The sequence below is a fragment of the Sturnira hondurensis genome, unplaced genomic scaffold (genome assembly GCF_014824575.4).
Source record: "Sturnira hondurensis isolate 20B ecotype Veracruz unplaced genomic scaffold, ASM1482457v3 Scaffold0009944, whole genome shotgun sequence".
Taxonomy (NCBI): domain Eukaryota; kingdom Metazoa; phylum Chordata; class Mammalia; order Chiroptera; family Phyllostomidae; genus Sturnira; species Sturnira hondurensis.
The window spans coordinates 2515-73044 of record NW_028082575.1 but is presented as its reverse complement, the minus strand read 5'-3'; the positions used below and the strand labels follow the sequence as shown (position 1 = coordinate 73044).

The 70530-nt window shown below is 51.0% G+C and overlaps 3 protein-coding genes across 3 annotated transcripts in view; 1 reads left to right on the top strand and 2 right to left on the bottom strand.

The window, feature by feature from the left end:
- LOC118995230 (sperm acrosome membrane-associated protein 3-like) overlaps nt 1-350 on the bottom strand; it is a 7267-nt gene extending 6917 nt beyond the window's left edge. The window contains exon 1 of the mRNA XM_037058183.1: nt 308-350. Coding sequence (XP_036914078.1) covers nt 308-350 — 43 coding nt within the window. The remainder of the gene's footprint in view (nt 1-307) is intronic.
- Nucleotides 351-28879: 28529 nt separating this feature from the next.
- LOC118995231 (acid-sensing ion channel 2) lies at nt 28880-43470 on the top strand. The gene is made up of 7 exons (XM_037058184.1): nt 28880-29025; nt 31140-31196; nt 33070-33223; nt 35654-35745; nt 39008-39087; nt 40569-40637; nt 42560-43470. The coding sequence occupies exons 1-7, from the start codon at nt 28920-28922 to the stop codon at nt 42659-42661; spliced, it is 660 nt and encodes a 219-aa protein (XP_036914079.1). The 5' UTR covers nt 28880-28919; the 3' UTR covers nt 42662-43470.
- Nucleotides 43471-54817: 11347 nt separating this feature from the next.
- LOC118995233 (sperm acrosome membrane-associated protein 3-like) lies at nt 54818-59536 on the bottom strand. The gene is made up of 5 exons (XM_037058185.1): nt 59523-59536; nt 58569-58828; nt 57630-57788; nt 57114-57192; nt 54818-54919 (listed from the first exon to the last, which is right to left on the bottom strand). The coding sequence occupies exons 1-5, from the start codon at nt 59534-59536 to the stop codon at nt 54853-54855; spliced, it is 579 nt and encodes a 192-aa protein (XP_036914080.1). The 3' UTR covers nt 54818-54852.
- Between the last annotated feature and the right edge of the window lie 10994 nt (nt 59537-70530).

Genomic DNA, 70530 nt, shown 5'->3' with positions numbered 1-70530 from the left:
TCGTGTCCCTCAAATAGTGTTCAAGACCCTCATTGCTGTCCTCCAGCTGCCCTGCCTGCAATGTCCCACCTGTTTGCTCCAAACAGACCTCAACTCCTGCCTCATCAGGGAGACAGCAAGGCGGTCACCTGTGAACTCCCTGTTTCTGCCTTGGCCCATTGCACTTACAGACACATCAGGCGCCTTGTGCACCCTCACTGCACCCTCAGCTGTGCGGAGGTGGTGCCTCTACCTCAGCGAGGCCTATATTTGCTCCAAACTCTGGGTTTCACCCTTCCATGTTGCTGAGCCTTGCTCCACAGGCCACCTCCTCTCTCAAGGTCCTCAGCATCTTCCCGCACCAGCTCCATCTTCCTCTGGGTGCATAGGTGGACTTATGTCTCCAGCTGACAGAACACCTTCCCTTCACTCTTGTCACTCTCTGCCCTGTCCTGTCTCTCTCCCTCTCTTCTCATCTAAACCTCTAGGGGGAAAATTACCATTTTCTCACCTTCCATTTGTTTTTCAACCCAGTGAAATTCAGCTTCACTGCCCCCATGGTCCGGGAACAGCTCCACTCGGTCCTGTGGACCCTTGTCAGGTCTGTCTGACAGGAGCTCCCAGCAGCACTCACACTGAGGACCACCCCTCCATGCTGGACTCCCTGCCTGCCTCTCTCAGCTTCCCATGCTCCCCTCTCCCAGGTCCTCACCTTCCTCAGACCATTGCTGCTCGTTCTCCTTGAGGAATCCACTCCTGCCCAGGTCCTACCTGCTGCTATGCTTCCAAGCCATTCTATGCCCAGCCCTCTTCTCTTCCGCCTCAGGAGGATGCCCACCAACCTGCAGGTGGCCACTTTATTGGACACCTTCCTCTGAGAAGCAGCCCTTTGTGCTGCTGCCTCCTGGGCATCTCCACTTGGAGGCCCCAGTCTCCTCAAACTAAGCACATCCAAACCAGAACTCATTATCCCACCAAATCTCCTCTTCCTTAGGTCTCCCCTTTCCTGGATAAAAGATTCTTGGTTTTACACCATGATGTTGTTCCAAATCGGAAATAGGAGTGTCGTTCTTCACTCTTTCTCTCCTTCACTGCATCCTTCACCCTCCCAACCAATCAGTCCCAAAGTGCTGGGGATTGCACTTTCCCTCCAGAGTCCATCTCACCATTAGTTCATACCACTTCATGGTGCGAGGATGGTCTTCTTCTACCCAATTCTAACTCTTTTTCCAAAGAAGAGTTAGAAAACTCTACACCCGTTTTCCAGCATGAAATCATTAAACAGAAAGCTCCTAACGCTGAAGGCTCCCTTCATCTCTGCTCCTAAGCTCACTCCACAGCCCCACCTCCCATGATTTAGTCCTTCAGACCCCTCTCTCGTTCACATTAAGTTCCAATACTGCCATCTGTCCACCTCACGATGATCCTGCCGATTAGCACAGAACATCTCCCCTCTCCTTTGCATGGCTTCCTCTTCCTCATACTTTAGGGGTCCCATCCTCTAAGGTGAGTTCTCCAGCAAGACTCTCCTGGCAGGCCACTGCTCCCCAACACCCCAGAGCACCCCGTGCCTCTGCTCCTCCTCTGCCGCACTGGACTGTGATGCATCAGTCTTCCCAGCACCAGGTGAACTTGCTCTGAGCAATGGCTGTCTTATTTCTCTTTGTCTCCTAAGGGGCTAGCAGACTTGGTGGTATGCAGTGGCTGTTCAATGGATGCTACTTCAATAGAAACATACCGAAGTTGTGACCACAAAGTATGTGTCCTTCCCATCAAGTGCGGGGAAGGAAGGGGAGGACAATGAACTTGAGTCCTTCAAAGCAGGCAGACACTGTGCGAATGTTTTCTAGGTTAATCTCATCTAATCCACTCAACAATCCAAGGGGGATATGATTACGATCCCCAATTCACAGATGAAGAAATGAAGTTGACTGCTATACAGAGACTGGTTTTGCTTTTTTATGGCAAAGTGACTTAAATGTAACTTTACCCTGAGCATTCCACAGCAGGTCTACAGTCATCAGGATTCAGGTTGGTGGATGAGAGACCAGACCCCTACCAGCATGGCCGCTCTCCCTGAACTCATCCCTCTCCCAGCATCTCTTACCACCACCTTTCTTTTTCCATCCCCCTCATTGGCCAGACCCACCCAGGGACCTTGTCACCAGATGCAGAAAGAGGGGTTAGAGGCTCACTGACCAGGTGTCGTTCCCACCAAAGCTGACTCAGTAGTGAAAGTGCCAAAACTCAGTCAGCTCAGGCCAGCAACTGTGGTCCTGCCTGGTCCCAAGCAATGGCCTTAAGAGAATGATAGGGGAGGGCAGGTTCTATACTGATGTAGCACCTTCTGGAACTTTCTAGTTCTGTGACCTCATTTCTAGAACCATCTCTCACTCACTCAGCTTTCACTGGAGCCTCTCAATTTCAGAGCCCTGGGGACATATGAGGAGTATCTAAGCACACTTCTCAAGCCAGCTGTATACACACTAACACACACATACACATGTACACACATGTACACACAATACCTCAGAGGGCAACCCTTCTCCTCCCCACAGACCCCTCAGGTCATTACCCAGCATGTTGCCTGGGCCCACCACCTTCCCAGGCCACCTGTCTCTCCCTCAAACCTTTCTCACTGGCAGAAGGATCTTCTCGAATGCTGAGCCACATCCCACCCCCTTTTCTCCAGCTGCATGATGACTGTTCAGGTAGATGAGCCTGGAACAAAGACGATGCTGTCCACCCTAAAGTTGGAGGGACACAGAAGTGAAATGAAAAGGCATGTGACCACCATGTCTGTGCCCCACAAGCGCCTCACAGGGAAAGCAGGTGGCACAGCAGTTAGAACCTGGGCTTGGAGTCACCCCACCTGGGCAGGAACCCAGGTGATGCTGCCTACCAGCTGGGTGGCCCAGGAAGAGTGACTTGACCTCTCAGGCTCCTCAGGTCTCACGTAGGAATAACAATTCCTGAAACATCCTCTACATGCTTAGTCCTTAAAGCCGAGCGTGAGGACTCAAAGTGCTCAGTACACAGGCACACCAACGGCTACGGGCAGGGCAGGGCTGCACACTCGGGAAGTTGCACAGGTGCACCCCTCCTGCCTGGGCCCCGCCCCAGACCCACCGGGTTAGAACTGAGTGTTGCCGCTGCAACAGTCACTGTTTATGTCCATTCTTTCCTTCTAAAAAATTGTCATTGTGTTTCAAACATTTACCATGACATGTGCCCTCAACAGATGTTCGAGTGTGCAATGCAGCACCGCTGACCTCAGGTACAGAGCTGCCCAGCAGCCCTCTTACAGCTCATTCATGCTGCTTACCTGAGTCTCTGTGTCCACGCATTAGGAACCTCCTATTTCCTGCCCCTCCACCCTATGAACTTGACTATTTTGGATGCCTCATGGAAGTGACATCATGCAGTATATGTCTGTCAATGCCTCTTTCCCTTAGCCCAATGTCCTCCAGGTTCATCCATGTTGTCCCATTATGCAGAATTTCCTTCTTTTTTAAGGCTGAATAGTATACCATTGTGTGTATAAAACGTGTAACTTCTTTATCCGTTTCTCTGTCCATGGACATTAGCATGTTTCCACCTCTTGGCCATTCTAAATAATGCTGCACTGCACATGGGAGTGGAAATATCTCTTCTGGATCCTGGATTCAATTCTCTCAGACAAGGACCCAGAAGTGGCATTGCTGACTCAGGTGGTAGTGCCATTTGTTGGTTTGAGGAACCCCACTCTCTTCTCCACAGTGGCTGCACCGTTTGCATTCCCACCAGCAGGGGGCAGGAGTTCCAACGTCTCCACATGCTTGCCAACACTTGTCCTCTGAGGTGTGAGTATATTTATAAAACAGCCTCACTGACAGGAGTGAGGATATCTCACTGGGCTTTACATTTACATTTCCCTAGTGATGGAGATGCTAAGCATTTTGCCCCATATATCTGTTGGTCATTGGCATGTCTTCTTGGGAAAAATGTAATTAGGCATCAGCATTTCTTAAAAGCTCCCAGATGACTCCAGGGTGCAACCCGGCTTGAGCCTTATTCAGGGGAAAGAGTCTGGACTTGAGTTCGATAAACCTGAGTTCAAAGTCTTGCTCTGCCCTGACGGGCTCTTTAGTCTGGAGGCGTTCACCGTCATTTCCTCATCTATCTCGTGGAGTTGAAACCCTGGCCCGGCCCCCGGAATCATGGTACTTAGTCTCCCCAAGTCTTGTTTGGCTCCTCTGTAAAATGGGAACACTCCCCCTTCTCTGTCTCCATACACAGAAATGCTGACCACTTAGATCTCTCCATTTCACTATTGCTTTTATCGTCTGGCCCTTGGCGGTGATTCTGTCTGCTTGAGTTTGGGACTTTTTACTGCATTGGCCTGCTTTTACCATTTTATTGCTTCTTTTTATTGAGTAATCTTTCAGCTTATTTTACTTTACTGCCTGTTTTGTTATTTCCCACCCGACTTTCGCTTTTACATGGGGAATAAGAAACAGCAGCTCAAAAGGAACAGTTGTGAGGGCAGACGAAGGCCCTGGAGGGGAGAGGCAGGTCTTCATTTCTCAGCTGAGCTCTGCAGGAGTCTTCCCTGTTTCCCCAAAGGCAGCTCGGATTCTGGGCTGTATCTTAGTGGAGGTCCTCCTCTGACTCTCTTCAGGGTCAAGTTCCCCAGCAGCTTCTCTTAAGTTCCTTGTTCTCAGTCCTGTCAGCACTTAGAAAAAACACCAACAAAGTTCCATGTGCCTGTGTCCCACCTCTGGCCAATTACATCAAAATCTCTGAGAGTGGGTTGTGGACACCAGTATTTTTTAAAGAATTTATTTATTTCTTTTTAGAGAGATAGGAAGGGAAGGGTTAGGGTTAGAGAAAAATCAATGTGGTTGCCTCTCACTCACACCTACCTGGGCCCTCACCTGCAACCCAGGCATGTGCCCAGACTGGTCATCAAACTGGTGACCCTTTGGTTCACAGGCCTCTGCTCTATCCACTTAGCCACACTAGCCAGGACAGAGATCAGTATTTTTTTAACATTTCCAGGTGATTCCAAAGCACTACCAGGGCTGAGACCCACTGTCCTAACCAAATTTTGACAGTTCCCTGATGTGTGATGCTCTTTTGTAGCCATGTCTCAGATGCTTTTATATACGTCACACACACCCGTTCTGCTCCAACCCTCTGCATAGGTTCCGCCCTCAAAGCACCACAGAAGCCTGACTTCGCCCCCTAGACCCCTTGGGCTGAGTGAGGAATCCCCACACGCTTGCACAGCAGTAACACCTGTGTGCTCTCGGCATGTATCACACTATGTCAGGTTTGCCTCATCACCCACCAGACCAGGAGACGCCTGATGTGTCTCTCATGTCTGTTTTCCCATCGTCGGGAACAAGGTCAAAAATGCCGTGTAAACAAATAAGGAAATGAATGAGAATCACTGGGGAACCTCAGCTCAGAGGACTCCATCAGGAGAGCGCTGGTCTCAGATTGTGCCTGGCTCCCTGTGGACGGTGAAAACACGAGCCCTTCTCTGGCTGCAGGCAGAGACCCCCGGGACCCCCAGAGGGGACCTGAGCCCTGATCTGCTCCCAATCTAGTCCATGGAAAACAGACAAGCTCTTCCGGACAGGTTGTGTCACAGCAGGTGGCCGTGACTGCAGGACACAGTTATCCGGAGGCCTGCGCCCGGTGAGGCCACCAAGTCTACACTCAGTAGTCTCGCAACTGCACGTTCTTTTAGTTTTGTGTCTCCTTCCTTATCCCGTCTTCCTCCTCAGGATAGTTAATTTGTGCGTCAGTTGGACTGGCCCACCAGCCCCCAGATATTTGGCCAGACACCATTCTGGGTGTTTCTGTGATGGTGTTTCTGGATGACACTTTTTTTAGTTGAAATACATTTGACATACAACATGCTAATCTGATACATTTATTTATTGCTATGTGATTTTCTTCGCGGGGATAGGCAGCACCTCTGTCACGTGACATGGTTCTTTAAGTGGTTGAAATAATTAAGTTTAGTCACTTGACGAGTTTGATGGGTATCACACGTAAGTGTTGTTTATATTACCTATACTGTACATTAGATAAAATTAAATTTAAATCGGTGCATTGAATAAAACAGATTACCCTCTCCAATGTAGGTTGTCTTTATCTAATCAATGAATGGCCTGAATAGAACAAAAATTGGCTGATCTCCCAAATGTAACAGAATCCTTTCTGCCTGACCATGTTCAAACTGGGACATTGGCATATCTGAATACAAAATTAAATATCTTTAGCTCTGGACTTGAAGTTTCTTAGCAGAAATGTGCTGCCAAAAGACAGGAAGGGATCTACTCCACGGGTGCAGCCAAGAGTGCAGGACGGGCTGGGCCCCTCGGAGGGCCTGTGGTCGCTTCATGGTCTCAGGGAGACCTCCTCCCTCTCCCTGGGCCGGGGGAGCTGCCAGAGCTCTAGCTCAGGCCTCCCCAGGCGTGAAACTGCTCCAAGTCCCGGTTCAGACACTTATTGGCCCATTATCCCCTCCTCTCTACACCTACATTTTCCTCTGTAAAATGGGGCGGGTGGGAGTAAAATTCATATTCTTTTCCCTCAATTCTAAGTCACCCATCCAACATCACTGATTGAGACGGGTCTTACAATTGATGGTCTCTCATCAGTAATTGGCGGGCTGCTTCTTGTCTCAGTGGTGTGCAAAATAATGGTGCGTCTTACAAGGGTTAGCGTCTGCTGAATGTATCACAGAATGGTAAAATATGGTGGTACCCCTGGTCCTTCCTTTCCCAAGCACTCTAAAAATCCCACGATTCCGTGATTCTGAGGCCTTCATTCCAGATCATCTTTACATTCATAATGTGTACTTATCAGGCCTGATAAGTACAGGCCTGGAGAGGCACCGATTTTTATTAGCTTTTTTGTCAGTGTTATCAACAGACTGAAAGCATCAGCAAGGCCAACACATCAGAAACACCAGCTGGTTGGAAATACAGAGTCTCAACCCTGTCCCTCACCTACTAATTCAGAACTGCATTTCAGTTGGATTCCCCAAGTGATTGTAGGCACATTAACGTTTGAAGAGTGCTATCACCTCACACAGGTCCTCCACCACACACACACACACCCACACACACACACACACACCTGTGTGCCAGGAACCCTCAGCCAGAACCTCACTATAAATAAGAACAAGTATGGGGTTCCCTTTCATTTGATGTTTGCATACTCTGTGAAGACAGGCTTGTCTGCAGTCTGAAGTGGGAGGGAGGACCCTGAGGGGACAGAAGTACAAACTGTTTCTTTAAGAACCAGAGGCAGGGCAGGTGGATGATGGCAGCTACAGCCAAACCCTCACAGATGGCAGAACTGAGGCTGGGGTTGAGCCTGGACAACTACCACCAGTGTGTCCCCACTCCCCATACTGACCATGGGACACCTGCTCTGCCCCCTCCTTCCTGGGACCCTTCTTGACCAGAGCACCCAGCACTTTGCTGTGTCCCTGACACCCAGTCCTGTCTTGGATGCTTATCTCTGCCCCTGGACCTCAACTCTATGCCCGTATTTCCCATTTTTCTTGCATTTTTCTTATTTTCAGCAGGGTCCACCATCCATCCATCTATTTGACAAGTATTTACTGAGCATCTCTACAACCTGGGACACATAGGGCCTACCTACGTAGGGTGCTCAGGGCTGGTGAAGCTGGTCAAGCAAATGTCAACCACTAATTCCTTGTGGTACGTGCTAGAAGGGGGAAAGGAGGGGGTGCTATGGGAGTCCAGAGGACAACCTGTACTCAAACTAGGGGTCTGGGGAAGGCTGCCTGGAAGAGTTGTTGTCTTAACTGGTATGTAAGAATTGGTAAGGACGAAGTGGGAGCAAAGGCATTCCAGGCATCATGAATAGACTAAGTAAAGGCACAAAACCAAACACCAGCTTGTGAGTAGTTCATATTCCAGATCATAAAACCTGAATCAGGAAGTGGAGAGAGAAGGGTCTGGGAGGCAGGTGGGGCTTAATCGAGCAGAGCCTGGCAGGCCAGCTTAAGGATTCAGACTTTAACCCTAGGAATTGGCTCTTCCCCAAGCGGTTCTGTTGCCATGCAACAGATACTTAGTAAGAACCTTCAGGGTGCCCTGTACTAGGTGAAGTTGGGTCATAAAGGACCACCAGGCAGGCTCTGTTCCCAAAGACCCTGAGGCCTTTGGGACAGATAGAAAGATATCACATCACAGAAAGATGGACAGTGGCACAGAGCTGCATGCACTGGTGATCAGCCAATGGTAAGACAGGAAGTGCTAGGAGTCAAGAAGAGGAAGAGTGAAAGGATGGACCAGGAAAGCTTCCTGGAGGAAGCTGACCCCAGAGGCCCTTGGGAAATAGGAAGTGACTCTTGGGGAATGAGTACTCTAGGGGCAGGAGAGGAAAATGTGGCAACCAAGCTAAGTAACAGGTGAGGAGCTGCACCGGAGTCAGAGTAATCGGGTGAGCAGGGCAGACTGGGGGCTGCCCAGGGACTCACTCCACGAGCCACCACCAGAGGCCAAGTCCTGGGAGCCCAAGGCGAGGCATGAGCAGCCTCATAAACCTGGACTGAATTTTCCCTGTTCTGAGCTTGTTAAACCTCGGAATGTATTAATGACTCCACTGCGCACAACTGTCCTGCAGTGTCGGGAGAGTGATGAACCAGCTGAACACCAACCCATGACACCACCACCCTGGGAGTTGAGGATAAGAGAGCCCTGACCCAGGCGCTAACAGGTGGAGGGAACTTGCCCAAGGCCACGTGGCCACTGGTGGCAGAGCTTCCTGAGCCTGCTAATGGCGTGGCAGGAAGTGTGCTGAGAACTCCTCCTGCCCACCCCACATGCGCCCTGGTGCCTAATATCAGGGGATCTACGTAGCAAGTTGCAGCCCTGCAGATGAACTTTCCGCCCCTGCAGAAAATAACGACAGGCCCATGTATCCTCGGGGTCTGTGACAGAGGACAGTCACCCCAGCTTTATATCTGAGTGCTCGTTTACGATCCAAGTGACTGGAGTATAAGTAGCAAAGCGCTGTTTGCTTGATAAATGAAGCTCTGGAACTCCTGAGACGGCACGTTTGCTAAACCTGCGCCATAAGCTTTTCTGTAATGATAAATTCTCTCTGGTGTCAGGCAGAGCTGAAAGCCACTGCACCCCCGGAGGTCAGGCTTCTGAAGAATTGTGGCTCACACACAGCTTAGGACAAACTCTTTCTTTGTGTTGATTTTTCTCCCATGACTGTGCAGTGTTAGTGGTAGAATCACACAATCCTGGAATGCGGAAGCTGGAAAAGCCCTGAGAGATCATCTAGGACCCGCCTTGCCAAGCAACCTCCTGATTTTGCTCAGGGAGAAACTGAGGCCCCAGGAGGGAAGGTTGCCTTGGAGACTGACTTGGCTGCAGCAGAGCTGGGAGTTCGGTCTGTTGAGCCCAGCTGTGTGCCAGCCCGGGGGAGAGAAATCAGCCCTCCCCTCCCTACTCCCAAAAAGCTTGGGGGCTGGCAGGAGGGGGCCTGACAGCCAACCTCTACCATAAGGTGCTGTGGGTGCTGGGACAAAACGCCAGCCTGGACACCAGGGCCAGAAGCAGAAGGAATGGACTGAGAAGGCCTCTCAGCAGAGGAGCACCCGCTGAGCCTTGAAGCTGGGCAGGTGGTTGCAGGCGGAGAAACAGGAAGGGGCTTCAGGCAGGGAGGCAGAAGGGCACAGGTCGACAGGAGAGGGCAGCCTGACAGTTTGGGGCAAGATGAGAGGAGAGACAGGCAGGCAGATCATCGGGTGTCTTGTGAAGAAAAGGAGCTTGGGTTTTATTCAAGGGAAGATGGTGACCGAGTCTGCACTTCAGGGAGATCCGGCGGGGAGTCAGGTTGGAGGAGGTACGTGGGAAGCAGGGGCCAGTGCAGGAGGGAGCTGATGACAGTGTGAACTTGTTGAGAAGAGGATACTTGCACTGATGTGGGGAGACTGAATCCAGCTTGTTCACTCATCCAGAGGAAGTTCAGAGAGAGGGAGGAGGGGTCAAGGTCCTTCTATCAAAAGACCATGTTCCTCCCTCCAACCCCTAACAGGAACACTGTACCCGGTCTAAAAATTAAGACTCTACGTATTCAATGTTCTTCAAGTCATAAGTGAATGTCCACACAAAGGTGAGTTACAATACACTATCTAGTTATAGATGCCATCCTGCTAACTCAGAATAGATGTCCACCTGCGGTTTCCTTAAGTGTGAGTGTTTGAATCCTATTAGACAGTATTGCCTGTTGTAGGCAGGAGAGGCTAACTGCTATAACGACCAACCCTTACATCTGAGTGGTTTGTCACAATGAAATTTTATTCCTCACCCATATCCCAGGCCAGTGCAGTGGGCAGTGGGGCTCTGCTCCACACAGTCATCCTGGGATCCAGGTTTCCCCCATCCTGTGGCTCTGTCCTCTAGGACATCCACTCTTAACCATTTCAACCACATCACTTCTACCCACATCCCATTGGTGCAAACTCGTCACATGGCCCACCTAGAGGCAATCAGGACTGGGGAGAGCAACCAGCCCAGGAGGATGAGAACTCCAGGAGTGGAGCACTCGTGGTCTGTGCCAGGCTGCCCAGATTTATCTGTATGGTGGATTCACAGTTTAACACACGGCATTTTCTTATTGAAGATACTCTAGACACTCACCTCCCCAGGGACACGTGGGCAGGATCTGCCCTGCCACCCCTGCTGAGCCAAAGAGCCCAAGCAGGCAAGGGTGCCTCATACACTGGAGGTCACTGAGCGCAGGTCGTGCCCTGCATCCTGGGCCCTCAGCCCTCCACCTGCCTACTCCCCCCAACGCCAGGAGCTTTCTGTCCTCCACGTGTTCTTCCTAATAGATGGCTGTTCCCTTCCACACCCACAGGAGACAGAGGCTCTGAGACAGTTGTCAAGAATTACTGCAGCCCAGAGAAAGGACTGAGAGAATGAGAGTGATTCGTCAAGAAGACATAGCAGCCGATTGGGCAACTCGTGATCAGAGCTGTTTAGCTACCCAAAGGGATAGCAGGATAAATTACAGCCAGAAGAGTGAACAATTATAACCTTGGCCTCCTGTACTGTGAAGTCTCATTCCAATCACCTGCCACCAGGCTTTTAAAATAGAGGGCTAAGCATTTGAGGGTGCCGGACTCTGCATTTACATTTTGCTTTGAACAACTGAAGGATGGGTTCCTGGGAAGGGGGTGAGACAGATACTAATCAGTGAAATCTTTTTGTTGGGTTACTCTTCCAGACCTAATTTTTTTCACCAATCCTGTTTGACCGCTAGCAGATAATAGCTCTTAGGGATGGCTTCCCACAACGCGGGCTGTGTTCTTTCTCTCTCCCCACTAACATCACTGTCAGGTAGCTAACGATTTGTAAACGAGCCTGGTGTCGTACACATGTAGCTGCCATTGAAAGGACCCTGGCGGAGCCCTTGGTGAAAATCAGTGATCCTTGAATAATCAAAATCACCCCTGAGCTGACTCAAGGTGGGTGAATTTTGCAGACTGGACTTTCTTAAGGCAAACAAAATTTTCTGGACTCTTTTGCCAGTGGCAAAGGACTGGATCTCCACTCTATTGAGCACCTACTATGTGAACACTATGCTGGATTATGTTCATATATTATTTCATAGAAACTCTCCAGGGCGGAAGATAATATTTCTCTTTCACGCAGAGTTGATGCCCAGGGAGACTGAATAATCTGCCCCAAATCACCCAGCTAGCAGGTGGTGAAGTTGAGCTCCAAGTTTGGAATGTCTGACTTCAGAGTATTTCTAATTCTTGCCCTTCAGAACACAGCTCCCAGGTAAGGTGGCTGCCTGGGGGCTTCTCTGGAAGACCCCAGGGATAAGTCAGTGGATTAGTATTTTTTTAAGATTATTTATTGGTTTATTTATTTTTAGAGAGAGGGGAAGCGGAGAAAGAGACAGAAGCACCAATATGCAAGATAAACATCACTTGGGTGCCTCTCTCACACCCCCAGCCAGGGACCTGGTCCGCATCCCAGACATGTGCTGTACCAGGAACCAAACCAGCAACCCTTCAGTCCACAGAATGATATCCAACCCACTGAGCCACACCAGTCAGGGCCAGTGGATTAGTATTTATTTTTAAAGAAGCTCCTAGGAAAGGACAAAACTTTGAGGACAGCATGGTGGTCAGCTCTGTGTATGGGATCGTCCTGTCCCTCATAGATGGCTAGGCAGTGCCCCAGAAAGAGGGCTGGATAGGGCAAGGGGTGTGGAGACAGCTGGATCAGTGTGGGGCAGGACCAGGAGTCAAAACACATGGGCTTTATCCAAACCCTGCCTTCGACTTGCTAGGTAACGTCAGGCAAGTTATTTTGCTTCTGCGAACCTCAGTCTTATCTTCTGTAAAATGGTGATGATATGGCTGTGCTACTCTGAGGGGGAAAGAGGAGACCTTCAGTAGGTCTCCTAAGACAGGGAGGAATCTCTTAGTAGGTCTTTGATAATGGTGGCTTCTTTCTGGGGCAGAGGTCATCACCTGGGCCTGGACAAGGAGGACTACCTGGGAGAGAGGACTACAGGATAATGGTGCGAGGCTTCAGCATGAGCCTGTTCAAGTCAGAACCGTGACTCCACCACTTACCAGCAATGAGATCTTAGGCTCCTTCTGCACATCTGTGCCTCAGTTTCCTCATCACTATAACAAGGACAACAATGATACCTACCTATTACTTAATCTATGCAAAGTACTAGGACCAAAGAGTGCCAGTCCAGGCTTCATCCCTCCAGCCGCCCTCCCACCCTCTCTTGTGGGGGGATATGCCAGTCTCCCCACTTCCAAGCAGGAGGGCTGAGGGCCATGGAACAATCTTAATGAGCCCAGTGAAGAGTTTGAACGGGGGTTATTTTTTGCTCTTTGAAAGGCACATATCCAGGACTTCCTGCGGTCTGACGGTTTGCATCTGCTTGTCAGAGATGTTCCAGACTTTCAGGGGACGGTTCGCTTCAAAGACATTTTGTCAGAGCAACAGGGAATACATCTGAGCATTTGCTAGTTAAGTCAATATTGCTTATAATTTCTTCCCACACTCATCTGAGTTGGGGAGGAGGGAAGTGGATAGGCTGTGTAACATTTTGAGTTTCAACAATATGACAGACCCTGTATGCACGTGAACTTGGCAGATCTGAGACCTGTGGGAGAGTGGCACGCACCCATGGTCATCCAGAGCCAGGATTTGACACTAGATCTGATGGATCCCAGTGCAGACTGTGGTCTCTTGGAAAAGTAAGACAAGGGATGCTGCCAACACATGTTGCCAGCCAAAGGCTGCCCTCTTGGACCACATGTTGCCAGCACGGAGCAGGGTTCTGCTAGAAGGTGGGTGGGGACCGAGGAGTGGCCTGTCAGTTTAGACGTAGGATGCAGGGCATGTTCCCAGCAGCCACATTCAGCATAAAAGAACCTCAGCAAAGGACGTAGAGGGTCATTTACAGCCACTTAGTCACAGTCCCGGAGTGGGCTTAGGTTTCAATCAAGGTTGTCTTCGTCACCCTGAGCAAGATGGCCTAACATCACTTTCTTCTCTAAACTTCCCATCTGGTTCAAGGAGCTTCTTTTAATCCTTGGGACGACTGGGGGAGGGGCAGCAGTGAGCAGAAAACTCTCGTGCAGCAAAGCCCAGAGGCTTAAGGAACCCTCAGCCTTCCCCACCCTCCCAGTGCCCAAATTCCACCAAGGGGAGGGTTGCCCTGATTCAGTCCCAGGCTGGGGGAGGACGTTTCCAGAGCTCCTGTTGTAGGCCAAATGCTGTGGCAGGTGTCTCAGTTTACATGTTATTTCATTTAATACTCCATCAAACCCTGTGATGTAGAGATAATTATTCAGTTGCACAGATGAGGAAACTCAGGCTAAACTCCATGTTAAAACTTACCACGGTCCCAAAGGAAGTCATAGCAACAACTGCCCTATTGAGTAACTGCCTGTGCCAGGTACTTTGCTGAGCCCTTTCAGGCATGAGCTCATTTGCAGTATTTCATGAAATTGAAGAAAAGGACACAACAACTGAGAGGGTCAGCATTACTTTATGTGCCAGTAAGAAAGGAAAATACTACTAGTTATACTATAACGCAATGCTAAGAGGCCACTGATGTTAGGATGTGGAAACATGTATATTTTGTGAACTACATTCACACAACAGCAAAATATGTGGCATCACTCACAATTTACAGATGGGGAAATGAAGACAGCGAGTGACAGAGCTAGACCCCAACCCAGGGCTGCCTGCAACTAGAGCCTAATCTCTTCCACCATCACTGACTAAGCACCTACTCTGTCCCAAGGTGCTGTCCCATCTCGTCCAGACTCCATGGCAAACCTGTGGGGCTGCACTGGTGTCTTCACTGTGTCCTCACATGGCCTTTCCTCTGTGCACATGGAGAGGGAGACAGCTCTTGTGTCTCCCCCTCACCTTAGAAGGACAGTAACCCAATCAGCATAGGGCCTCCATCCATACTGACCTCGTTGGACTTTACTGCCTCCTCAAAGGCCCCAGCTCCAAACACAGTCACACTGAGGGCTAAGGCTTTGACAAGTGAATCTGAAGGGGACACAGCTCGCTCTGCAACGGGTGTGAATAACTGACTCCCGAGGCCAGTGGTGTATTGATCTGTCCACTGCAATCCTTCCTAGTGGTCAAAACATGTAAGGTCAAGTCTACAGAAGGGCGACATCTGTTCAGGTCCCCCTCAAAGCCTTTCATGGGTGCACACGGCAGACTTAAACTATCACTAGGAGCCATGTAAGACCATGAGCCCAGCCACTCAAAATTGGAAACATTTAGTGGGAAATAATGGCTTTCGTAAGGTTGTACGGTACTCTGGCCTGTGGGAGAGACATGGCCCAGTGCGCTGACCAGGGTGGCATTTCCAGGGATGGTGGAAAGGATCGTGAGTTTGAGGATTAACAGGAAGTTATGGATGGGCTTTCACAATTATAATGAGCCCCCCACGAATATTAATTACTTGGGGAATTATGGATCACCGTGTGGTGTTATAAACTGTGTAGGTACAAAGCGACTTTTTCTTTTTGGAAAACGACATAAAATTCAATTGAACATGGCCCCACTTGGTACAGAGCTGGGCTAAGAAGATTGAACCTGAGAACTCACCCTCACCTCTGAGAGTTCAGTGGCCCCAGAGTATAAACTTTCATTCCACATCTTTATTTTTCAATTACAGCTTGCACTTGATATTATTTTGTATTAGCTTCTGGTGTACAGCATCGTGGTTAGACAGTCATGTGTTTTACAAAGTGGTCCCCCCGATATTTCCACTACCCGCCTGGCCCCATCCACAGTTATTACGATATTACTGACTGTATTCCCTACGCTGTGCTTTACATCCCCGTGACTTTTCTGTAACTACCCATCTACACTTCTCAGTCCCTTCACCGTTTTCACCCAGCTCCCCAACCCTTCTCCCCTCTGGCATCCACCAGTCTGTCCTCTTCGATGCCGCGTCTTACCCTTCCAGAGTCCACCCACTTTATGCTATGCCCCCAGCTCCACCCGCAACATCCTGAAAAGCTCCCGGAAGGGAGACAATAAAAGACGCATTTTATGGCAGCTGCTCTGTGCACACAGGGCCTACACGCCAGGCCATCTCAGGCTCAGAGGGATGCAACAGAGCCTTAATGATGCCGTGTCACAAGCCCAGGGAGCAAATCCATCCAGGCCCCTGAGCACAGAACCCCAGGGAGGGTTCTGCTCCTCGAGCTCCCGCTGCAGCAATGGATCCCAGAGGGAGAGGGCACTGAACCTCCTCCTGCCTCGGGGCCCTCACTGGGCCTTCCTGGCCTCCCGGTGGAGTGTGGGGCATGGAATTGTTCAAGTGCTGCCCCCACCTAGAGAATTACTGTGGGGATGAACTGAACCTGCACTAGTGGTCAGCGCAGGGGCTCAACCAACATCCCCTCCTTCCTACTCAGAGTTAGACTGAAAAGCCTGGTGCTGATTTGGCTGAAAATCCTCAAACCTAGCTCAGAGTCTGTGGTGGGCTCCGGCAGGGTTGGGGAGAGGTGGCAGGTGGCCCTGGGGAGGACAGGAGGGCCACAGAGGCCAGAGCTGGCAGGCTTGCCTTGTGTTCAGCCTGCCCGACACCTGGTACCTATTCGCTCACACTCCCAGCCTGGGCAAAAGCCACCCTGAGACAATGCACAGCTCCCCCAGTGCCCGCCCCCACCCAGATGTGTGGAAAGTGGATTTGAAGTGGAGCTAAAAGCCAGCACTGTGGCAAATACATTGAGGTGGGCTTCAATTTAAGAAAACCCACTAAGTGAACATTTCAACCTGGATCCAACATCTCTTTCAAATATACCCACTGAGAAAACCAAGGTCATAAAAGGCCCCCATTGCAAAAAAGACTGTGAACTGAGGCTACTCTGTACCCCCACAAATACACACTTGACCTCAACCCAAACCCCTCACCCCACCCCATACAGGAATGTCTGCATTGCTACATAAAGCTAATAATGTATTAAAGAAAAACAGTGGGGTGACTGGCATTGAAACTAGAGGACCAGCCCAGGAGCAGAGGGAAGGCCCAGGTGGGACCACAGTAAGGAAACAGACAGCTCGGGGCTGCCAGGTGTACTGTATGCGGGCAATGTTCACACTTTAGTCTGAGTTAGTGGAACTTCCTGCTGTCGGGCAGTACACAGCTTGCGCAGCTGTGCACAGCAGCTCCAAAACGGTTCAATTTAGCACAGACTGAGGTCAGTCCTGCTGGCTTCATCCGGACTCTCCAGTGGGTGAGGCACAAGGGTGGACTGAGGGATCTTCTCAGAAAGATGGAAATGTAACCAGGAAAAACAAAAAGGAAGGAGAGGAAGGGAAGAAAAGACAGGGAAGAGATGCAGTCTAGAACCCAAATGGCCACTTTCCAGCTTACAGAGCTGAGTGTGGGTCAGAGAAGGGGGCCAGGGAGCCAGGACCCCCTGGTACCATATTATGAAGACCCCCCACAGCACTGAGGTGTCAAGGGGAGAACCTTCCTGGGCCCTCCCTGGGCAGAAAAAGACAAGGAAACACTTAAGGCTGAAGCCCAGTGCAGGGTTGGAAGGAGTGAGGAAATGCAAGTGTGTGCACGATGAAGTGTCTGGCCCATATCTGCCTGTGGGTGAATGGCCAAGCCAGGGCTGTGGGACTCTCAGCTCATTCCTGGGCATGAGGCCGCCTCCCCGCCAGCATCCCTGCAACACTTTCCCTCTCCCTGTTTCAACCAACAAATCACACACTAAGGCAATTTGCTGAGAACAGGCTGCCAGCAGCGCAGCCCACACTTGCCCAAGAAATTGTGTCCGGATGAAGATGTGATTATAATGATGCGTCGGCATGCACAGACACGCTGAAAACACTCCTGCAAGGCAGCTCTTCCACTGGGCCGGGGAGGGCCGGGGCAGGGGCGGGGGCGGGGGGAGTAGCAGGGCTGCTTCCTGAGAGTGATGTATACCTGCTGCAAATGCAGGAGTCACAGTCAAAGAGAACGTCACAGTCAAACAGAACATTTCAGTCACCTGGGGCTGCTCCCTGACACTGAACACTCACCCATACACCTGCCTTTCTGGGCTGCCGGAGGCTCCCCCTTCAATCCAGGCCAGGTCTTTGCCTCTACCCAGAACACCCTTCCCACACCTGATCTGCCTAATGAGCCACAGTCATTCTAGACTCGGGTCAAAGCCGACCACCCTCTCCACAAAGTCTTTTCAGATCCCCCCATTCCGAGTTGGTCTGGCCATGCCCCCTCAGTGCCCCCCACTACTTGTGTGCACTGTTACTCCATGATATCACTTGCTTTGGTATGTATGTGCATGCCTGTTCTTTCTGGACTGTGAGCCCTGTTTGTGAAAGATGAATAAGAACCACATCTTATTCATCCTCATGGCCTCAATTCCTAGCAGTGTTCCTAGAATGGATTAGGTGCTAACTAAATATTTAATGGGCATGGACGGCAGATGAGTGGCTAGTTTTGTGGATGGATGAATGGATGGGTGGTTGGATGGATGGAAATAAAGCGGCAGAGGCTGTCTGCCCCATGGCACCAAAGCAGGAAGGATTCCTGTACGGCTTCAGAGGCATATACACCTAGAGCCAGGAAGCCCAAGGTGAAAGTCATGTTAGAATGACTTTCAAAAAACACCCTGTTGCTCGTTTGCATAAACAATTCACATTTTCTGCTCTGTTTCGTGCTCTCCACTCAAACCCTTTTGCAATGGATATAACCTTATTATTTTATTATTGGTCACAAACCACAGGTAATTCACTTTTTCCATTGATTTTTGTTGCTTGTTAAAGTGCTGCATCAGCCGGTACTGCTTAGTTTCCAGCCAGCTCAACAAATCACTGGTGTGATCCCAGCACCGGATTCCGACTGGGCAAATCCTCCTGTGGTCCAGACGGCACCACCACCAGTCGAGGATGCTCCCACCTGAGGGCAGTCACAGCCTGAATTTTATACAATGCATAAGCATTTTCACCTGCTGCACGTGACTCTGTAAGAGTGGGTAGTCTGATGGCTTCTGCAGATGAGGCCTCCCCAAATTGGAACTTCGTCTCAGTTCCAGTTTCAATCAAATGACAGTGTTTAGGTAAGTTCTAAGATCGTATCTGTGAGGGATTGGTGATGTCTTCCATGTGCCCAGAACTGGGGGAGGGGAAGCAGTCACTAGTTTGCCTTATAGACTACCACCTGGACTATATTACACTGCATCTGGAGGTTAGCTAGTCAAACCCAGATGCTGCAGATAAAAATGCTAAGACCTCTAGAGCAGACAGCAGGATAGCAGCCAAGCCAAGATAGAATGTCTTCTGACTCCCAGTCAGGAGCCCTGCAGCTGGACAGAACTGGGTTCGATTCCTGCCTCTGCTGCTTCCTAGCTGTGTGGTGCTGGGTAATAATATTTAACTTGCAAGGCTGTTACGAGGACTAAACTGTTCAGTGACCCTATGCAATATCTCCCATATCAGGGTCTGAAGAACGCATGTTCCTGTGTCTCGTGTCTCTGCCACCGCTCCACCCACCCACCCTGTAATTGCCTCTGCTTCCTGCAGACCCCACCCCCATGGTAGTCAAGGCGGGGTAGGTAGTTATTAAAACGTATAGTCTGCTGGGTTTTAATTCCAGCTCTACCACTTACTATGCATGCCCATAGTCACTGAAATGTGTAGTCTCCCCGAATACACAGTGGAGATCTCAGACATGCCGGCCCCATAGGTTGTTGCAAGGATCAAGGAGCCAGTACAGAGTGCGTGCCAAGGGTTCGGTAAGCATCAGCCATGTCCGCACCACTAGTTAGTCTACAGGCAGCCTCCTGGGCCGGTAGTACCTACTCTTACAGGGTCATTGTGAGGACTGAAAGGGACAATGCCCTGAAAACACCTACCTGGCACATAGCAGGTGTGCTCCAACTCGTAGGTGTTATTATTGCTCAGTCTCTTTATGATGACTTGTGCTTCTTCCTGATGCCATCTCTTCTGCTTTGACCTTGTGGGTTGAACTCTCCCTGCAGCTGGCAGAGACGGGGGTAGGAAGGATGGGGTGCCTCACTGCTTCTGTGCTGTCTGCAAGGACATTTCTCCCCTGAGACCCCATTGCTGCCTCTGTTACCAACTGATTTGTAGATTTGATTTTAGTATTTGATTGGATTTTTAGTATTGTTTAAAAAGAACACAATATAACCATTTGTGAACATGCTTAAATCACTCAGCAGGATGCAATAAAAACATCAAACTGAAAATTATGTCTTAAAAAGCAGGCTCTGATTTCCCGTCCAGTGGGGTGAGCAAGGCAGAAGTTTACTCTGCAGTGGAAGGTGGAAAATGAGGCGAGGAGGGGTGAGGGGAATCCCAGGACACAGCTAGAAGCAGTGGAACTCACAGGGCCACCTGACCCCAGAACCTGGGGGCTCTCAGAGCACAGTACCCCCCTTACAAATGGGCCAGGGAAGCCCAGAGAAGTTGAGTGGCATGCCCAACATCACACAGGAAAACTTGCCCTCAGCTAGTCTGAGACTCAGATGTGATTAGGTGCTGAGTCCCCCTCAGTGCAGAGCCCAGGGGGACCACCAGGGTGGGTCTTTTGCTGTTGCTTGACGTGGAGACGGCAGCCCCTTGCACTCACCTTTTGTACCTGGGCTAGGAGAAAGCAGGATGGCTCTGGCAATTCATTCATTCATCCCACAAACAAGTATCAGGCAGCTACTATGTGCCAGATCCTGTACTGGAGGCCTGAGGTCTGGTTAGCAGGAAGGGATATGGGTGTGGCTGGAGAGGGGAATGCCCACTGGGACAGGCAGGTGGGACCAGCCCCAGACTGACACATGGAATGAAGGACTTTCATAAGTGCCTCCGTAATGTGTAAATATGGCGCAAGGGGTTTCCATGCCTATTGTCTCATTTAACCCTCAGGGAAGCCTTGTGAGTTGCAGATTATTAGCTCCATTTTGTAGATAAGGAAATTGAGGCCCAGAGTAGTTAGGTAACTTAGCCAAGGCAGCATAGCCTATCGGTGGTGGCACTGTGTTATTCCTATTACCCCTCAGCTGTGTGGGCTGGGGGAGGAGGAAGGCAACAGACCACAGGATCTGGGAACATACCCTAAGATGGTAGCAGAAGGGGTCTCAAGAAAACAGAAGCCCCAGAGAGTAGGTACCCACTTGTTTTTTTCGGGGTTGTTTTTATTAAAAGATTTAATTTATTTTTAGATAGAGGGGAAGGGAGGGACAAAGAGAAGGAAAGAAACATCAATGTGTGGTTGCCTCTCATGACCCCTCTACTGGGGACCCGGCCTGCAACCCAGGCATGTGCCCTGACTGGGAATTGAACCAGTAACCCTGTGGTTTGCAGGCCAGTACTCAATCCACTGAGCCACATGAGCCAGGTTCAGGTGCCCAGTTTTATTCACCTCTTCAACCCAGTGCCCAGCCCAGTGCCTGGCGCAGCATAGGGGTTAATGGAGTACACTGGGCTGAGCCACCAGGCTGGCTGGGTGAACAGAAGCCCCTCTGAGGCTTATGTAACAGCCCAGACTGCCCCCCACTCCTGTTCCTGCACCCCCAGAGACCACCCCCCTCAGGCTAAGCACTGCCTGGTCAATGGGAGCCTCTGTGAGCAAGCTGAGCACCCCTTCTGACTGTGTTCTCTGCAAAACAGAGGACAAAGGGGATTTCTTTTCCTCCACTCTCAAGCTACTTTTCCCCAGAGTGAGGGCTCTCTGCTGGTTCTCAGCTGAGGCCACACTGGCCTCATCTTGATTCGTTTCTCCAAACACGCAAAAGGAAGAAAACACGTTCAACCCAAATATTTAGACCAGATCAATCATCTGAGAGCAGATGATTGCCATGAGATGCATACCGTCGGCACTGAAGACTCCGGGAGAGGTTAGACACTGTCTGACCAAGACTCTTTATTGTGTGGAGCAGATGTGTAAGACTCAGAGGAATTACAGTTTTCTGGCATTCACGTGGGTGGGAGTTCAAACTCTGCACTGTAAGCTTTGGCTTCCCTGAGACACACTTGAGGGCACTGGAGGTCCCAGAAGACTGAGCACAAAATTCTGGGCTCCACGCCTGCACCTGCGCCTGCACCCACAGCAGCTCGCCCTTGCTTGTTTGTTATATTGGCATCCATGTCCTACTGGATTTGAAGAGCAGCGGGGTGGTGGGAGCGGGGAGTTCTATGGCTTTTGAAAGTTGGCAAATCACTCTACAAAGTCAGGGTTGCAGAGTCAAGGGACCTGGAATCAAGGTAGCTGGTGACCCAGGGAAACGTGCATAACCTGATGGAGCCTCGGTTTCCTCATCTGTAAAACTGTGGAATGTGGCTGCCGGATGGGGCGGTGAAACAAGCTGACTCAAGCTCGGGGCCTTCACAGTGCCTGACGCCTGCAGGGCTCCCATCAAACGGAACCGCCCATCTGCCCAGAAGCCCCCGCAGTGCTCCTCTCACAACGCCGCCCACCACGTTTCATTCCAGCACACTGATGGGGGCGGGGGCAAAGCTGCTCAGCGCGGGCTTTCTGGCCAACAACACGTGGGTGGACCTCCCAGAGAGGAGACTCCAGAGGTAGCGTGAAACAAGCGTGAGCCTCAAGTCGTCAGAGCGTCCCTCCATGTTTCCGGTCACTGGAGTGTGTGCCTGGGTTAGGGATGCAAAGGCACAGCCAGGCAGGCTGTGTGCCCGTCACAGGCCTCCGTGAGCCGACCCCTCGACCCCTGGAGAGGAGGCGGGAAGTCAGGAGCGACTCAGTGAGACTGTGGCTCCAGTGTCTTCAGCATCTGTTATGCACCAGGCATTCTGAGAGATGTTTTGCCTTGTTAAAGAACCAGGCAGAAAAAAATATCTTAACATTTTAACTTTTGAATTCCTGTAGACCTGCCTTCCCTTGGGAAAACTTGAGACTAGGTTGGTGCTGCTCCTGGCCAGGGTAGCACAGCGCGTGAGGAGGGAAAACGGAGAAGGACCGACACTGGGCAGGTGAGGCAGCTTTGCTCTGATGCAGACCCTCCTCCTACTCTTTCTGGCACCTTCCGCGTGTTCTAATGCCTCCAGTGGCTTTCTGGGAACCTCACAGGAGTCTGAGATTCACAACCTGTCCATATGACCCCACAGAGGCTGGAAGATGTCGGTCAAGGCCGGGCCACATGTACCTCGTGTTCAAAACTCTCAGTCGCCCTCAGAGACAGCGAATACCTCAGGGCGACTTTCACGCAGAAAGAGAGGTCGGAGAGGCTCGGCCACTCGCTNGTTGGTGCTGCTCCTCGCCAGGGTAGCACAGCGCGTGAGGAGGGAAAACGGAGAAGGACCGACACTGGGCAGGTGAGGCAGCTTTGCTCTGATGCAGACCCTCCTCCTACTCTTTCTGGCACCTTCCGCGTGTTCTAATGCCTCCAGTGGCTTTCTGGGAACCTCACAGGAGTCTGAGATTCACAACCTGTCCATATGACCCCACAGAGGCTGGAAGATGTCGGTCAAGGCCGGGCCACATGTACCTCGTGTTCAAAACTCTCAGTCGCCCTCAGAGACAGCGAATACCTCAGGGCGACTTTCACGGAGAAAGAGAGGTTGGAGAGGCTCGGCCACTCGCTCAGGGGCCCCCGCTGAGGAAGTGGCAGAGACAGGATGGAACCCCGACTGGGCCTGACCACAGAGCACCAGCAGGCTCTTCACAGGGCTGCTCTCCGCAGGCACAGAGCCAGGATTTCAGCCGGTGGGTAAGTGAGAGAGAGGAGGAAGCCAGGCGGACCAGAACCAAGACCCTGACCTAGGCCAGAGGGGAACCTGAAGGGCTACCCCCAAGCCTGAAGTGATTTGGTCCGGGTGAGCACCTTCTGCCATTCCTGAAGCGAGAGGACAACTGGCTACTGTAACAAAAGAGCCAGGTGGGCATCGGGTGAGGTAGGTGGGCCTCTCTGCTGCTTTCTCTCTCCTCTTGCCTTTCCTACCCTTCCCAGGAGCAGAATGAATATATTCTCGTGTGGTTTCATCATCCTTTCAGGACCTCCCCACCCCCACAGGGGCATCCCAGCCAAGGCCACAGGCACAGGCTGCAGACACAAGGCAAAGGCCAAGTGAGCTTGGCAAGGGCCTGCGAGAATGTCCTATATCCTTGGATCGCTCAGACGGCAGACGGGCCTTGAGCTGCTCTGCTACCTACAGCGCCACCTGCTGCCCGGCCTCAGGCTCTGTGGTCTGGGACAGGCTGGGACAGCTAGTAGCTGCGGATCAGTGCAGGGTGTCCCCAGGGCAGCAAGGAGCAAACACAAGCTCCTAGCAACAAAATAAAAAAGACTGTAAAGAGAAGCCTCAAGGCAGTGGAGCAAGAAAGGCAAGCACCCCAGGATTCAGTCACAAAAGTTCTGAGTTCTTCGCTCAATTCGAAAGTCTAAGCAGTTGTCTCAAGCCACCAATTCCACGGCCCAGGGAGAAAAACACAGAAGTGAGGACAAGCAGTCAAGTAAATGCAGGAACGTGTCTAGGCTCAATCCTGGGCAGCTCTTCTCTGTCCCTGGGCTGCCCCCCACCCAGCTCCCACAGCTTCGTTACACACCAGGGCCTCCCACGTTCCCATCTCCGGCCCAGATCTCTCTCTCTGCTCAGACTCCGAGACCCAGCCGCCTGGTGTTGTTTTGACCTGGATGTCTGAACTGGCAGGAGCCCTTACCCCAATAAACCCAACTCAAAATAACATGATGCCAAAAGGGGGGGATTTGCTGGCTGTAAAATCAAGTTGTAAGGAGAGCAGAAGTGGAGCTGGAGTATTTGCTAAATAAATGAAAGGATGGGAAAACGTGAAAGAGTTTCTTAGGGGATGGGAGGGAGCCAAGGCTTGGTGAGCACCTACCAGCTTCTGGGAAATTATTTAATCAGAGGAGACTAAGTGCTGGGGATCGGGGCTGGGAAGTCTGCCCCACGCCACACAGCCAGCCCATGAAAGAGTGGGTCAAGGCTCTGTCTGTCTCACTGCGCTGCTTCTGGTTCTTAAATCACAATAATATATTTAGAGTCCATGATTAAACATAGGGACTTGAGAGACTTTAGAACTCACCTCATTCACTACATACTCATTGTTTGATTCGCTCTCTTCACACCCCAGCCAGGTTGCTGGGTAGCTTCTCCTTGAATACCCCTCACGATCAGGAACTTACTCCCCAGATGGCGATTTTATCTTTGAATCATACGATAGGTTAGAAAGTCGAGACAGCATTTTTCCGTCATTCAGATTAAATAAGCCCCTAGCTGGGTAGCTCAGTTGGTTAGAGCATCATCCCATTTCTCCAGGGTTGTGGGTTCAGTCCCCGGTCAGGGCACATGTAAGAATCAACAAATGGATGCATAAATAAGTGGAACAACAAACTGATATCTCTCTCTCTCTCTCTCTCAAATCAATAAATTAAAAAATTGTTTAAGATTAAAGAAGGTGATGCATGTAATGTGCCTACCATGGTGCCTGCAACTGCTGTCACAGTCTCCACTCCCCTTTTTACAAACTGTTCTGGTGTCTGTCTTTCCCTTGGGTTGCCTGAAAACAAATCTAATTCGTTTTCCCTGAGACAGCCCTTCAGATATTTGAAGGCAGTGCTTCAGGGTCCCCCAAGGGCACTGCCTGCCCAGGATAAACAAATACTCCAACCTACTTTTAGACACTCACTGGTGAGCAGGAGCTGATACTGTACACGCTGTGATTTTCCAGCTGCTGGGGCATGTGAGGCCTCAGAAACACTGGTGGAACACATGAGGAGCCAGCCTCAGCAGGGGGCCGTGGTGCCTGGACCATGGCCTCTGCCAAGAAAGGAAAGTGGTTGACCCTGACCAGACCTTGGCTCATCAACAGAGCTTCACCAGCTACCTTCTCGGGCCACCCAGGGCGGGACCCTGTTTTAGTAGACGAAAAAGAAATGAGAAACCCCGCGAAGTTAGTATACCTCATTTCAGACCCCCAGCCTTGCCAAAAGTCAGTTTGTGTGTTTGTAGATCCAATACTGAGCCGTGTAGGAGACTGAATCCATTCTAATGATTGAAAATCAACCCCCGAATACGTCCTATTTACAGATGGGGAAACTAAGGTTCAGAAAAGAGCAGTGAACTACCCAAATCATGCAGGCCTTTTGTGCAAAGGTCTGGTCAACTTCCACACACCAAAGAAAAATGGGACAGTAAAGCCAACCTGCCTGAACAGAGAAGAAAGGAGCCATCAGATACAAACAAAAGGGAGAAGCTCTGAAAAGCACCCCCTCGTGTGTTTCCCCCTCTCCACCCTCAACTCCCTGCAGTGACAATGCCGGAGAGTGTGACTGACACAAGGCTGGAGTCAGGCGTTCCCAGGACCGTGTGCTGGCTCTGCCACGGGCCAGGCGTGTGATCTCGAACAGACGGCTCAAGCTTTCCAATACTCAGGTTGCTCATTCATAAAGTGAGAACAGGAACGTCTCCCTCAGAGGAGTCCTGTGAGTGTTAAATAAAATACGCGTGGAGAATCTGAGTTCTCAGTAATGGCGGAACAGCTGTGATCAGACGAAGAAGCCTCCTGGGAACAGAAATTATACGCAGAATATTTTAGAGCTACTCCTTGATGATATAGAAGCAGGCAGGAAGGGGAGGGTCACCGCCCTTGAGGACGGGGGGCCTCTGCTCTGGGTGAGGTGCACATTTATTTTTCTGGCCTCTCCCTCCAGGGCACATCCAGTTCTAAGGGAACATGGAGGGGGGGGGGCAGGGAAGCTCCAGCACCAAGCAGCTGTCACTGAGTTAAACAGTCACAGTCGGAGGTCAGGGTTGCCAGAAAGGTTGAAAATCGGGAAGGAACAATGGAGGCCAGGAGACAGTGCGACATTTTGAAGTGGTAAAAGAAAACACTTGGCAACCTGGGATTCTATGTAGAGTCAAAATATGTTTCAAAAATAGAGACAAAGCTGCCATAAATAAACCAAGAGTAAAATACATGCCTGTAGTACAGAAATTAGTCAGGAAAGTGCTTCAGCCTGAAGGGAACTGATACGGAGCAGAAATTCAGCACCGGAAGAAAGATGAACAGGAAGGGATGGAATTAGAGCTGTATGCAAAGGGCACAATATTACTTCAAGGTAGGCCGCATGTTGTAAATCCTAGAGCAACAGCTGAAAATAATAATAATACAAACAGGTGTAAACCAAAAGCCAGGAGAGGAAATGGCATGAACTATTAAAACAATATTACATTAATACAAAAGGAGTCAGGGAAGAGATAACAAAAGATGAAATAGCAGTGAGGACAAATAGGAAACAAAGCAAGACGGGGCCTCCGCTCCATGGTGTGAAGGACCACGTTCAATGTTAAGACTAAACCCTCCAATCTCGTCGGATGGGATAAAACTGCAACACTCGAATCAGTTGTTTCCAAGAGATTGCCTCAAATATAAACATTCTGACAGATTAAATGTAAAAGGACAACCAAAAAAGAATGGGAAAAGGTAAACAGTGAGCATAAGATTTATGCTTTTCTATTTCTTGTGCAAGTTTTGTGGGGGGGAGGGGGGTTTCAAGGAAATTGTCCATTTCCTCTAAGTTCTTTCATGTACTAACACGAATTTGTATGTAATAGTCTCCTATTATTTTAAAATGTCTGTGGGATCAGGAGAAATGTCCTTTTTTTCTGATATTGCTGACTTGTGTTATTCTTTACTTATTTTTATTGATTTCTAATTTAGTTATCCTTGGTCAGAACACACATTCCCTACAGGTTTTTTTTTTAATTTATTGGGATTTGTTTCACAGTCCAGCAGGTGGTGTAGCAAGGTGCATGACCTACGTACACCTAGAGAGTGCGCGAATTCCAAAATTGTTTGGATGGTGCTTTTAAAAGGCAGTTCGGTCAAGTGGTGTGATAGGGCAGCTCAAACCTTCTAAACTGTTGCTGCCTTTCTGTCTCCTGACTCATCGAGAGAGCAGGGTCGGAATCTCTACTGTGGCTGGGTCTACTTCTCCTTTTCGTTCTGTCAGTTTGTGATTCGTGTATTTTCTAAAGTAACCATTAGGCAATACATCTTCAGAATTTTTATATCCCCTTGGTCCTGTTATCAGTGTGAAAACCCCCCTTTATCTCGTGCAATATCTTTGTTGTGAAGTTTGCCTCGTGTGATAGACATTTTGTTGAGCCAAAGGAGGCAGACACAGAAGAGCACAGTGTAAGTTTTCGTCTGCGTGAAGTGGGGGAGCAGGCAAAGCCAACCAAAGGCAACAGAACAAACTCCTCATGGCGATGGCCTGGGCGGGTGGGGGGCTGATCGGAAGGGACAGGAAGCAACTTTCTAGGGGGATTAAAGAATGTCATATCTTGATTGAGGTGGTAGCTACATAGGTGCACACGTTTTTCAGAATTTATCAAACTGTGCACTGAAAATGTGTGCATTTTATTGTATTTTCTATTCTTAAAAAAAGGGGGGTATATGAAGGACTTGGCTTGGGGCTTAACACATAGTGAGTGCTCAGCAACCATTACTTCCCTCATCCTCCACCGTCTTCATCCCCAGCANAGTGGGGGAGCAGGCAAAGCCAACCAAAGGCGACAGAACGAACCCCTCACAGCGACTGCCTGGGCGGGTGGGGGGCTGATGGGGAGGGACAGGAAGCAACTTTCTAGGGGGATTAAAGAATGTCATATCTTGACTGAGGTGGTAGCTACGTAGGTGCACAAGTTTTTCAGAATTTATCAAACTGTGCACTGAAAATGTGTGCATTTTATTATATTTTCTATTCTTCAAAAAAAAGGGTATATGAAGGACTTGGCTTGGGGCTTAACACATAGTGAGTGCTCAGCAACCATTAGTTCCCTCATCCTCCACTGTCTTCATCCCCAGCAGGCAAGCACCGTAGTTGTGAGGACATTTTATGGTTATCGGACCTCTGAGAATAAGTGACACGTTTCCCGAAAGAGTTTGTGCACAGTGTGACTAGTCAGGGCCAAGGGTCCTAAATAACACAGTTTATGCCTAAGGCCACTTCATCCTGAGTCTTCCTCAGGGTTTCATCCTCCAGGTCCAGGTCAGGGTCCCAAGTAAAAAGGGTAGAACTTAACTGGGTCCTTCCAAGGGATGGGAGATGATAATATGTGGAGGTGGTAAGACATGTGGCCTGTGTAAAACACTCCGCGAAGATCAGTGTTTCTGGAAAGGTTCTGAGAGATGAGACAGGAAAACTAGGGTTACAGCCAGCTGTTGAAGGCATGTGAGGTCAATGGAGTTTGGATTGTCATGTAGTAGACGCTCAATAATTGTTCGTTGATTGCACAGGTGAATGAACGAGCCACTGAATCCATCGAGGCTGAGCCTCCCAGGCTGACTGCTTCCCCCTTCTTCCTTTCTTGCAGCTCACATACCTGCCCCCGCCATGGGGCGAGTGCCGATCCTCAGAGATGGGACTCGACTTCTTTCCTGTTTACAGTATCACCGCCTGTAGAATTGACTGTGAGACCCGCTACATCGTGGAGAATTGCAACTGCCGCATGGTCCACATGCCAGGTCAGTGCCAAGGGAGGGGTGGCCGCAGGGCCCCACCAGGGACCACCTGGGACCTTCTTTGCATTTCTCACCCTGATGGGAAACACTTTGCCAACTCCGCGAGCATCCAAAGGGGTGCCATTCTGGGGAAACTCTTATTTGGTACCCAAACATTTAGAGGGCACATAGAAACATCCATTCTAGCAACCAAGACGGCATCCTGGCATCCAGAAGTGTCCACATATTTGGAAACCATTCTTCCCAATGTTCAATATGTTGGCCAATTGTTTGCTGTGTCCAGATACCTGGATGCTTGTGATTGTTGCCTCCTGATGTGGTGCATGTTCACGCATCCAGATGTTTGTTGCTTTCATCCAGATATTTCCCTTCTTGCATCCAAATGTCCAGCACTCTTCCAAATGAGGCAAAGTCCATCAGCCAGCAAGTAAATGTGTGCATGCAGACTAACAGTGCGTGCAGCCCCCTCACCAGAGGCAGCCTTGCAGAGGGGCTGGGGCTGAGCGGGGCAGGAGGAGTTTGGTGTTGCATCACGGAAGGATGACTGGGGCTGGAGGCAGGGGCTTTGGTTTCGAGTTCAGGTTCCTCCCCTCACCTGCTGTGAGTCCTGGCCCAAGTTTTTAAACCTCTCCGTTCTCACCTTTATTATCCTTAAAACACAAACATTAGTTGTTATGAGGATAAAATTCGGCTAGGCCGTAAAAATGTTATTTAAACTGCAAAAGTCAGTGGTTGTGTTAGCATACGGGGAGAAGAACCGAAAGTCTCATTGACTGAAGACCTACTACGTGCCAGGAAGTTTATTATCATATTCAACAGCTACTACCTAGTGTGTATAACATGTTTTATTGAAGTATACTTAACAAAATTCTTATACTGGACATTAGTTCATCCTCAATTGTTTTCTGATATAACCAATGCTGAAATGAACATCCTCACAGCTAAATTTTGAAGTTTTTCATTAGTAATCAGTAATTTATTCAGTAATCTAAGATTATAATTATTGATCTTTAAAATAACCTCTGAGCTGCCTAGAAGACAGGGCAAAAGGAAAATGTATCAATTAAATTGTTATTGTTGGAAAGAAGGGAGCACAACAGCCCCTCAGCCCTTGAAAAACACAGTGTTTGGGGGTGTGGGAAGGAAAGGACGTCGTGCCCTGAGCGGCCTGGCTCGGTGGGATGAGCATCGACCAGCAAAGCGAAAAGCCACTGATTTGATTCCCCCTCAGGGCACACACCTGGGTTGGTCCCCGGTTGGGGCATGGGTGAGAGGCAACCAATTGAATTTTCTCTTGCACATCAATGTTTCGCTCCCTTTCTTTCTCCCTCCTCTCCTCTCTGTCTCTGAAAATAAATAACAAAGTAATTTTTAGAAATAAAAGACAAGACATCTTGGCAGACTTCCACTTTAGCACTTGGTAAAAGAAAACAGAATAGGTCCTGCATTCCCACAAAGATATGCCGGAAATGACAGCTGAACAATAGTTAATGTTACCTGTCCACTGCCTGGCCTGGGTCACCAGCCAGGGAGGTTTGCCTCATGGAACCTGAGCGAACAGCAAGCAGTGGACATTCCCATCATTCCACCCATGACACTGAGACTGGCCTCTCACTTACTAACGTGGAATTCAGGGCACAGCGAAGAGGAACTTATAAAGCGGCCCTTCTCACGTACAGCACTGTGGTACAGTAGGAAGAGCCCCCACCTCAGGCTCGCACTGACCTGGGTTCAAAGCCCATCTCCCTCATTGCCACGCTGGTATCCTGGAAAGGCAGGATACAGTATTTCCTACTTCAGAGGGTGCCCCTGTGATAAGCACCTGCCTAGGGCTCCATGGGTGCTTTCTGCCTCCACCTACTTCCAACTATCAGGGTTTTCTCACCCATCACCAGTGCAGCAATCTGTGAGGTTCCTGTTACCACTGGCCCAAGGTCACAAAGCAGATGAGAACCGCCCCCCACCCATGCCCCCAGGCTGCCCTGGTCAAGGGCTCCCTTCCAACTATCCACTGGCAGACTGCTGCCCCTGCCTGTAAGGAGATGCACTCCCTTCCCACAGCCCCAGAGGGGAGGGGTTGCTGCCTGAGTACCTCTCCCTGTGTTTCTCCTTTGCAGGGGACGCGCCTTTCTGTACCCCTGAGCAGCACAAGGAGTGTGCAGAGCCTGCTCTTGGTCAGTACTGGGGACACGTGGAGTGACGGGAGGGCCTGAGATGGACATCTTCTGGGTGTGGGAGAGAGATTGGGCGGGAGGGGGAATGGACAAGGGTCGGGGGAAGAGGCTGGACGGAGGGGCATGGCTGCAGGAGAGGGAGGTGGAGAGCAGGGCAGGGAAGGAGCTGGTACAGTGGATGAGGGCTGGAAAAGGCGTGGGGCGAGAAAGGAGGCAGAGAGGAGGAGCGAGAGGAGTGGGTTTCAACGGGGAGCTTGACAGTGTTTCCCCTAACACACCCTGGGGGTTCACATAGGGAGGCCAAGGTTACTCCAAAGCAGTGGAGCCCAGGAAGGTGGGGGAAAGGAAAGAGGTCAGGCCCACTGTGTGTGCATTCCACGTGTGCAAATGGAAGGCACTGAGCACTCCCCCTCCTCCTGCTTGGTGTTTTGGGGTTGGAATAACTCAGCTGGTTCCCTCCGCCACCACCCTCCCTGCCCCACCCCAAACCAGGCGATAGAGATTCCACCAACAAGCTACACTCCTAAAGCTAGACCCGCTCCACACACCCGCCTCTCTCCAGATGTGGGAAATGCTTTACAATCAAGACAAGCAGAGAGAACTTTTAAATCATACAAACTCAAATTCTTTTTTTGAAGATTTTATTTATTTATTTATTTTTAGGCAGAGGGGAAGGAGGGAGAAAGAGAGGGAGCGAAACATCAATGTGTGGTTGCCTCTCGAGCACCCTCTACTAGGGAACTGGCCTGCAACTCACGCATGTACCCTGAATGGGAACTGAACTGGTGACCTTTTGGTTTGCAGGCTGGCATTCAATCTACTGAGCTACACCAGCCAGGGCCAAACAGACTCAAATTTTACGGCGGGGTGGGGGCGGGGGGCAACTCTGCAATAACATATCCAGGAGGACCAGTGGGGGAAAGCCTGGATGAGAGAACAGGAAGTGGCTTTCAATGTGGGTGAAGTCTCTCCTTGGAGTGAAGACTCCACAAAACCCATGGGGAGCCAGAAACACTGAAGTAGACAGAGGAAGCAGGGAGGGAGGGAGGGAAATGGTGTCTTCAACCACCTACGAGGAAGAGGAGAGGAGAGGGAGATCCAGGTGCAGGGAGTTTGCCTCTGAGGAAAAGAATTGTGAATCTGCCCTGGCTGGTGTGGCTCAGTGGATTGAGTGTTGGCCAGCAAATCTATGGGTCCCTGGTTTGATCCCCAGTCAGGGCACATGTCTGGGTTGCAGACCAGGTCCCCAGTGGGGCAGGGAGCATGAGAGGCAACCACACACTGATGTTTCTCTTCCTCTCTTTCTCTCTCCCTTCCCCTCTCTAAAAATAAACAAATAAAATATTTTAAAAAATTAATTGTGAACCTTTGCTTGTGTCCTAACCCAGGGGGAGCAGGTGGGCACTGGCTGGGAGGGAGCCCCAGAGACAATCCTGCAGAGCCCTGGGTGTCAGATGCAATGGTCTCCCACATGTGCCTTTGATAAACAGCCTGCTTTGTGGGTGAGAACGCTGAGGCCAGGGGCAGAGAGGAAGGCCCTGGGTAGTTGAAGGGGCCTGGACAACATCGCAGCCTATTCTCCAAAAGTGGTGCTTTTCAACAGTTTTTAAAGGGCAACAAAACAGTAAAACAAGCAGAAGGAAACAGGACTAACTGAGAGTAACCTAGAAAGAGCCAGCACTTTTCTTATAAGCTCTCATACCCTCAACCTAAAGCAAAGGCCGGGCACCCGTCTCTCCTCATCCCCCCCACCCCTCACTCACCCTGAGGGCACCTCTTCCCTGCTCCTTTCTCTGCTGCTGGGCAGGCCACTCTGCACCCAGGGATCCCAGTCCCCATACCTGGCTCAGCCCCACCTCCCTCTCCTCTGCAGGTCTGCTGGCAGAAAAGGACAGTAATTACTGTCTCTGCAGGACACCCTGCAACCTGACCCGCTACAGCAAAGAGCTCTCCATGGTGAAGATCCCCAGCAAGACCTCAGCCAAGTACCTCGAGAAGAAATTCAACAAATCAGAAAAATATATCTCGTAAGCTCAGGGAACATGTGGACAGGGCAGGGTGGGAGGGGAGTTGGGAGGGGCATATGGGTCAGGAGGAAATTGGGGGGCAATTGAGGGAGAAGACAAAGGGCAAAGGTAAGCAGTTAGTTTCATTTGGCAGACTTTAACTGGGCATCTACTATGTGCTGGGCACTATGCTCAGCTCTCAGAATATGAAAACAAAGAGGATTAAGGTGCAGCCCCTGCCTTTAAGGAGCTTATAGTTTTGTGGGGTGACAAGTGTACAACTGAATGCTACCAAGACTGAACAGGCAATAAGGACATGGGGAGATGGATGACTGCACCTTGCATGAGGACGTGTTCAAGGAAAGCATCAAAATCTTTTTAAAAATAATGCATAGAAGTTTTCCAAGCAGGACTTGCACATTCTGTTCCCTCTCCCAAGAATGCTTTTCCTCTCACTCTTCCCCTAACCAGTCCTTCATTACGCGGGTCCCCATTTAAATGCCATCTCCTCTGACTGCCAAATTAGACCCCCTCCCATTATTTTTTCCCAACGCACTCACGTTTTTCTTTAGAACACTCATGCCCTGTGTAATTCTACATTCACGTGTGTGTGTGTGCACCACCTGCCCGACTCACTGGATTGAGAGCTGCCTCAAGGTGGGAACCTTTCTTTTTGGTTCTCTGCTGTGAAGTGTCTGGCACAGGCTTGATGCTCCAAATATATCTTTTAAGAGAATAAATGAATGAAAGACATAGGAGAAGAGGGCAGCCCAGGCAGGAGCTCCACAGAGGGATCCTCAGCACAGGACAGACAGAAGAACTGCAAGCAAAAGCTGGACCCGGTGGCTGTGTCTGAGCAACAGAGTCCCAGCTGGGTGTGAGGCAGGGGTCGAGGGGTGAGCAGGGAATAGATTTTATCCTAAGAAAATAGGGAGCCACTCAAGAGCTTCAGGTAGATGAGTGACAGGCTCAAGTTTGTATTTTAGATCTCTGCTCTTGGACAGAACTTTCTGTGATTCTACAGAAATGTTCTATATCTGTGGTGTCCAACCTGGTAACCCCTGGCCACACGTGGCTACTGAGCATTTTAAACGTAGCTTAAGCCACTCGGGGACTGAATTGTAATTTTATTTAATTTGAATTAGTTTGGCAGTTTTAGAAAGACCCCTCAGGCAGCAGTTAGAGGGCCGATGAAGCCAGATGGGAAGAAGGGAACCTGTTAGGAGGAGTTGCCATAAACCAGGCAAGAGATGGGGGCACTTGGAATGGCACCTCGGAGAGTCCTGCAGGGAGGGGGGGGTCTGCTCCCCTCTCCCCAGCCACCCCTTTCAGCCAACACAGTCGCCAAAGCCCAGCCTGGGGCTAGAGTCCACACACCCAACTGCTTCTGTTCATCAGTGAAGTGAGGGTGGAGGCATCGAGGGCATCGTCAACCACAGTGAAGGAGCAGGATTGCAGGAGATGCCAGGTCCTGCCGCTTAGCAGGCATTTGCCGGCAGCAATGACTCCCCTGCCAAGATGCATCTCATTAACACAGCTGCCTAAAGGAACAAAAGGGAACCAAAGTGCTTCTGCCAGAACCCCAACCCCAGCCAGATATAGGTTTCCACCCTGAAACGCCACTCTGGCTCCGGCAGCTGACGGCAATGCCAGGGCGGGGCCACCCACTAGGAGAAGCTTGCTGTCAAGCCCAGTAGGAACTCCAGGGACTGGAGTTCCTGACTCCCTGTCAGGAGTGGGCAGGGGAGGTCACCCAGGGCAGACAAGCCTCACCAAGAGCTGAGTGAGATCTCGCTTATCTAACGAATCTCATGAACAAAATTAAGTGGCCAACAAAATAGAAACAGAGGCATGGATGCATGGAGCAGACCAGCAGCTGTTAGGGGCAGGGAGGAGTGATTGGCTGCAAAGAGCCCTGGGCGTGGGTGGAGGTGGGCTAAGAGGGGACTCATGGGGACAGAAGGACTTTGCTTTGGGCAATGGGCACACGGTGCAGTGTTCAGATGTTGTTTTATTGAGTTGTACACTTAAAACCTGTGTGGTGCTGTGGACCAATATCACCCCAATAAACTCAATTTTAAAAATCCAAATGAATAAGTAAAAGAGGCTCCTGAGCTCCCCTGCAGGTAAGGACCAGGCAGACCCTCTGGAAGCCCAAGAACCTGCAGGGTAGGTGGGACTCCTGCACAGCGCGCAGAGAGTGGAGGGAAGGGGACTTGGGGCCCAGGGGCCGCTGCTGCATGCCTCCAGTCCCAGGAGAGGCACTGGACTGGGAGTCAGGACTCCTGGTTCCAAGTCCCTGCTTTGCCACGAATCAGCTCAGACTCAGAGCCAGTCATTTCACTTCCCGGGGCCTCAGTTTCTCCACCTGTCCCAGGGAACGCCGTGTTAGATGGCCCCTGTGGATGCTGTGGTTCTACCCATGTGTGGTACTGAACATTCCCTCTGCAGAGAGAACATCCTCGTGCTGGATATATTTTTTGAGGCTCTCAATTACGAGACGATTGAACAAAAGAAGGCGTATGAAGTTGCTGCCTTACTTGGTAAGTTGGAGTGTCCGCTGCACGAATGTCCACATCTCACGGGAGGTGAGAGGGAGGGGGCACAGCGGGTGGGCGGCAGGCAGGCAGGTGGAGATATACGAGCCCCCTGGTGAGTCTGGCCTTTATGCTCACTGACTGTTCCCTCTATCCTTGCCCTACCCCTGTCCAAGAATGGGAAGAACTTCATGGGGTGCAGGTGTTAGGCCAGTTCATGCTGCAGTCTCTGCCTCAGTTTCCCTATCAACACATGGAGGCAGGTGGGCTGAAGGGCTTTCAGGGCCTTTCCAGAGCTGCCCTGTTAGAGTCCATGGTCTTCTGCCCCCAGGGTGGAGTCAGAGCCTTGGGGCTGTGGCAGGAACAGAGAGCCATCAGGCCCAGGGAAGGCTGAGCTGTGGCTGGTCCCCAGCGGAGCCCCCTCCTGGAAAGCAACATTGCTACACTGAGAAGAACTGGTGACCTCCCTTGCCCCCAGATATCTGTAAATCTGACTGCCCCCCACCCAGTTCACATCAGCTCCCCTGGTCCGTTAGGCACATAATGGAGGCAGGAAGTTCATTTCAACCCTGCCCCAGCTCAACACAAAATTCACAGGATGCCTGAGGAGGGACAATAGCAAGACCTGACCCTTGCCCTCCTCCCAACTCCCACGCACTCTCAGGAAAGGATTTGCAAAGAAGTGCAGTTGCTATGGCCTCTGGGAGCCGAACCAGGTGAGAAAGGCGAGGAGGGGGCAGGGACAGGCACCTTCTACCTGCAAGCATAAAGGAAAGATCAGCTATAGAATGTAGGCAAGTGGCTTCTCCTCACTGGCCCTCAGGTCCCTCGTCTGTAAAATGGGTCTAATAAAACCCACTTCATGTGTTGGTCATGGCTGTTAGATGTGATAAAGTCCCAGCTCCCAGAAGGTCCATGAATAGTCGTTTCTGGTACCAGGACAGTCTTCACGCCAGAGGCCCAGGACCTAGCTGGTGTTTCAAGGCACCATCTGGGCCTTCCTGCACCTCCCACTGGAGGCTGGGGGCTGGGCCACAGCTGGGTGCCAGCTAGGTTAAGGTGGCTGTCACTCAGGCCTCTGGGGCCCTTGTGGCCAGAAGGGACAAAACCTAGACGCTTGTGCCCTGGGCCCAAGGTAGTGGCCGTGCACCGGAAAAGTAGGCTTCTCACCTGCTCCTGCCACCTTTATTTCCTGAAGAGGCCTCAGGACATGCTTCCTCCCCCCTGTCGCCCCACTCCCCACATGAGCTCACAGTCACACTCATACACACACGCACGCACAGAGCAGGGAGGGCCTGGGCTCTGCATCAGACTGGAGGATGAGCATGCCCAGCGTCTCGCTCCCGCCCAGAATAGCCCGCTCAGAAAAGCACACTGCCATCTGTGGCTTCGTGACAAGAGCGCCTGCACTTGTGATCCCTCAGCCGCCGGTCCCAGCCACACCCAGATCTCACTGCCACACAGCCCACACCCTCCCTCAGTGCACACACGCACACACCACGGTGAGCCACACACACAAGTGAGCACCTGCACAGACCTGCCTGCACACACACTGCATGCCTGCAGACTCACACTCATCACATTCAACTGCCCCTTCACACACACTCACACCCACAAAAGTTCCCTCATGCTACACACACACACAGACACACTGTGCCCACCTCCACAAAGCACACGCACACATACATGCTGTGCATCGGCCCCACACATAGAGAGCCACCCACATAAAGCCATCAGTAGCCAGATGCACTGCCTATTTCTGCACAGACTGTGCACACACACAGCACCCAGGCATATACCCACACTCAGGCACACTTCATGCACATACAAACACACTCACACCTGACATGTACACACACAAGTGCACACTCCCCAGTGAACCTCCACTGAGGACACTGGAGTGAGCAGAGAGGGAAGACAGGAATGAAGGGAGCCTGTCTGAGCCCAGGGCCAAGTCCCACCAGGAAGAACCCCTCCCCAGGACCTCGGCTAGTTCAGGACGGGGTTGTGGGCTGCTCCCAGTCACAATCAGGGTGGGAGTGGGCAGAGGTACCTACCCACCAGAAAGTTCTCAGACCGAGAGGTCAGGCTGGAATCTCCAGGAGGACTGCAGCCCCCCCCCACCCACACCCCCCATTCCCAGCACTCTCCCCAGCCCAGTCACGCAGCCGGAAAGGACTTTGTGGCCCAAGGCCTCCAGCCCCACTCCCAACAATCTCTGCCATTTAGGGTCATTTGAGGCAAAGCTGCTGAGAGGTCCGGACTTACTAAAGCCACGCAGCAAGCTGGTGGCTACTCCAAGCCTGGAGCCCCTGAGAACAGTGGGGCAAAGGCCTCGGGCTTCTGGGGGATCACCACCCCTTGGAGAATCGGACAGTAGCTTCTCAAGTATGAGCTCTTCCACTATAAATGTCCAGGCGCACACACACAGCGCTTTCACTCCATTTCGGGAGGTCTCCGAGCATCTGAAGCTCCCACAGGAGAGTGGCTTTCACACTTGGTGGGCCCAAGGACCACCTAGGGAACTTATAAATCCTGACCTCCAGACCCCCACCCCAGAGATTCTGGTTTTGTAGGGCCGGGGTAGGTCCAGGTATCCACACTGATGACAAGTCTCCCAGGGGTTGGATGCAGGGGGATCCGAAGACCAGTCTGGAATAACTTGGGTCAAGGGGGCCTATCCACCCCAGGGTAAGAACTTCTGCTCTAGAAAGAGACCAAATTGAGTATTTACTTTCCAATAAGGGAAATAGGAGCTGCTTGCAATGGCCTCATCCCAAGTGGGAGTGGCGCCCCAAAGTGGCCCCCAAGGCCGTGTCATGATTGAAGGCAAGTGGAAGCCTCTTATGACACTGCTCCAGACACCCAGGGCACCTGACACGTGTGCCTCAGGCTAGACTGTACCTGTGACCTGGGCGAGGACCACACGTGTCTCATCTCTAGTTCCAGCCCAGAGCCAAAACAAGGCCCAATCAGTGTGGTTTCAAATATAATTGGCAACCCTGTGAGCCTATGAGGTCTACTCTAAAAGCCCCCATTAAGCATTCAGGTTGGCTCCCATCCTCGCCGGATGCTGCCGACCATCAGGTCTCAGAGCTGTGTGCTGAGGGAGGGACTTGTCAAAGGCCTGGCCCTCCTGTTACAAGCTCAGGCTCCCCATGGAGGGGAGCCATTCAGAAGGTCTGGTTTCTGAGTTCTTGGTCTGTTCTCCCTTCCTAGATGTGTTATGAGTAAAGCCAAACCTTTGGTCTTTTCTGTCTCTCTCCAGGTGATATTGGTGGCCAGATGGGGTTGTTTATTGGTGCTAGTATCCTCACAATACTAGAGCTCTTTGATTATATTTATGAGGTAAGACTTGGGAAATGAACCACGTGCGGGTCCCTCATCCTGTCTCACCGTCCAGAATCAAAGCCTGGGGGAGAAGACAGCTTCCGTCCACCAGAGCCTTCATTCTCCTCCCTGTCCATGAATATTGCCTCTCACCACGTCCTAGGCATGGGGGAGGGATGGATGCAAGGGAGGTGAAGCCTCAGTCCTACAGGGGGGAAAGCAGTGGGCTGTCTACACCAGCAGGGAGGGAGGAGAAGTGATGAGGAGGAGAGGAGACTGGCCTGAGGCCAGCTCTGAGCTCCTCCCATGGCAAGCCTGGATGTGGTGACTCATACATGGGTCTATCTGTACCCACACTTTCATACTGCGTGCACACACTCACACCACACACACTTATACCACACTCACACATACTACTCACAAATGCACATAACATATGTACATGTGTATAGCACACACACATACACCTGCCCTCTGGGTGGCTGGTCACCTGAGTGGTACCTTCGTGTTCAGGCAGATTGAGGTGAGGGGCACTTCCCAGCAAGTTTTCTCAGTTCTGAGAAGAGCAAGGGTGCACCTGCTGCTTTGGGCTGCCAACAGTCTGAGGAGATACCTCCCTCAAGGGGCAACCAGGATGAAGCACCTGGAAGCTTCTCAAATGGTGACAGCAGCTTCCAGCGTGGGGAGCACCTGGGGCTTGTCAGCCTTCCTGCCTGTATCTCCCCAGACCCAGCTGCTCCAGGGGCCCCAGAAGGCCTTGGGCACGCCCAGGCCTGCACAGGCCCAGGACCACCGAGTCTCGGCCCAGCAAACAGGGCCCACAAGCAGGGTCTGCCTCCCAGAGAAGGCTGGCAATGGCCAGAGTTTGCTCCCTGTAGGGCTGGAGGGCCCATTGTCTCCCTGGAGTCCCACGCCCTGCCTCTCAGCATGGTGACCTTGTTCCCCAAACCCAAACCACATCCCATGGCCAGATTTTATTCTGTTTTGTTTGTTAATGTTTGTGAGAAGCTGTACAAAGTTAGGGAAGTTGAATCGCACCAGGTAACATATTTAACCACTACTCCTTACTGCTAACAATAAAGTGTTCCAACCTCAAGGAAGCCCTGATCTTGTGAACTATGACATTGACAGGCCTGGAAAGTTATTGGCAATCTTGCCCCCCAGGCCCAGCCTCAGAAGGGGCTCCCAGGCTGCTCCTGAGGGCAGGCAGGGTCCAGCCATGCCAGCACAAACCATCCATTCACACTCTCCAGCCACCAGGAAAGGCGGCCCACACTGCGAGACAAGGCCCTCCTTCCAAGCCCGAGCTCTTGCCCCCAAATCCCAGTGCAGCCCACAGATTGGGCAGGGGCTCCTACAGCTGGCTGCCAGGCAGGACCCCTGCCACAGCCCAGGTTACTGTGCTGCTGTGGTTCCCCAGCTGAGTCAGACGAAGGGAGGTCTCTCTATCTTTGCACCATCCCCTCAACCTGACCCCTCCCTCCCTGCCTTTCTTGCAGCTGATCAAAGAGAAGCTATTAGACCTACTTGGCAAAGAGGAGGATGAAGGGAGCCACGACGAGAATGTGGTAAGCCACTCTGGTAAGAGTGGCTTGTGGGCTGTAGGTCGATTTGCCGCTCTGGTTTGTACAGGCAACGGGAAACCAGATACTGGGACCAGAGCAGGAGGGGTGTGCCTCAGCACCCACTTTCCCGTGGATGTGACACCCTGTCAGCTCCCAGACCCAAGGCTTAACCTTGGGCCTCTCCCTGAGACTGGTCCCAAAGCCTGACAGGAAGGTATGGATGCAGTGGATACCAGGAGATGCTTCCAAGGATTGGTCCTGGTTGGCCCAGTCCAGCTTCTCCCAGGCCAGGAGGCCACTCCCATTTCATGGCTGTGGGAGAACCAGAGATGCTCAGTGTGGATCTGTTCCTTTATTCCCTGGGGTGGCAAACTGTGAGCAGGGAGGTCCCCGGTACCCTACTCCATTTGAGAGAGACACAGGGTGTAGGGCCCTGTGATGCCTGGACCAGCAAAACCCCCATAACCACTGACTGCCACCGTCATCCTGCACGTGGTCAGAGGCATGCTGTCAGAGGCACGCTAGGTGCCTGGACAGTACCAGGTCATTTCAGCCATGCGGTCGCCGGAGAGAGAGGTCTATTTTTATCTCCATTTCATACTTGAGGCAGTTGGGGTCCAGAGGCCAGGTCCCACCGCTGGTGATGTCAGAACTGGACACAGAGCTCCCCTAACCTCTTTTCTGCCCTACCTTGCTCTCCTGGAGCTAGAGGGGTAGCCCTCACACGGCTGTCCATCTCCTCCCCAGACTCAGTCACTCCCAGGCTCTGCCCTGGGCTCTGCCCTGGGACACCTGCACTGGAGCACCTTGGCAGGTGTCCCTGGCTCCCAGTTCTGCTCCAGACACCACTGCCCTTCCCATCGCCCAGGCCCGACATCTCACAGTGATTCTCTCAGGCTCCTGCAGCCTCTGTGAGCAGAGACTGCTGCTGTTGAGGAGGGGCAGAGTGGGAGGGGCCCAGGCTCTGGACTGAACCGAGCGTGGGTCCCAGGTCCCCGCTTCTTAGCTGTGTGCCTGGGGACAACTACTATCTCCCTGAGCATCTGTCTCATCACAGTGAGGGGGTGACACCCAGACGAAGGGAGACCTGCCTGGAAAGCCATCAGCATGGCCTGGTTCATCGTTCCGGCTCAGCAAGTGCAGGCTCCTTCCCCAACCCCACCTTCTCTCCTGCCTTCAGAAGGTCTCAGTCATAGGTTCCCCCTCCACTCCTGCCCCCTCCCCCAGTATTGTCCTCATCAAATCTCTCCAAAGTCTTGGCACAGCCTCCCAGCCAGTCTGTCCGCTCCCATCCCTCCCAGCTTCCCCCCTGCAGCAGCCCAGGACAGCCTGGGAACCTCCTTGAAGAGTCACAGCCATCTCAGCCACGTCCTGCTCAGAGACCCAGGATGGTATTTCCCTGTGGCCAGCCTAACCTCAGAGGTCCTTTGGGCAGCTTTGACCAGCTCTGGTTCTGGCTGCCGAAGGCCTCTGCCCTTATAGCTTGGTCTCAGCAATGGCACCCTCTGCCCCAGTCCTAGCCACAGGCTGCCCCTCCTCACCCCAGGTAGGTCCCAAGGGGGCCCCCTGAGGACAAGGGTAGGATGGGCTATCCAGCCCCAAAGCTAGACATCACTCAGATGCAGCTTCCAGTGGTACATCAGGCGACCTCTGGGAGAGCAGGTCAAGCCAGCTGCTAAACCCCATCACCAGAGAGCCCCTTCCTGCCCAGGGTGAGGGGCATCTGGATGGGAAAAGGTGAGGATTCTGAAGGCAGGAGGCCCATTCAGCCTCAGGCCTGAGATGGCAAACCGGTGCATGGGGTGTCTGAGGCAGGAGCAGCAGTGCCCTGGGGGAGCCCACAGGGGAGGAGCAGGGTCCCTGAGGGTGCTAGGGGCACCTGATGAATTTTTTAATATAAACACCCACCTTCTTCTCCGCTCCAGAGCACTTGTGAGACGATGCCAAACCACTCCGAAACCATCAGCCACACTGTGAACGTGCCCCTGCAGACAGCCTTGGGGACCCTGGAGGAGATTGCCTGCTGACAGCCCTCGGGCCACCAGCACCCCACAGACAGACCTTGAGGCCCAAGACCTGGGACAGGAGACCACAGGCGGGATGGCCCCTGATGACAGAAAGAAGCAAGAGCCCCTATGCACACGTAGCAAACTCTCTGCCAAAACCTCGCTATGGCCACGTCTGAAGCGACGCGTCCTCGGGCCCCGCCGTGCGTCCCTCGTAGGAGAAATGAGTCACACTCGGGAACCGTCCACGCACCAACCTGCCATCACATCTCACTGCCAGATGTATAAAGCACCTGCATGCTCAGACCTCTCACGGCGCGGCCTCCACATCTGCCTCCGTACGAGACAGTCCTCCGTGTGGCTTCCTGTGGCCACTCTGCGGCTGTGCAGTGGGGCCAGGTCCCAGCCCCAAAGTCACCGAGAGACCTCGTTGGAATCACAATTGCACAGTTGAGGGGGAGACCGCAGAACTGTCGACTACGTCCAGTCCTCATGTAGTTTGTGAAGGTTCTCAACCTGCCCACACAGCCCCCTGCCCTCCCCGAGCTGGCCCACGGGGTGCCTGGGGCCACCCTCTCCCGTCCCAGCGCCCCTGGTGGCCTGGGTGGCTCCAGCACTCATCCACGGTGCCCGCATCGTCCTGCCTCCCTGTGACATGGCTTGTACGGTCCGACTCTGTTTCTTTGGGGGGCTTTTATTGTCTGTCAGAGATCCGTTTTGTTTCCTGATGTTTGGGTTTGATGTTCTGAGGTTTGGTTGGTTTTTCCATCTCCCCAGCATTTATTTATTCGTGCTTCCACTCATGGTCACATTAAAAGCTGGTCTTGTGGAAGTGGCTGGGTGTCCTGCCTCCGCACACCTGCACACCTCTCTCCCAGAGGGCTTCAGAAAGAGCCAGACCGCCCAGGTCGAAAAACCACAGATTACACAAAGTTTTATGCAACCACACTTACCTTTACAAAATGCACACATACTATATTCTGTTCTCAATCTGTACAAACTACTGATCACAGCCTCGTAAATGACTTCATGACCCATTGACAGGTTGCAGCCTACGGTCCGAATGACACTGCCCAGACCATGGCCTGAAAAAGGGGGTAGAGACCTGCCCGGACCTGAAAACCACAAAGGAGGCCTTCACACCCCTCTGCTCTTCCATCTCCGTCCTGACTCCTCCTGACCCCTTCAGCGAACTTGGGCTGGACACAGCCCCCTGCGTGGCCTCCCTCCCACACACCAGAGCTTCAGCACCCTCTGCACCTCCCTCCTTCACCCTGTGGCACAGACCTTCTTGTCCCTGCAGAGGTTACATTTGCATTCTGCCTTGCTCCCCATGACACCTGAGAAGATGTCCAGATGGGAAAGGAAGTGAGAGGTGCCTTTGCTGGGGGGTGGGGAACACCTGTTCTTTCAAGCTCCTCTGTAGCAAAAGAGAGCTTGCTGTTCAGTCAGAATCAGGCACGTGTCCTCGATGCACGGTGCTATTTCATAGGGACAGATTCTCCCCCCCATCACCCCCAACTCAGAGTATCCCCTAAAGCCGGGAAGACGGGTCACTTGTGGTTTGTGCCTTCTGCTCATGCACAGATGCACAGAGGCACTGGCTAGACCAGAGGTCTGAGGTTCTGAGCCCTGCTCTGCCCTTCTCTGAGACCTGCTCTGCCCTTCTCTCTCTCTCTCTCTCTCTCTCTCTCTCTCTCTCTCTCCCCACCCCACCTCCTGCCTAACCCACTAAAACATGGGAGAGGTATATCCTCAATGTGAAAAGAACCCCACATCAGGAGTTAGGAGCCCAGTGCCATGACTTCTTCTCTCAGGAGCTGCCTGGCGATGGATGAGACCCTACAACTTTCTGGGCTCAGTTCCTTCAGTGTGAGAATGGAGATAATACAACGCCTTGCCTGTGTCTTCACAGATGACCTCTAGAAGTCCCTTCAGACTCAGGGTGCTATGACAGCACTCCTCCACTGCCCAGTGGGACAAGTCAAACCAGCCACACTCACGTACAGTCGATGGCTGGGAGGTGGCAACACCAGGGACAACCAGGAGGCAGTTGGGACCAAAGTCCCTGTGATGTCTCCTCTCAGCTGAGGTTGCCCTAGCCTGTTGGAAAATCTGGGTTCAAATTCTTAAAAACAATGGAGAGTTGCAGGAAGGAGCACTATTCTCATTTCCTGTTGCCTCCATAACAAATTATGACAAATTTACTGGCTTAAAACAACACATCTACTCATATATTATCATATAGTGCTGGAGGCCCGACGTCTGGCACCAGTCTCCCTGGGCTAACACCAATGAGTCAGGAGGGCTGGGTTCCTCCCGAAAGCTCTAAGGAAGGCATCCTTTCCTCCCCTCTACAGGTTCTAAAGGCCACCCACCTCCCTTGGCTCATGGTTTCTTCCTCTTTGGTCAAAGCCAGCAATGGCAGGTCGAATCCCTCTCACATCATACAACAATGCCCTGTAGTCATATCTCCCTCTAACTCAGATCCTCTCCTGCTTCCCTCTTCCATTTGTCAAGGACCTTGCTATTAGACTGTGCCCACCCAATAATCCAGGGCATCTCAAGGTTATTAACTTCATCACATCTTCAAAGTCCATTTTACTACGTGAAGCAACATTCACTGGTTCCCGAGTTAGGGTGTGGACATCTTTGGGGACCATTATTCTCCTACCACAGGCTCTTTGGATCTTCTAGCCTACTGTTCTCATTTTCCAAATGGGCAGCCCCAAAAGGGGAGAAAAGAGACTTGCCTAGGGTCACGCAGTAAGTTAGTGGCAGCGCCAAGGTATATCCCCATGCTCCCCAGCTTGCAGTTCCATTTGTAAATCCACTTAAAGTGAGAAGGACTGACAGCGATCATTTTTCCAGACTTTGCCAGAGCCCAGAAATCTGTCTCCCCAGACAAACTCACTTCTCATGACACCAGGCTGGAAAGAGCAGAGAGTGTCCTCAGAGGTTTCCATCAGGGATAGGAACCAAATAAAATGTCTATTCAGTGAGTTTGGAGACTATTGGGGTGCTCTACCTTATTCCAGTTTAGGAGTTTCACACATTTTTAATATATTTTATTGATTATGCTATTACAGTTGTTCCATTTCCCCCTTTATTCCCCTCTGCCCTGTACACCCCCCTCCCACCGGCATTCCCCAATTTTAGTTCAAGTCCATGGGTTGCACATATAAGTTCTTTGGCTTCTACATTTCTTGTACTATTCTTAACCTCCCCCTGTCTATTTTCTACCTACCATTTATGCTATTTATTCTCTGTTCCTTTTCTCCCTCTCTCTCCCTTCCACTCCCCCACTGAACCCTCCATGTGTTCTCCATTTCTGTGATTCTGTTCCTGTACTAGTTGTTTGCTTAGTTTGTTTTTGTTTTTTGGTTTTTGTTTTTTAGATTCAGTTGTTAGTAGCTATGAGTTTGTTGTCATTTTACTGTTCATATTTTTGTCTCCTTTTTCTTAGATAAGTCCTTTTAACAGTTCATATAATAAGGGCTGGGTGATGGTGAACTTCTTTAACTTGACCTTATATGGGAAGCACTTTATATGTCCTTCTATTATAAATGAAAGCTTTGCTGGATAGAGTAATCGCATATGTAGGTCCTTGCCTTTCAGGACTTTGAATACTTCTTTTCGGCCCCTTCTTGCCTGTAAGGTTTCTTTTGAGAAATCACCTGAGAGTCTAATGGGAACTCCTTTATAGGTAACGGTCTCCTTTTCTCTTGCTGCTTTTAAGATTCTCTCCTTCTCTTTAATCTTGGGTAATGTAATTATGATGTGCCTTGGTGTGTTCCTCCTTAGGTCCAAATTCTTTGGGACTCTCTGAGATTCCTGGATTTCCTGGAAGTCTATTTCCTTTGCCAGATTGGGGAAGTTCTCCTTCATTATTTGTTCAAATAAGTTTTCGATTTCTTGCTCTTCCTCTTCTCCTTCTGGTACCCCTATGATTCAGGTGTTGGAACATTTAAAGATGTCGTGGAGGTTCCTAAGCCTCTCCTCATTTTTTAAAATTATTTTTTCTTTATTCTCTTCTGGTTGAATATTTCTTTCTTTCTTCTGTTCCAAACCATTGATCTGAGTCCTGGTTTCCTTCCCATCACTGTTGTTCCCTGTAGATTTTTCTTTATTTCACATAATGCAACCTTCATTGCTGCCTAGATTTTTTTTATGTTGTTGAAGTACCCAGTGAGTGCCTGGAGCATCTTGATAACCAGTGTTTTTGAACTGTGCATCTGATAGATTAGCTATCTCTTTGTTGCTTAGTTGTATTTTTTTCTGGAGCTTTGATTTGTTCTTTCATTTGGGTCTTTTTTTTATGGTCTCAGCGTACCTGTTACATAGTAAGGGGTGTGGCCTTAGGTGGTCGCCAGGGCAGGGCAACCACATACCTGCCTTGTGATGCTATATGTGGGGGAGTGATCCAGGAGGGAACAAGGCCACTTGTTCAGCTTTCTGCTGGTTTTCAGTCACTTCCCCAGCTACCCACAATCAAATTGGAGTCTTCTGATGCTGATTCTTAGGTGAGTGGGTTTGTGTACATTTTGGGACCTTGTGGGTCTCCACAAAGAACTCTCCTGTGAGGCTGGGAGTTTCTCATGCTGCCACCTCAACCCCCACATGTGTTTTCAGTCAGAGGCTTTGAGGCTTTATTTCTCAGAACTGGAACCTGGGTTGCATGGTCTGTCTTACTCCCTAGTTGTTCCTCCAGGTTTATCCACATGGAAATGTGGGACCACCCTGTCCACCAGCGGCCGCCTCACCCAGTCCTCCAGCTGTTGCCTTGCTGAGAGTCCTTTCCAGTTGGCTGCCTATCTCCACCCCTCTTACCAGTCTGAATGAATGTTTCTTCTTTAACTCCTTGGCTGTCAGACTTCCATACAGTTCAATTTTCTGGTAGTTCTGGTTGTTTTTTGTTTTTAAATTTGTTGTTATCCTTCTTTTGGTTGTGCGAGGAGGCACAGTGTGTCTACCTATGCCTCCATGTTGGCCGGAAGTCCTCTTTCAAGTTTCAAATATTTTTTAAAATTTATAGATTAAGTTGCAATCCAAACTGCTTCATTGGATTTCTGGCTTCCCCTTCAAAACAAACAACCAACATCAAATCACACTGAGATGGAGCAAAGACTAGGCTAATGGGTTTGGATTGCTTCTGGCCTCACATATACACGGGCTCCTTCCGATCAGGGGATTCTGGCTTTGTTCATGTTGGAACAGGTCTACAAACTTAACCTGTTCAAAGGGGGAACAGGCAGTAAACTCGGGACAGCAAGTCAATTGCCAAATATTGATTATTATTGATTGGTTCTTAACCAAAGTCATAGTTGTCTCCTAAACTCCTGGGAGTGGGGAGAGGAGTTCTTACCTTCATTTCAAACAAATAACCATGTGTGTGATCATCTCCTTAGTGGAGACATGGAGAGGTTGGTAGACAGAGAAGACATGGGGATATGTCACATTTTCGACACTGACCCAAACAATGACACCAAGGCCAGGGGTCTGAAACAATCACAAGCCCAAACCACAAGGTTGGATTATCAGTGACCTCAGAGGGTGAGATCAATCAATCAATCAATCAATAAAATAATGGCACATGGAGTCTGCTGCAGTTAGGGAGAGAGAAAAGACCAAGCATTTCTGTGAGTAGTCAACCCAAGATGAAGCTGACTGCTCACATGCCATTGCTTTGTTATTTTGTCAGAGAGAGGCCAGAGTTTTATTTTCCCCTTTCCAGCTTGCAGCTATTTTTGTAAGAGCCTTCACCATAAGCACACCTAGTGAGAAAGGGTCCACACCGGACATCTAGCAAAAGGTGGTTGATGAGATGGGAAAAAGGAAGTCAGAGATAAGCCCAGCCCACAGGTATGCCCTAGGTGGGTAGCTCTTCTCTCAGGTAAAGCTCACCTGCTCACCTCCGTCTGCCTGAGCCCAGAGACAAACCTGGGAGCTTTTCATCCACAAGCACAGAGATTTTGTTTCAATTCTGAGAACTGAGCTCAGGGCAGAGGTAAGGGCCTCCAGAAAGCACCCATGAACATGCTCCCCAGTTACAGGGAAGCAAGAGAAGCTCAAGAGACCAGGGATTTGCTTCCTCCAGGGGTGTGTCACTAGCTCAGATCCAGGCGTAGCCAGGCAGACCCAAAGCCACACAGATCAAGCTTCCAGGTATAGGTGGGAAGGCAGCAGGGCCATGAAGGAAGGGGAGACACAAGAAGAACCCATGTTGGCCATTTATGCCACTCCTACTAATCATCTACCTATTATGCGCTGGACACCTGCCCTCAAGAAATTGATCTCCTGAGCAGGGAATATTGACAGGTAAAGAGGTGACTAGGGAAAATGAATCAAAGTTTTGTGGAAAGAGAGTGAGGCAGCAAAATATGCAAAGCCTGGGGGACAGGGAGCACAGACAAGGCACCATTCAGGGACTTCACAGAGATCCAGGGGATGCAAGCATAGGAGCCCAAAAGGAGTGTCCAAAATGACCTATGAGAGACAGGTCATAGGTCTCATAGAGACAGGTGCCAGAGGATGAAGGGCCATGTCCCCACACATGAGGGTGTAAACAGCTAAAGTCCTCCAAGTTCCTTCCTCTGAGCTCCAAGTGTCTAGGAAGATACTTCCCAAGCCAAGGGTTGACTAAATTGGCCAATAGCTTCTCCCTGCGCACTGGAGATTCCTGACACAAGGAGTCAGTTTGTGCCTGCATTTGTATTTTCTGAAGGCCTGGAGGTTGAGTGTGTTTGGGGCCATGAGGTCACTGGGGACCCTAAAGCAGGTCCATGGAAACCACCTAGGTTGAGAACAGGGGAGAGGAGGAGAGTCTTTTACTAATGAACCTTAGCATTCAGCGAGACCTACACTCACAAGCTGTGCATGGGCAATGGGTTGGCAAAGGCTTGGGACAGAGAGTCAAAAACTGCATTTCTAACCTATTTCAGTTGTAAATTGACCATAACACTTTGGACAATTTAGTCCATTTCTGTAGGCCCCGGTTTCCTCCTCTGTCAAAGGTGAGAGGGTGAGAAATGGACAGAAAATCTCTTTGGTACATCCCAACACTAATAGTTTATGAGTCTAAATTGAGAACGGGGTCCGGTATCGGAGCAAAGATTTTACTGGCTGCTTAGAAATCTCTGCTTCCCATGTATATGATGGATATGATGGTGCCTAGTTTTCAGAGTCATTATGACATCAGATGCATTAAGTTATATACTTTCTATCTTTTCTTCTTCCTTTCTGTAAAACATTATCCTTGACCTTGTTTGGATCACTTGTTTGGATTCAAAATGAGGTGACAACTGTGAACTTTCTCCCCAGGACACAATGCACAGGGTCACATACATAGACATAAATTGCACACAATTTGAGGAGGGTCGTGGAGCCCCAGAACCTGTCTGCGGGCCCCAAGGGGCTCACAGATGCTGGGAGAGCCGCCCTGGTGCCAAGAATATTAACTCTCCTCCAGGAGGACCCGCCACAGCACCACAGGAGCAGCCAGGGGGCTTCTCCTAGCGTGGCGTAGTGACCCTGCCATGTTCCCACTTACAGGGGGGAGGGAAAGGACAGACAGGATTTGACCTGAGTTTTTACTCACGTAATTTTTTTTAAACTTGGGCACCTGCTGCAGTTTGTGCATTAGCATGGCAAAATGAATGAATGAGCAGAAACTGCACATGAACAGAGAACCTGGGAGCTGTGGTTTCACAAAACTATCTCATGTGTGTGGTGAGTTGCAGAGCTGAGGAGACCAGCACGTGGAGAAAGTTAAGTGCAACCTCACTTTGCAAACATCCCTGTGGCCTGGTTCCTGAGGAATGAGACACCACTGAGCCCACGGCCCGAGGAAAGGCCAGCAGGAAACCCTCTGGCTGCCGCTGTGCCCTAGGCTAGAACCATTGTTGACCTCTCACTCATTTCTGAGAACTGCAATGATGCTTTTTGTTTAAAAACAGACAAAAAAACCCTCTTGGTAATGGCTGTGAGGGATGCCTTGGAATGGGAAATTTAGAATCCAGACTCCTTGAAGCTGTTCTCCACACCATGACTCTAAGGAAATGGCCCACTTGCCTGATATCACAATTATGGGACATTTGTCTTTAGTGTGATTCAGACATCATGTCATGGCCTCCTTTCACATGGAATTACATCCAAATTAAAGAAGCCCAATAACAAGTGACTGGTGGGCAACAGACACTATCCAGCTCAACCCACCTTAGAGTACATTCAGCTCACCCCAGCATTCAGGGCACACTCCCTGGATGTATGGCTTCCATCCCCACCTTCTCCTGGTCAACCACCCACTCCAGGTCCCCAGGACGTCTTGTCCAGGCCTGACCCCTGCCCAGCACCACTACAGGGGCTCTGAGGTTATCATGTCAGCCCAGAGCCTCCAAGATTTTTTCACAACTCTCCCTGTAATTCAAAAGACCTCATTCCACCTGCTGCTGGGACCTAGTGGAGCCATCGGGTGGTCACAGGCAATAGAAGTCCAATGTGAAGTTGAAGTAGAGGGTACAAATTATACAGCGATGGTGGGTCATGAGAGTCTGCCCAGGTGAGAGAAAAGACTGCAGGTGACCCAACAGCCACCTCTTAGTGACTAAGAGCACACATAGGATTATTCTGACCTGGGTGCAAACATATCCTCTGAGCCTATTTCCTCATCTGTAGGATGGGGATAAAAATGCTACCTCCAACCACGGTTGTTGTTCTAGGGTCTAAGTTAGATAAGGCACAGCACATGGCAGGCACACAGGTTTGCTTTAATATTAAAGAGATGTATCTCCCTACATATAACTTGATGAGAATGAATCCATTAGCAGTTTACCCCCCTCCAACCTCCAACTGCAGCAAGAAGCTGGTCCCTCATCACTGTCCATTGTGTGAGCAGCCCTCAAGTTCTCTCATCACCTTGACTTCAAGGCAAGAGCTCCACTGGGCTGCAGGACCAAAAGCCGGCGAGGGACACAGTGGGAATGGGAGCCGCCTGACACCAACCAGCAGTGGAAGGAAACTGGCCTGTCTCACCAACTGTGGAGACTCAGCCACCTCTCTGGTGTGACCAGGGGCATTTGGAGATGGTGGGTTAACAGGGATGGGTGGTCAGCCTCACAGCACCTCTTCTCCCTGGGTGTCACCGACCACACCTCAGTCAGCAGTTCAGTACTTGCAGGGTTCTCTGAGGCCTGGATCTGCGATGACTCAGGGCTCAGCCTCTTGGACATCACCTCAGTGCTGCTCTTGCCACCACACCCACAGTGACCCTGGGCTTCGGTCCCCCTTCCTCTTGACACTCAGTCCCTCCCAAGGGACCTGGGGTGCTGAACTCCAGTCAGTGGGAGCTGGTGCTGTGCTTCTGAGCTTCCCACACACTGAGGCGGGTGGAGAACACCTGCTGGCTGCCTGGGGGCTGCCCCAGCCCTACACCCCACACTCCAGCCTCCCAGCAGTGGGCAGCAGGACAAATGGCAGCTTCCTTACCCAGGGATGTGACAGCCACTATCACTATCAGTGGCACCTGAATGTCCTGCTGCTAGATGACACAGGACAGCAGGGTGAGAGTTCCATCCCAAGTCCCCGGTGGTTGTACCCAGTCACTGGGCAGCACCCCTTGACAGCTGGCAGTGTGTGAGCAGTCACCAGCCAGAGGGACAAGGCACTGTGGCCACCTCCTGGGACCAGAGTCACAGAAAGTAAGAGCCCTCTCAAACAAGACAGAGGTTCAGACACCAAGCTCAGGAAGATTGCCATATAAAATGTGGCACACTCAGGTAAGTGTGAATTTCAGGTACGTAACAAATCATTTTTTAATGCAAATATGGGACATACTCAGACTAAAATTTATTTGTTGTGTATCCAAAATTCAAATATAACTTGAGCATCCTGTATTTGTTATCATTGTTTACTTTTTGTTGTTTGGTTATTTTGCTAAACCTGGCAAACCTACATTCAGGTAGAGTCTAGGAAACTCTTCCGGGTGTGCTCAGGGAGTCACTGAACCCCCCACAACCCCACCCCCAGGAAAGGAGGCCCGCCTTCCATGGAGGGTGTTTTGGAGCCTACCTGAGGCCCTACTAGGTGCACAGGTGAGGAAACCCTGAGAGGCTCGGGCTCCAACAAGCCCCCTGAAAACTCAGTGATAGCTGAGAAACACACGTCAAACAATTCTTTATTAGTTGGCTTGTCTTCCTGCCTGGGGCAGGACCCAAAACACATCTCCCCACCAGCAGGGCCTGGCCTGGTCCATCCAGACAGGACCCTAGAAGTCGCAGCCATCCACCCAGTCGCTGAGGTCCTGGCCCTGGCAGTGACGCCTCCAGGCCTCCCTGAGGGTGCAGAGGGGGGAGAGGGGAGGCCAGTCAGCTGCAGCCTCCAGCCCCTGCTCAGAGAAGAGCAGGAAGGAGGCTGGCGCTCTAAACCAGAAGTGAGGAGAGCAAAGGGGTTAGCAAGGAAAAGGGAGAAAGGGAAACGGTGTCACATAGCACAGAACTGCCTAGAAGAAGTCAGAAAGGAACAGAATGGCCCTCAACAATGGCCATCTACATAGCCTCCTTATTTCCCCAGTGGGGTGACAGAGTGACATGCTCCAGTTCACTCAGGGGCCAGCGCAAAGGCCTGAGTCCTGGGGTCCAGTCCGATGCTCTTTTCTTACATCACGCTGCCTCTGTGGACACGATGCCCCCTTTACATGACACATCCCCCTGCCACATCCATCCCCCATTCACCTGNTCCCTACATATAACTTGATGAGAATGAATCCATTAGTAGTTTACCCCCCTCCAACCCCCAGCTGCAGCAAGAAGCTGGTCCCTCATCACTGTCCATTGTGTGAGCAGCCCTCAAGTTTTCTCATCACCTTGACTTCAAGGCAAGAGCTCCACTGGGCTGCAGGACCAAAAGCCGGCGAGGGACACAGTGGGAATGGGAGCGGCCTGACACCAACCAGCAGTGGAAGGAAACTGGCCTGTCTCACCAACTGTGGACACTCAGCCACCCTTCTGGTGTGACCAGGGGCATTTGGAGATGGTGGGTTAACAGGGATGGGTGGTCAGCCTCACAGCCCCTCTTCTCCCTGGGTGTCACCGACCACACCTCAGTCAGCAGTTCAGTACTTGCAGGGTTCTCTGAGGCCTGGATTTTCGATGACTCAGGGCTCAGCCTCTTGGACATCACCTCAGTGCTGCTCTTGCCACCACACCCACAGTGACCCTGGGCCTTGGCCCCCCTTCCTCTTGACACTCAGTCCCTCCCAAGGGACCTGGGGCGCTGAACTCCAGGTCAGTGGGAGCTGGTGCTGCTGCTTCTGAGCTTCCCACACACTGAGGCGGGTGGAGAACACCTGCTGGCTGCCTGGGGGCTGTCCCAGCCCTACACCCCACACTCCAGCCTCCCAGCAGTGGGCAGCAGGACAAATGGCGGCTTCCTTACCCAGGGATGTGACAGCCACTATCACTATCAGTGGCACCTGAATGTGCTGCTGCTAGATGACACAGGACAGCAGGGTGAGAGTTCCAGCCCAAGTCCCCGGTGGTTGTACCCAGTCACTGGGCAGCACCCCTTGACAGCTGGCAGTGTGTGAGCAGTCACCAGCCAGAGGGACAAGGCACTGTGGCCACCTTCTGGGACCAGAGTCACAGAAAGTAAGAGCCCTCTCAAACAAGACAGAGGTACAGACACCAAGCTCAGGAAGATTGCCATATAAAATGTGGCACACCCAGGTAAGTGTGAATTTCAGGTATGTAACAAATCATTTTTTAATGCAAATATGGGACATACTCAGACTAAAATTTATTTGTTGTGTATCCAAAATTCAAATATAACTCGAGCATCCTGTATTTGTTATCATTGTTTACTTTTTGTTGTTTGCTTATTTTGCTAAACCTGGCAAACCTACATTCTGGAAGAGTCTAGGAAACTCTTCCGGGTGTGCTCAGGGAGTCACTGAACCCCCCACAACCCCACCCCCAGGAATGGAGGCCCGCCTTCCATGGAGGGTGTTTTGGAGCCTACCTGAGGCCCTACTAGGTGAACAGGTGAGGAAACCCTGAGAGGCTCGGGCTCCAACAAGCCACCTGAAAACTCAGTGATAGCTGAGAAACACATTTACGTCGAACAATTCTTTATTAGTTGGCTTGTCTTCCTGCCTGGGGCAGGACCCTAACCACATTTCCCCACCAGCAGGGCCTGGCTTGGTCCATCCAGACAGGACCCTAGAAGTCACAGCCATCCACCCAGTCGCTGAGGTCCTGGCCCTGGCAGTGACGCCTCCAGGCCTCCCTGAGGGTGCAGAGGGGGCAGAGAAGAGGCCAATCAGCTGCAGCCTCCAGCCCCTGCTCAGAGAAGAGCAGGAAGGAGGCTGGTGCTCTGAACCAGAACTGAGGAGAGCAAAGGGGTTAGCAAGGAAAAGGGAGAAAGGGAAACGGTGTCACATAGCAGAACTGCCTAGAAGAAGTCAGAAAGGAACAGAATGGCCCTCAACAATGGCCATCTACATAGCCTCCTTATTTCCCCTGTGGGGTGACAGAGTGACACGCTCCAGTTCACTCAGGGGCCAGCGCAAAGGCCTGAGTCCTGGGGTCCAGTCCGATGCTCTTTTCTTACATCACGCTGCCTCTGTGGACACGATGCCCCCTTTACATGACACATCCCCCTGCCACATCCATCCCCCATTCACCTGTCCCCACCCTCCTCCCCAAGCCCTGTAAGGTAGGTGGGGCAGATACTATGTTCCCTGTATTCCACATGAAAAAATGGACTGAGATACAAATCTACTTGCCCAAGGGTGAGAGCTAGTGACCAACAGAGCTGAACCCACACCCAGTTCTCCTGGGTCTTTCAACTGTTGGTGACTATAGTTTATAGACTCAGGGCTGTGACTTGTTCCAGCATCATGCTGGCATCATGAGGAAGATAAGTGAGATCCTGGGGTTGTGGGGACCCTTGGTCCCAGTTCCCAGAGTTTCCAGATTAGTAACTAGTATCCTCCCTGAGGGCAATGCCAGAGGGCTCAATGACCAGGAGTCTCCCTAAGGAACCTCTATTGCTTTATCGAACCAGCGTGGTCTACTGGGTTCTTGTCTCTTCCTTTAGACTGTGAGCCCCCTGAGGGCAAGGACTTGGGTCTCAGCCATCTCTGAAGCCCAGCACCCAGCACAGAGCAGTGCTCCCTGTGTGCATGTGGAGGCGTAACCTGCAAGCTTTTCGCCTTCTGGGACCACTTCCTATCAGCCTTGTCCACCTCTAAGAAAGTATCCATGCCACGAGGTCACTCCGGGGTAAAAAAGAGAGTTGTTCTTAGATTTATCCAAAAGGACCAGTGTCGTCCATTCCAGGGTGGCACCCTCAAGGCCTCAAGTCCTGGGATTTCTGCTGAGCCAGGTTCACACTTCCTGATCTGATACACGTGTGCCACGTCCTGTGCTGCCTGCCTTGCTCCACCTCCAATTCCTAGGGTTTCAACTGCTCTCAAACCTCATGTCTCCAAAGCTGAGGGCCCTGTCGAGGCCCATCTCAGGCCTTCTCTGTATTCCCAGCCATGTTCACCTTCTCCTCTCCCTCCCTGACCACAGAGCCCCTGTCCCTAGGCCTCCCCACAGCCCTTCATTCCTAGCCCTTTTGCTGTCCATGCCCTGGGGAACTGTCCTCGTCCCAGCCCCTCAGCATTCACTTACCCTCCTGAGAAGGCTCCTGCACTGGTCCCCCTGCCTCTAGTCCCTCCCTAGACATCTCCTGCCTTCTGGTCACTTCACCAGCCTTGTCACTGTCCCATCTGTCTGTGGCTCTGGTGACACCTGCCACCTGGAGTGTCTTACCATCCACACATGCTGCCCCTGATGGTCTCGCTTCCAGAAATGAGAGTAAAGGAGGCTGCAGACTCTAAGTGCATCTCCCAGCAGAAGAGGCTGGGGGGCTATGGGGCTGCTGCCTGGAGGACCCTCTGTGAACCAGAGGTCTAGTCTGGTGCCCCACTGATGCAAATTTCACTCCCCAGCCCAGAAGGAGACCTGCCTGTCATGTGGGAAAGATGCTGAAAAGGTGAAGGCTGACAGGGTGAGGCTCTGGAGAGCCCACTCTGCTTCCAGGAGGGGATTTAGTGTTTCATCTATTGTGCCTCATGACTTTACATAAAAGTTAACTGGACAAAGATGCCACAGATGAAAAACAAAGGAAAGAAGCTTGCTGGACACAGACCCAGTGGGCCTGGAGGCAGACATCCTGACAGAAGCAAAGCCTGGGAGAGCCCGGCCTGGCACCGCGACCCCCCAGTGAGGAGCTTATCCTCCCTGAAACTCTGGGTGTTTCTGTAAACTCTTCAGGGGTAGAAATTCCTGCCACTGGAAGGAGGGCAGATGAGACTGTGATGCCATAGAATGGGGCCTGGGACATAGCGGGCACTCAGAAAAGGTGAGTTCCCTCTGCTGTCCCCCAGTCCTGGCCACCTCCCCTTGGGAGATCCAGCCCAGTTACTCACCAGCTGCTCAGACCCTGGGTCTCTTGACTTATCTTCATGGCGCAAACAACACTGTCCTTGAGGTTGGAATTCAATAAGTCTGTAGTGTGAGGCAGAGAAACACGTTGGGAGCAGGGTCAGAGCTAGTCATATATGAAGAATATGTCTGTGTGTCTGTTTCTCCCCTTAAACACACACACACACACACACACACACCGTTCCATCCTAAGTCCATCCCTGTCTCCTGACCCCTCTGGAAGCATGCATCTTGCTGTATCACTTTTGTCTCTTATCAGAAGCAATTCCCACTCTATTCCCTTAGGTCTCAGAACAGCCTCTCACCTGGGACCCCAAATCTACTTCATGGAGGATCCACCCTCATCATTTGCCTCATCCCACTCTTCTTGGTAGGACCAGCAGGATGTAAGGAAGTCCCCACCCAGAGATAAAGGCAAGAGGAGCAAACAAAAAGGGAAAGAAGTAAAGGCTGGTGCAGAGGCCTGGCCCCAGCCAGCCCCGGGCTCAGGCCCAGCCTACCAGTGCAGTACATATGGCAGCGATTGGGGCCTTCTTTGTTGATATTTCTGCACCATGTCTGGCTGCTGATCTGGAAGATGCCATTGTTGGTACTTCCATCAGGTTCATGGTCCACAAGTTCTGTATTGAAGCCGCTTGTGTAATAAGCTAGACAGATCCCTGCATAGGGTGGAGACACAGGCCTGTGAGTCACATGGTCAAGGCCAACCCTGACCAGCTCACAGTGCAGGTCCCACCCATTAGCTCCTTTGAGCCTCAACACCTGCTTCGAGGTGGTCAGGGCAGATGCCCTTCCTCATACTTGACAGGCCAATCCACTGAGGCTCCAAGGGACAAACTGACTTACTCAAGGTTACAGACAACTACCAAATAGCAAGAGTCAAGCCTGGACCTTGGGCCTGCTGCCCCTGGGCTGGCAATCCTCCCACTGTCTCATTACTCTGTACTAGGTGAAGCTCAAGAAATGTCTGGAATGAATGACAACAAAACCTTTCAAGGCGAGATTAGGATTATGCAGGTGGGACCTGCAGAGGGGGCTAGAATGAGGAGAAAATGGGTTCACGGCCTCCCAAAACTGCCCAGAGCTTGGAAAGTTCTGTAGTACTGGGTTCCTCAGTTTGCCCTAAGCATCCATGGGAATGCCTGACCATCACGCCAAGACAAAGATTAGGGGATTAAACTGTTCTGTTCCTTTGAATCCTGGCATTAGCTGTTGAGGGAATGAAGGGCAATTCTGATGTGGCTGCCTGATGCCTGCCTGCTACAATTCCATCAGTGCTGGGTGTTCCCTGCCTGTGACCTCACACCCTTGTTTCCCAATGAGAACCAAGACTTGGAAAGCTCCTGAGACCACACCCTTTGAGAGAGGGGGAGGGGGAGAGGAGGAAGGGGAAATAGGTGATGGGAGGGGCAGGGCCAACCAGGAAGAGGGGTACTCACAGTCAGCCAGGCTGTAGCCCTGGTATCCCTCTAAGCCAAAAGTCTGCAGCACTCTGAACAGCTCACAGCGACTGTAGATCTTGGCTTGGCCCGGGGCAAGCAGACAGCTTATCAGAGAGGCAAAGGCCAGCCACAGGACCCCAGGTGGGCGCAGCTGCCTCCTGGCTTCCATGCAGGCTGCGGAGGTGGAGCCCTCACCACACTGGCTTTGGGATGGCAGGCAGCTCAGCAGCCCTGGTGGTCCTCTCAGGAAGTCCACACTTTAGGAGGATGGGGGTGAAAAACCTGAGAAAGGGGGAGGGCTCCAACCCTGCCATGCAGCCCCTGCAGCCCTGATGGAGCCTTGGCCACACTCCCCGACATCCAGCAGAGGGTTTCCTAAGGTCAGTGGCTCTCCCTCCCACCCTGCTTTATCCCAGGGAAGAGGGGTGGACTTGGGGGAGGAGACAAACACACCCAGGGATTGCTGAATCCTGAGGCCCAAGATCTCATAACTAGTAAGGGGCAAAGCTTGGGTGGAGACCAAAATTGATGTGAATCCAAAGTCCTCCTGGGGAATGGGCACAAGTGGATGTTCCCAGAGGGGATCAGCCCAGTATTGCCACTGGTGTGAAATGACCTCTAATCCCTATTGCATAGGCAATTCTCTTCCAGCACGAAGCCTCCCTCTCCTAGCCTGACTGAGAGCAGATTCCCCAGAACACTGCCCCCTGTAGCCTGCTGGTGGAGGCTCTGCTTGCTCCCACCCACACAGGGCCCCCAGGAGGCAGCAGAACTCTCCTCCACACCCCATGCTCCTTCTAAACCTTCACCTTGCAAAAGCCCCTCCTGCCTTGATGCTCAGCCCATGAGGTTTGCCCCCCAGGCCTCTCCTCTCTGGCTCTGGAGGCCAGTCCCCAATATCACGAAAAACATTCACATCTAGTTATGACCTCCTCCCCTACTCTGACTCACCTAGCCCCTCCCATGGCCTTATCACCCCTGCATTCAGCATCACCCCATTATTCCCTGACTCTGACACCTTCCATTCTCTCCCTGACCACCGCCTCTGCGAAACCTTTCCATGTATCTTGTGAACTTCACTGCAGCACACTCACCCTCCACCTTCAAGGTCAAAAAGCAAAACAGCGGCGCAACATCAAGAATGGATGTGTGACCTCCACCCACTAGAGCTTCTAGTTACCAAGGATGGTGAAGAGGGTTATGGATGTGGCTTTGCTACAAGACCTGAGTTTGAAGCCCACCTCTATGGTTTATGACATTCCTGACTTTGGACACTTCCCAAGCCTCATTTTTATCATCCATAAAGTGAGGACACTAATGTCATCAGTCTCATGGGAGTGCTGAAAAATGAATGAAAAAGAAAGGCACTCAGAGAACCTGGCTCTTTGCACTAAAAATAGGCTCATTGTTATTTCTCCTATGAATGAAGTAATTGCACCTGCAGTAATGCTTGTCTTTGGACAGCTTTCTCTCTCTCGTGTCCCTCAAATAGTATTCAAGACCCTCATTGCTGTCCTCCAGCTGCCCTCCCTGCAATGTCCCACCTGTTTGCTCCAAACAGACCTCAACTCCTGCCTCATCAGGGAGAAAGCAAGGCGGTCACCTGTGAACTCCCTTCCTGTTTCTGCCTTGGCCCATCGCACTTACAGACACATCAGGGACCTCGTGCACCTTCATTGCACCCTCTACTGTGCAGAGGTGCCCCCTCTACCTCAGCGAGGCCCATATTTGCTCCAAACTCTGGGTTTCACCCTTCCATGTCGCTGAGCCTTGCTCCACAGGCCACCTCCTCTCTCAAGGTCCTCAGCATCTTCCCGCACCAGCTCCATCCTCCTCTGGGTACGTAGGTGGACTTATGTCTCCAGCTGACAGGACACCTTCCCTTCACTCTTGTCACTCTCTGCCCTGTCCTGTCTCTCTCCCTCTCTTCTCATCTAAACCTCTAAGGGGAAAATTACCATTTTCTCACCTTCCATTTGTTTTTCAACCCAGTGAAATTCAGCTTCACTGCCCCCATGGTCCGGGAACAGCTCCACTCGGTCCCGTGGACCCTTGTCAGGTCTGTCTGACAGGAGCTCCCAGCAGCACTCACACTGAGGACCACCCCTCCATGCTGGACTCCCTGCCTGCCTCTCTCGGCTTCCCATGCTCCCCTCTCCCAGGTCCTCACCTTCCTCAGACCATTGCTGCTCGTTCTCCTTGAGGAATCCACTCCTGCCCAGGTCCTACCTGCTGCAATGCTTCCAAGCCATTCTATGCCCAGCCCTCTTCTCTTCTGCCTCAGGAGGATGCCCACCAACCTGCAGGTGGCCACTTTATTGGGCACCTTCCTCTGAGAAGCAGCCCTTTGTGCTGCCTCCTGGGCATCTCCACTTGGAGGCCCCAGTCTCCTCAAACTAAGCACATCCAAACCAGAACTCATTATTCCACCAACTCTCCTCTTCCTTATGTCTCCCCTTTCCTGGATAAAAGATTCTTGGTTTTACACCATGATGTTGTTCCAAATCGGAAATAAGGGTGTCGTTCTTCACTCTTTCTCTCCTTCACTGCATCCTTCACCCTCCCAACCAATCAGTCCCAAAGTGCTGGGGATTGCACTTTCCCTCCAGAGTCCATCTCACCATTAGTTCATACCACTTCATGGTGTGAGGATGGTCTTCTTCTACCCAGTTCTAACTCTTTTTCCAAAGTACTCTACACCCGTTTTCCAGCATGAAATCATTAAACAGAAAGCTCCTAACACTGAAGGCTCCCTTCATCTCTGCTCCTAAGCTCACTCCACAGCCCCACCTCCCATGATTTAGTCCTTCAGACCCCTCTCTCGTTCACATTAAGTTCCAATACTGCCATCTGTCCACGATGATCCTGCTGATTAGCACAGAACATCTCCCCTCTCCTTTGCATGGCTTCCTCTTCCTCATACTTTAGGGGTCCCATCCTCTGAGGTGAGTCCTCCAGCAAGACTCTCCTGGCAGGCCACTGCTCCCCAACACCCCAGAGCACCCCGTGCCTCTGCTCCTCCTCTGCCGCACTGGACTGTGATGCATCAGTCTTCCCAGCACCAGGTGAACTTGCTCTGAGCAATGGCTGTCTTATTTCTCTTTGTCTCCTAAGGGGCTAGCAGACTTGGTGGTATGCAGTGGCTGTTCAGTGGATGCTACTTCAACAGAAACATACCGAAGTTGTGACCACGAAGTATGTGTCCTTCCCAACAAGTGCGGGGAAGGAAGGGGAGGACAATGAACTTGAGTTCTTCAAAGCAGGCAGACACCGTGTCAATGTTTTCTAGGTTAATCTCATCTAATCCACTCAACAATCCAAGGGGGATATGATTACGATCCCTAATTCAAAGATGAAGAAATGAAGTTGACTGCTATACAGAGACTGGTTTTGCTTTTTTATGGCAAAGTGACTTAAATGTAACTTTACCCTGAGCATTCCACAGCAGGTCTACAATCATCAGGATTCAGGTCAGTGGATGAGAGACCAGACCCCTACCAGCATGGCCGCTCTCCCTGAACTCATCCCTCTCCCAGCATCTCTGGCCACCACCTTTCTTTTTCCATGCCCTTCATTGGCCAGACCCACCCAGGGACCTTGTCACCAGATGCAGAAAGAGGGGTTAGAGGCTCACTGACCAGGTGTCGTTCCCACTAAAGCTGACTCAGTAGTGAAAGTGCCAAACTCGGTGTCAGCTCAGGCCAGCAACCGTGGTCCTGCCTGGTCCCAAGCAATGGCCTTAAGAGTATGATAGGGGAGGGCAGGTTCTATACTGATGTAGCACCTTCTGGAACTTTCTAGTTCTGTGACCTCATTTCTAGAACCATCTCTCACTCACTCAGCTTTCACTGGAGCCCCTCAATTTCAGAGCCCTGGGGACATATGAGGAGTATCTAAGCACAACTTCTCATGCCCCACTGCACACACACTAGCACACCTATGCACATGTACACACACACCTGCACACAATACCTTAAAGGGCAACCCTTCTCCCCACAGACCCCTCAGGTCATTACCCAGCATGTTGCCTGGGTCCACCACTTTCCAGGCCGCCTGTCTCTCCCTCAAACCTTTCTCACTGGCAGAAGGTTCTTCTCAAATGCTGAGCCACACACTACCCCCTTTTCTCCAGCTGCATGACTGTTCAGTGTGGGTGAGCCTGGAACAAAGATGATGCTGTCCACCCTAAAGTTGGAGGGACACAGAAGTGAAATGAAAAGGCATGTGACCTCCATGTCTGTGCCCCACAAGGGCCCCACAGGGAAAGCAGGTGGCACAGCAGTTAGAACCTGGGCTTGGAGTCACCCCACCTGGGCAGGAACCCAGGTGATGCTGCCTACCAGCTGGGTGGCCCAGGAAGAGTGACTTGACCTCTCAGGCTCCTCAGGTCTCACGTAGGAATAACAATTCCTGAAACATCCTCGTACATGCTTAGTCCTTAAAGCCGAGCGTGAGGACTCAGAGTGCTCAGTACACAGGCACACCGACGGCTACGGGCAGGGCAGGGCTGCACACTCGGGAAGTTGCACAGGTGCACCCCTTCTGCCTGGGCCCCGCCCCAGACCCACCGGGTTAGAACTGAGCGTTGCCGCTGCAACAGTCACTGTTTATGTCCATTCTTTCCTTCTAAAAAATTGTCATTGTGTTTCAAACACTTACCATGACATGTGCCCTCAACAGATGTTCGAGTGTGCAATGCAGCACCGCTGACCTCAGGTACAGAGCTGCCCAGCAGCCCTCTTACAGCTCATTTATGCTGCTTACCTGAGTCTCTGTGTCCACGCATTAGGAACCCCCTATTCCCTCCACCCTATGAACTTGACTATTTTGGATGCCTCATGGAAGTGACATCATGCAGTATATGTCTGTCAATGCCTTTTTCCCTTAGCCCAATGTCCTCCAGGTTCATCCATGTTGTCCCATTATGCAGAATTTCCTTCTTTTTTAAGGCTGAATAGTATACCATTGTGTGTATAAAACATGTAACTTCTTTACCCGTTTGTCCATGGACATTAGCGTGTTTCCACCTCTTGGCCATTCTAAATAATGCTGCACTGCACATGGGAGTGGAAATATCTCTTCTGGATCCTGGATTCAATTCTCTCAGACAAGGACCCAGAAGTGGCATTGCTGGCTCCCGTGGTAGTGCCATTTGGTGGTTTGAGGAACCCCCACTCTCTTCTCCACAGTGGCTGCGCCCTTTGCATTCCCACCAGCAGGGGGCAGGAGTTCCAACGTCTCCACATGCTTGCCAACACTTGTCCTCTGGGGTGTGTGTATATTTATAAAACAGCCTCACTGACAGGAGTGAGGATATCTCACTGGGCTTTACATTTCCATTTCCCTAGTGATGGAGATGCTAAGCATTTTTCCCCATATATCTGTTGGCCATTGGCATGTCTTCTTGGGAAAAATGTAATTAGGCATCAGCATTTCTTAAAAGCTCCCAGATGACTCCAGGGTGCAACCCGGCTTGAGCCTTATTCAGGGGAAAGAGTCTGGACTTGAGTTCGATAAACCTGAGTTCAAAGTCTTGCTCTGCCCTGACGGGCTCTTTAGTCTGGAGGCGTTCACCGTCATTTCCTCATCTATCTCGTGGAGTTGAAACCCTGGCCCGGCCCCCGGAATCATGGTACTTAGTCTCCCCAAGTCTTGTTTGGCTCCTCTGTAAAATGGGAACACTCCCCCTTCTCTGTCTCCATACACAGAAATGCTGACCACTTAGATCTCTCCATTTCACTATTGCTTTTATCGTCTGGCCCTTGGCGGTGATTCTGTCTGCTTGAGTTTGGGACTTTTTACTGCATTGGCCTGCTTTTACCATTTTATTGCTTCTTTTTATTGAGTAATCTTTCAGCTTATTTTACTTTACTGCCTGTTTTGTTATTTCCCACCTGACTTTTGCTTTTACATGGGGAATAAGAAACAGCAGCTCAAAAGGAACAGTTGTGCCCTGGCTGGCGTAGCTCAGTGGATTGAGCACAGGCTTGCGAACCAGAGGATCTCGGTTCGATTCCCAGTCAGGGCACATGCCTGGGTTGCAGGCCAGTTCCCTGCAGGCCAACTCCCAGCAGGGAACACACCAAAGGCAACCATACATTGATGTTTCTCTCCCTCTCTCCTTCCCCTCTAAAGATAAATAAACAAATAAAATCTTTAAAAAAAAAAAAGGAACAGTTGTGAGGGCAGACGAAGGCCCCGGAGGGGAGAGGCAGGTCTTCATTTCTCAGCTGAGCTCTGCAGGAGTCTTCCCTGTTTCCCCAAAGGCAGCTCGGATTCTGGGCTGTATCTTAGTGGAGGTCCTCCTCTGACTCTCTTCAGGGTCAAGTTCCCCAGCAGCTTCTCTTAAGTTTCCTGTTCTCAGTCCTGTCAGCACTTAGAAAAAACACCAACAAAGTTCCATGTGCCTGTGTCCCACCTCTGGCCAATTACATCAAAATCTCTGAGAGTGGATTGTGGACACCAGTATTTTTTAAAGAATTTATTTATTTCTTTTTAGAGAGATAGGAAGGGAAGGGTTAGAGAAAAATCAATGTGTGGTTGCCCCTCACTCACCCCTACCTGGGCCCTCACCTGCAACCCAGGCATGTGCCCAGACTGGCCATCAAACTGGTGACCCTTTGGTTCACAGGCCTCTGCTCTATCCACTTAGCCACACCAGCCAGGAGAGAGATCAGTATTTTTTTAACATTTCCAGGTGATTCCAAAGCACTACCAGGGCTGAGACCCACTGTCCTAACCAAATTTTGACAGTTCCCTGATGTGTGATGCTCTTTTGTAGCCATGTCTCAGATGCTATTATATATGTCACACACACCCGTTCTGCTCCAACCCTCTGCATAGGTTCCGCCCTCAAAGCACCACAGAAGCCTGACTTCGCCCCCTAGAGCCCTTGGGCTGAGTGAGGAATCCCCACACGCTTGCACAGCAGTAACGCCCGCGTGCTCTCGGCGTGTATCACACTATGTCAGGTTTGCCTCATCACCCACCAGACCAGGAGATGCCTGATGTGTCTCTCATGTCTGTTTTCCCATCATCGAGAACAAGGTCAAAAATGCCGTGTAAAGAAATAAGGAAATGGATGAGAATCACTGGGGAACCTCAGCTCAGAGGACTCCATCAGGAGAGCGCTGGTCTCAGAGTGTGCCTGGCTCCCTGTGGACGGTGAAAACACGAGCCCTTCTCTGGCTGCAGGCAGAGACCCCCGGGACCCCCAGAGGAGACCTGAGCCCTGATCTGTTCCCAATCTAGTCCATGGAAAACAGACAAGGTCTTCCGGGCAGGTTGTGTCACAGCAGGTGGCCGTGACTGCAGGACACAGTTATCCGGAGGCCTGCGCCCAGTCAGGCCACCAACTCTACACTCAGTAGTCTCGCCACCTCACGTTCTTTTAGTTTTGTGTCTCCTTCCTTATCCCGTCTTCCTCCTCAGGATAGTTAATTTGTGCGTCAGTTGGACTGGCCCACCAGCCCCCAGATATTTGGCCAGACACCATTCTGGGTATTGCTGTGACAGTGTTTCTGGGTGACACCTTTTTTAGTTGAAATACATTTGACATAGGACATGCTAATCTGATACATTTATTTATTGTGATGCGATTTTCTTCACGGGGATAGGCAGCACCTCTGTCACGTGGCATGAATCTTTCTAGTGGTTGACTTCTAAGTCGCTTAATAATTAAGTTCTAGTCCTTTGGCAAGTTTGATGGTTATAATACAATATTGTTGCCTACACCCTGGCTGGTGTGGCTCAGTGGACTGAGTGTCAGCCTGTGAATGAAAGGGTTGCTGGTTGGATTCCCAGTCAGGGCACATGTCTGGGTTGCAGGCCAAAGCCCCAGTAGAGGGCATACAAGAGGCAACCACACATTGATGCTTCTGTCCCTCTCTTTCTCACTCCCTTCCCCTCTCTCTCTATACATAAATAAATAAATAAATCTTTAAAAAGATACGTTGTTGTCTACATTCACTATACTGTACCTTAGATCAGATGAACATTTAAATCAATGGACTGAATAAAGCAGATATCCCTCCCTAATGTGTAAGTGGGCCCCGACCAACCCAGTCAAGGCCTGAATAGAATAAAAAGGCTGATCCTCCCCAAACAGAAGGGAATCCCTGCTGCCTGACTATGTTCAAACTGAGACGTGGGATGGTTCCTGCCTGTGGACTCAAACCGAACCCCCACTCTCCCTTGGTTCGAGGCTGCCGGCCTTCAGACGAGAACCACACCTCTGGTTCTCTGGGTCTCCGGCTTTCCAACTCGCCCTGCAGATCTTGGGCCTTGGCCACCTCCATAACTGCATGAGCCTTATCATGAGTTTTAAATATGTATGTAAAATCTCCACACTCCTAGCCAAACTGCTGATAGTTCCCGATGTGTATGTGCCTGTGTAGAAATATTTATGCACACACGTCCTTTTAGTTCTGTTTCTGTGGCAACCCCTAATGGATCCACTCTTTGTGTGAAGTTGGTAAAAAATCATTTAACCATCATTAGATTCCTCAATCCACATATTCCCTTCCTTGCCCTGGTGCCACTCTGGCTGACATCCCTTCTTACGATCTGTGGCTTTGACAGCGCAGGGCAGCTGGCTGAGAGCAGCCAGACCCGGACCGGAGTCCTGCTATGTGGCACACTCACAGCTCTGGGACCTCGGCTGGCGGGGAGGTAGCCTTGCTGAGCCTCAACATCCTCACCTGGAAAGTGAGAAGAACTGACGCCTGGGGGTTGTGGATGGGATTTATGAGACAACATGCATAGCATCTTACACAGAACCAGGCACCCAGCAGACACTCCCCTCGATAGAAGGTAGCTTTTAATTATTGTTATTTTAGGGAAGAGGAAACCAAGTCACCAAACTTTTAAGAACTCGAATTGTCAAAACCAAGGCTCTGAGTGAAAAAGGCCTGAAGGATAACGCAAAGGAAACGCATGAGCTTGTTTTAACCTGCCAGAGGTCTTCCTTTATCCATGTTGGCGTTGTGGTGGCTCTCGCTAAAGTCACAAGATCTCTGGGTAAGCAGGGAATTACTACTAGCATTCACCTTCTTGGACTTATATCCTAAGGATTTGTTCTTAGAAACCAATACAACCCTTTTTAAAAGGGGGGGGGCATTCGTCTTAGAAAAATTGCTTGTTCACCCCTGCCACACACCCTGTGCCCCTCCCCATCCTGACATCCTTCAGAAGTCAAACACGGTTCTCCCACCTCCGTCCCCACCACTGCAGCTGGTGCTCTCAGCGTTTCTTACCTGCAGCTGCGATCACTGGCTCTCCGTCACCTGCAGGTCTCGTTCAGCTGGTTCAGCTCAGCAGCCAGAGGGTCCTCCACAGTCTGTCGCCTCCCCACTCCTCCAGCCTCAGCTCCCAGCGCCTCTCCCCATGGACACCAGGCCCTGGGCTCCCGCAGTGCTGAAACACCAACTCTTGCCCAAACGTATCCGCCTAAAATCTCTCCTCATTGGGCACCAGATAACTCCATGTCATCCTTCAAAACAGCTCAGCATTGCATCTTTTGCAGAAAGTGTTAATTCAACATTCTCAACCTTTTGAACCCTCCAATCTTTCTTGTCCCAGCGCCTCGAGTTTATCCCTATCACAGAACTCCCACATTACACTGTAATTTATTGTGTGCCTGACTGTGGCCCTGCCCATGGGTTCCTCCAGAACAAGGAGTGTTGTGTATTTACCTCTGTATTTCCTTGAGCCTTTAATGGGTAAGGCACCGAGTAAAGGTTAGGTGAACACATTTGAAACACACTGATTAGGGGGAGAGGAAAATGAATGTGATGTACAGAGACAGCATGAGGGTGATTTGTGGGCTGGTGGGTAGTACACAGACCCCCACACGGAATAAAATGACATTGAGACAGTGCTGATGTCCTGATTTGATGTTCCACTCCAGTTCTGTTTGATGTAACCACTGGGGGGAACTGGGTGAAGGGTATCTGGGATCCTTCTCCACTATTTTTGCAAGTTTCTGTGAGCCTATAATTATTTGAAAGTGAGGGGGGGGTTGTTTCTTTTTGGAGGAGGGTGTTTCTGTGTTTTTTATTGAGGTTTTATTTTTAAAAAAATTTTAAACATTTTTATTGCTGTTCAAGTATAGTTTTCTGCCTTTTCCCTGGGCCCCTCCACTCCAGAGAGCAACGTTTTTTTCAAAGGGAAACATGCACAGGCTAGTTTCATGATTCTGAATAATCTAATAAAAGAATTGGAAATGAGGGTCCATCAACTCGGGAATAGTTCACAGTCTAATTTAAGATTATTTAAAGCTGCCTGGCTAGAGGGTAAACGATCAGAACGTAAACATAACCCACACATGCTATCACATCTGGCTGGTTCAGAGCTGTGACATAGTTCTGCTCTCCAGCCCTCCGCCGAGCCCCCCCTGAGTGGTCAGGTAGCTGAGCGGGGCGAATCGGGTCCGTGCCGCGGAACAAGCTCACCTGTCATGAAACACCTGAGAAAACATACCGCTGCAGTTACACCATCTGACAAGAACGAAAGAGGCTGAACTGCAGGCCTGAACCACGGCTTTAAGATGCTGTGAGACTGAAAAACCCGAGTCCACATCCTCAGCATCGGGGAAGCCCTCACAAGCTGCAGGGGGTAAAAAGTGAGGCTTCCCGTAAACTGACACCTTCAGAAGTTTAAGGCCACGACAAACCCAAGGCCTCTGAAATCCTGAGATTCTTAACAACCAGGTGAGCTAACAACCTGATGGCTTCAAGAGCCTAGGGGCCTGGGAGCCCGGAGCCCTAAATAAATGAGGTCTCTAATAACTCTGAGAACCGTGATGCCTTTAATAAATTGAAACATTGAATAACTGAGGGCTTCTAACAACCCAAGACCTAGAGAACAATAAACTGAGACACTTAGCAACCCAGGTCACCTAGCAACCTGAAGACTAATTATCAGCGACTCCTAGCAACACATAGTTGGCGCACAACCTGGGGGCCCCCACGGCCACCCTGCCCTGGTCCCAGCCTGCCTCGCCCTGCGCGGGGGCTGCACACTGAATTTCGATGGGCAGTGTGATCTAAGAAACAGAGGCAGAATCGTGAGACAAAGATCTGTGTTTAACTTTCTGCTTTTGCCACTCGATAATTATACGTCCTTTGGCTTAACCCCCCTCAGTCTCTGCACATATAAAATGAGAATGACCTGGGTTGCCTGCAGGCAACCTGCAGTTCCCTGCAGGCCGACTCCCAGCAGGGGACGCACAAAAGGCAACCATACATTGATGTTTCTCTACCTCTACCTCCTTCCCCTCTAAAGATACAGAAATAAATAAAATCTTTTTTAAAAAATAAATAAATAAAATGAGAATGATAGTTATGATATATAGCTCATAAAGCTATTGTGAGAATCAGGTAGGAAGGCTTACGGGGGAGCACTTTCATTGGCTCTCCATAGGCAGGTTGCCATTTCTGACTGCATCTGCTCCCATCCCAATACCCACCATACTCTGCTCATTCTGCTTTCAAAGTATCTTTCCCATCTCTTCCAGCTCTGTCACCACCGCCAAAGTCCCAGGTTCCTCCACTGCATTGTCTACATTGCTGCCAGTTATCTTTCTAACACCCAAGCCCTATCCTGGCACTTTTGCCTAGGGGCTTTCATGGGCTTCCTTGTCCTTGGAGTCAAGTTCAAACTCTTCAGCATGGCCCTGTCTTCCCAGCTTCATCTTCAATCACTCTCCAACCCGCTTGCACTTCACTTACCCCCAGAACAAACCCGAGAGGTGGGCAGTGTCACCTCAGTGTCACAGATAAAGAAACTGAAAGAAGTAACTCACCCAAGGTACTGACTGAAGCAGAGATTTTGAAACCAAGTCTGACTCAAGTTCGCTGACTGCAAAGCCCAAGATTCATCCCTGCAAAGCTCCCAAGATTCTTGGAAGCCTCCCAAAACAGGATGCTCCGACTACTCTCTAATAGACCAGCTTGGTTCT

Coding starts and splice junctions, on each gene's coding strand:
- LOC118995231 (XM_037058184.1), top strand. CDS start 28,920: ATGGGACTCGACTTCTTTCCTGTTTACAGTATCACCGCCTGTAGAATT. Junction 31,197..33,069: donor GTGTGCAGAGCCTGCTCTTG/GTCAGTACTGGG, acceptor TCTCCTCTGCAG/GTCTGCTGGCAGAAAAGGAC. Junction 33,224..35,653: donor AAATCAGAAAAATATATCTC/GTAAGCTCAGGG, acceptor TTCCCTCTGCAG/AGAGAACATCCTCGTGCTGG.
- LOC118995233 (XM_037058185.1), bottom strand. Junction 57,193..57,629: donor CTGCCATATGTACTGCACTG/GTAGGCTGGGCC, acceptor CTCACACTACAG/ACTTATTGAATTCCAACCTC. Junction 54,920..57,113: donor ACCCAGGGTCTGAGCAGCTG/GTGAGTAACTGG, acceptor CTGCACCCTCAG/GGAGGCCTGGAGGCGTCACT.